General features: G+C 37.0%; 1 protein-coding gene across 1 annotated transcript; it reads right to left on the bottom strand.

Moving 5' to 3' along the window:
- Window positions 1-23,205: 23,205 nt before the first annotated feature.
- Window positions 23,206-71,030, bottom strand: LOC100352271 (myosin-7-like). Its single transcript, XM_089331395.1, has 2 exons — window positions 70,939-71,030; window positions 23,206-23,943 (listed from the first exon to the last, which is right to left on the bottom strand). The coding sequence occupies exons 1-2, from the start codon at window positions 71,028-71,030 to the stop codon at window positions 23,268-23,270; spliced, it is 768 nt and encodes a 255-aa protein (XP_089187521.1). The 3' UTR covers window positions 23,206-23,267.
- Between the last annotated feature and the right edge of the window lie 1,059 nt (window positions 71,031-72,089).

Here is a 72,089-nt window from a genome sequence, read left to right as displayed (position 1 = left end):
TAAGATGAAGGAATTTGGGAGCACTCCCTCCCTTTCAATCCTTTTGAATAGTTTGAGAAGTATTGGAATTAATTCTTCATTAAAGTGTGATAGAGTGGTAGAATTTTGCAGTGAAGCCATCTAGTCCTAGGCTTTTCTTTGTTGGAAGGGTCTTTATTATTGATTCAATCTCTGTCTTGAGTTACAGGTCTATTTTGGTTATCTATGTCTTTATGACTCAATTTTGGTAGATTGTGTTTGGAAATCTATCTATGTCTATTTTCTATTAGATTTTCCAATTGGTTGCCATATAGGTGTTTGTGGTTAACTCCTGATGATTTTTTTTTTATTTCTGTGTTATCCACTGTTACAACTGCTTTTTCATCTCTGATTCTATTAATTTGGGCATTCTTTTTTCTTGGTTAGTTTAAGCAGTGGTTATCTTCTTTTTCTCAAATAAAACAGTTCTCCATTTCATTGATCTTTTGTATATTTTTGTTTCATTTGTGTTTATTTCTTCTCTAATTTTAATTATTTCTTTCCTCCTACTAATTTGGGGTTTCATTTGTTCTTTTTCTAGGTCCTCGAGATTCATGGATAGCTCATTTATTTGATGCCTTTCCTATTTCTTGATGTAGGTATCAATTGCTATAAACTTTCCTCTTAACCCCACTTTCGCTGTATTCTATAAGTTTGATATGATGTGTTGTTATCCTCATTCATTTCTAGGAATATTTTGATATCCATTTTGATTTTTTCTATGACCAGTTATTCATTCAGGAGCATATTGTCCAGAATGTCTATTTGCGTGTGTGTATATTTTATGGATCTTTTTAAGTTGATAATTTCCAGGCTTATTCTGTTGTGGTAAAGATGCATTGCATGATTTCAATTTTTTGTTGAGTCTTGCTTTATGACTTAGCCTATGATCTATTGTAGAGAAAGTTCCATGCACTGATGAAAATAATGTGTATTCTGCAGCTGTGGGCAGAAATATTCTCCTGATATCAATTAGGTACATTTAGCCCACAGTTTAGTTTATCTCTGGTCTTTCTTTGTTGGTTTTGTGTTTAGTTGATGCGTCCATTGATGATAGTGGGGTATTAACCCCCTATTATGATTTTGTTGGCACATATGTCTCCATTTAGATTCATTAACATTTTAAATAACTGGGTGCTCTAGTGTTGTGTGAATATATATTTAGTATAGTCACATTTTCCTGTTAAACTGATTGCTTAATCATTACATAATGCCCTTTTTCATCTCTTTGAACTGTTTTTGTGTTAAAGTCTATTTTGTTTGTTATTAGGAGAGCCACTCCTCCTTATTTTTAATTTTTGTGTAGAATCCATTATCCCATCCTTTCATTTTCAGTCTTTTGATATCTTTATTTTTTTAAGATTTATTTTATTTACTTGAATGGCAGAGTTACAGAGAGAGGTAGAGACAGAGAGAGAGGTCTTCCATCTGCTGGTTCACTCCCCAGATGGCTGCAACAGCTGGAGCTGTGACGATCTGAAGCCAGGAGCCAGGAGCTTCCTCCAGGTGTCCCATGCAAGTTCAGGGGCCCAAGGGGCCCAAGGACTTGGGCCATCTTCTACTGCTTTCCCAGGCCATAGCAGAGAGATGGATCGGAAGAGGAGCAGCCAGGACTAGAACCGGTGCCCATATGGGATGCCAGCGATGCAGGCTGGGAACTTAACCCACTGAGCCGCAGCACTGGCCCCATATCTTTATTGGTGACATGTATTTCATGTTAGCAGCATGTAGAAGGGTCTATTTTTTTAAACCATTTATCCAGTTTGCATCTCTTAGTTGGATAATATATTTCATTATTGTGGTTAAGTGATGATTTGGTCTGGCCATATTTCTGTATATATTCCTATTATTTGAATTGGATCTCCTTTGTACTATTGTTAGATTTTGTGCTTTCTTATTCTTCATTATGCTGGTTATCTTTCCCCATTTCTATTTCTATTTGCAGCGTATCCTTAAGTATCCTTAAGGATTTAGTGACAAATTCTTTCAAGTTTTGTTTATTCTCAAACCTTTTTTTTTTTCACTTTCATTTATAAATGAGATTTGTTCTTATAGTATTTTGAGCTGACAGCTTTTCTTTAATGTCTTGGATCATAACTCTCCACTCTCTCCTCACCTGTAGGGTTTGTAATGACAAGTTTCTCATCAATCCTATTGGAGATCCACATTTTAGGATATTTTCTTTGTGTTTTACTTTGAAAGTCTGAATATAACATGTGATGGTGAAGATCTCTGATCATGTCTGTTTGGGATACCCCATGCTTCCTCAACTTGGATATCCAAAATCTTTCACCTAATTCATGACATTTTATGCTATTGTTTGCTGAATAAGTTTTATAAGTCATTCCATTTTTCCCTCTTCCAGGGATGCCTATGGCACATATATCTTGTCATTTGATGGTATTCTGTATTTCCTGAACACTGTTTTCATTTTTTCTTCTGACTGTGATATTTCAAAAGTCTTGTCTTCCAGGTCGGATATTTTTCCTTTGGCCTCACTGAGTCTGTTGTTCAGTTTTTTATCTTATTTTTTATTTGACACATTAAATTCTTCATTCTAATATTTCAATTTGATTGTTCTTTAATATTTCTATTTCTGGCCAGATTTCTCATCTTATAAATAAAAGATAAATCAATCACCTGATTGATTTATCTAACTCATGTAATTGCATCTCTGTGTTTTTGACTAATTTTATAATTAATTTTTGAATTTCTTGTCAGGCATTTCATCCATCTCCTCATCTTCACAGTCTAATATTGAAGTACTATTGTGTTCCTGTTGGTGACTCATATTGTCTTCCTTTTTCATAGTTCTTGTATTTCTATGACTTTTAGACATCTGGAAAACATTTCATGGTATCTCCTCTGAAATCTTTGTTCTTGAAATGTGCCCCTAGAAGTAGAAGAATACCTGTGCCTTTAGGGGATATCCAGAGGTGTGTGCTGGGTGGGATCAGGGAGTTCTGACTACTATTTGTGGGTGCATCAAAAGACCAGAGCAACACCTACAATCTGTATAGTAGCTCTCCTTTGTAGTCAGTAGGGGTGAGGGGATGCTCACCCTGACTGGCATGATCACTGCCTCTGCCCTTCTCTTTGTCAATGTGAACCTCTCTGTAACTATACACCCCACTCAGTCAGGTGCACATGAACTGCACAGTATAAGCGTGGAATCCTCCTGGCTTATAGCATGGTCCCAGGATTCCTACAGTCATAGGATGCAGGGTTCTTTCAGTCACTGTATATAGGGAATCCACTATCTGGCCTGGAATCCTCTTTCCAAAAAGAGAGCCACTCTGTCACTAAGCTGGGCACCTTGGTGGGGACAGAGTAGAAAGGCAGCATGCTCTCTGTTCACTGAGATAAGTGTACACCCTACTCCCTGTCAGCTCTTCTCTCCAGACTCAAAGTCAGTATAGACCACAGATTTCTCCCTCCGACAAAAACCCTAGAGACACACAAGCCACCACAGCCTCCATTTCCTTACTCTGGGAATATGGCTCTTTCCGTGTTAGTGGGTGAATAGAGCAATGTTCCCCGCTCTCACAAAGTTAAGTGGGCACCATGCTCCCTACCAAGGTGCCTGCTTGGACTCAAAGTCACCGGGGACAGCAGATTTAGCTCTATGACAAAATTTGTGAGGCACACAGGCTGCCACAAGCTCCACTCACCTTATTCTGAGAAGATGACGCTTTCCCCACTGGTGTAGGGAGGGGGCAATGTGCATTCTGTTCAAAAAATGGGCATGATGACTCCTACTCCCCACTAACTCCTCTTCTTGGAATCAAGTCAGTAGAGACCACAAGTCTCTTCCCCAGACAAGATCACCAGTGGAGCACAAGCTTCTGCAAAACTCCTCTCACCTAGCTCTGGGAAGATGACATCACTGCCAGCCACACATCTTGGAAACTGTTATCTGTGGGTTTCATTGGTGGTATCCTATGACCTGATGAATATCTGCACATTCTTTGTGGCTTCATGCAGTCTCTCTTCTTGAAAAACCTCACAAGGATCTCCCAGGAAAGCAGGTCCTCCTATTTTTCTGGTATTTTCCCATGATCAAGATCATCTTGTCTTTCCTCTACTCAGTAATCTTGGAAATCCCCCTTCCTATGGTTAATTTTAAGACAGCTTTATTGCCCTGTTTTTATCTTGTGATAAAATATATTTGAAATCATCATCTACACTCTAATGTGTATGATAAAAATTCACTTTAGAATAATTTGTTACAGTATTATTGACAAGAGAGCAGTATGTACTCTGTCTTAAACTACTTTTTCCTCACTCGAGGCAGCATTGTCCTCTGCCTATTTCATTGCAATTGTGTGAGTGCTCATTTTTTTTTTTTTGAGAGGACCGTGGCGATTAAGGATCCATTCTTGCTGTGATAGTAACATAACTATTTAGAATAACAAATTATTATAATATATCAAATGTCTTTGTATGCAGGAGAGCCAAGTAACTAAAGATACCAATGAGTTAAATACTCATACTAAGTTCTTGCATGTTCTACTTTTTTTCCTCAACAACTTTATCAACTTCATATACATCAAATAGTTTACTAACTTTTTTAAGTGTTTATCCCCTCATGCCATCTATGTGTCTGTTTCTCATCATCCTTCTAAGGTGGGAGTTATCTTTACTCTGCTCATAGGTGTAGCTCAAGCATAAAGGAAGGTATAAGTGGAATAAATATAAACTAATACATAACTGAATGGTGCTACTAACTCTTGTCTAAACTGATATATTAAGGTTTTAATTAACTTAAGTGTCATCAAATGCCTAATAGTATATTAAATTCATGTTCATGCTTTGGAATAAAAATGAAGAGTATATTTTAATGAAGTTCTTGACATCAGTTTTTAAAAATTAATTAAACAAGAATATTCTCATTAGGAAAGTCACTGATGTGACATTTAATCTTGAGAGCAGCATATTTGTGCTTCTTCATTGTTCTTTTCAATTTCTCTCTTAAAATTCTCTAAAATGCTGAGATATGTAATACTCACCAAACTCTGAGACAAGTTCAAGGTAATCTTAAACATTCTCTCCAGACAGAATAGAATCTTACACTCTCGATAGATTTTATAGTTTCCAATTCCCTTCACAAGTCCTAAGTAGTCTCCATTTCTCAAAGCCTAATGTATTTCAATGTATGCCATGTATAATTCAATTTCTCCTTTTTCAGCATTGCTGATATCTATTTGAATTCCAATATCTTTACAACTGCTGGAAATATTTCTTCAATCTTGGTATCATTTTAAGAACACAAATTCAACCCTGAAAGTGCAATATGCTGTAGACAAAAGATGCTATGACTTTTGTCACATTTAAAATTCTGCTTCAGAATCTTTTGTTTCATTTTTTTACTATTATTTTAATTTAATCAGCTATAGAGAGTTCATGAGAGTCCATAGGGAAAAATACATTTTAAATTTTCGAGTGTCTAAAACCACTGTCCTAATACATCTTGTGACACAGCACATACATCAATTTTTACGCTTTTTTTTACTTCAATTAAGGAAATTAAGCCACATAAGGAAGAAATCTTGAGGGATAGCAACAACTTAATTTTCAGATGTTCACTATTTTGTACATAAGGAATATATCATTTTAACTCATTTGTGAAGCAGAATTATCATTTCATATAAATCTTAGTGTACATTATGAAAAGTGATTTAATCTGAAATAATCCTCACAGTTTATTTATAAGTGTAAGAAAAAATATTTCCTTTTGTTCTGATGCCTTGTCCTCTCACTAAACTACTTTGATGAATCTTAATGAAGAGGATAGGAAATATTGCAATAAGGAATTGAGTATAGCTACATATAAGAGTAAGTTATATAAAAACAATAATTAACCCCCATATTCATGCTAATTATCTATATATAAGTGAAAAAAATACCAAGATAATTCAGTGAAAAAAAAATTCTCATTATTTATCCACAGTTCTGAAGAAAAGCTTGAGGCACTTTTAATGCACCTTATAAACCAGAACACTCTTCTCTCTTTAAAAAAAATATTTATTTATTTGAAAGTCATATTTATGCAGATAGAGAGAGTGGGGTGGGAGAGAGGTCAACCATCTGTTGGTCCACTCCTCATTTGGCCACAGGAGCCGAACTGTGCCAATCTGAAGCCAGAAGCCAGGGAATTCTTCAGGGTCACCCACATAAGTTCAGGGGCCCAAGGCTTTGGGCCATCTTGTACTGCTTTCGAAGGCCATAACAGTGAGCAGAGCAGCTGGGTCTTGAAACAGCGCCATATGGAATGCCGGCACTGTAGGCAGTGGCTTTACCCTCTAAGCAACAGCGCTGGCCCACCCAGAACACTCATCTTAAAAGTGAAACCAAAGACATCTCAATGGGAATTTTATTTGTTGAAATATTAACAGAATTTAATATAAAAATTTCACAAAAACTGATGATTCTTACAGCCTCCACTTTTGTTAAAAATCAATACATTACAGGGATCACAAAAACAAGACTAGTGTCTGCTAATACTAAGTGATAGAATAAAAAACAGAGAGAACGATCCATCATGGGAAGTGGGATACACAGCAGACTCATAGAATGGCAGATGTCCTAAACAGCACTCTGGCCTCAGAATCAGCCCTTAAGGCAATCAGATATGGCCGAAGAGAGTATTTGAGGCATGGAAAGCCAAGGCACTCTGGAAGAAAAAAAAAAAAAAAAACTAAATGAAAGATCTCTGCAAGTGAGATCTCAGTGGAACAGTGGAAAGAATGTTCATTGAAGAAGGAGGTACCTTTCTCTGAAGGGAGGAGAGAACTTCCACTTTGACTATGACCTTGTCTGAATAAGATCAAAGTCGGAGAACTCAAAAGGCTTCCATAGCCTTGGCAACTCATGACTAGAGCTTAGGGAGATTACTGACACCATAAATAAGAGTGTCAAATTGTTAAGTCAACAACAGGAGTCACTGTGCACTTACTCCTCATGTGGGATCTGTCCTTAATGTGTTGTCCAATGTGAAGTAATGCTATAACTAGTACTGAAACAGTATTTTACACTTTGTGTTTCTGTGTGGGTGCAAACTGATGAAATCTTTACTTAATATATACTAAATCGATCTTCTGTATATAAAGAGAATTGAAAATGAATCTTGATGTGAATGGAATGGGAGAGAGAGCAGGAGATGAAAGGGTTGTGGGTGGGAGGGAAGTTATCGGGGGGAAAGCCATTGTAATCCATAAACTGTACTTTGGAAATTTATATTTACTAAATAAAAGTTAAAAAATCAATATATTTTAGACTATTATCTATAAAATTGAATATTTACAAAAATAAAGAATTTGTGGAAACCATTCTAACATCTTTGATAAAAATTGCACAGTTAAGGATGTGAGAACAAAAATCATAATGGGAGGCTACAATATTTGCAATGTTGAAAAGTCTTTGGAACACCTTCTTCGGGACAGACATCTGGATACGTGAGATAGTAAAACTGGGAAAATATAAGTCTTTGACATTTATGCCCCCGGGAAATTAAAATGACAAAATTAAGCAAAAAAAAAAATGGCTATATCCTGGATGTTCTCAATAGGGTTGCCATGTTGAGTCACCTGGTGATGACCAACTGCAAGAGAAAAAAAAATATTATGGAGAAATGAACAAGGATAAAGGTGTGAGTGAATGCAAGCTAGACAAAGAGAAGTGCTTGCCACAGAAACAAAGAAACAAGCACATGAAACTCTTTTCTCATCCTAAGGATATATATCTTCAAATTTAAGAAGTAAAATTTGGCATATAGTTATTATCTCCAATTTATTGTAATATTTCAGTTTATGTTGAATATGATTATTTTTGATTATTATTCATTTGATTTCTGTTACACTGATGTTCCTAGTATTATTGTGTTTCTCTGTGTAAAACATCGCTTCTTCTGTAGCTTTTGTTTCTTCAAGGTAATTTCTTAATAATTTAACCAATACACACTGATAGGCATTTGTTTTTTATTGAGCATTATGGATTTTAGCAATCAAATGTATTTTCCCATTTAATATTTTATTGACTTAAACTTGTTATCAATATAAAAGTCATCATAACTAAATATTCATTCCTGTTTCTATATTTGGCTATAACTTTGACCATGCTGCCACGCTGTTGTTTCAACATTTATGATTAAGTTGGATTTAGATCTTTTACAAAGATTATAAAAGCATCTTGTTTTTTGAGTAAGATTGAATTTTTTTTTTTCATTTTTCAATTGAGTGCTAAGGAAATAAATTCAATTATTAATTAAATTTTATTTGAGAAGCAGAGACTGGGGGGGGGGGGTTACAGAAAGAGAAAGAGACAGGAAGAGAGAGAGAGAAAGGAGAGAAATATTTCTCATTTGGTGGTTCATCTCCCAAATGCTCAAAACAGTAAGAGCTGAGAGAGGCTGAAGCCAGGATTGGAAAATCCACCTGTTTCTCACAAACAGGTGTCAGGGACACAGTCATTGCAGTCATCATCTGCACTTTCACTTGCATAGATTTCAAACATTTCAAAATCTTTGCCCCAAAATGAACTTATTTTAATGACATTTTCTAAAAACTTTAAAAAGCTCTCTCACACAAGAAATGTCTTCAAACTGCTGATGATAGCTAACAGATTTAATTCCATTAATTATTTTTGTTCTAACCTTTTCCTCTTTTAGATGAACAAATAAAATAATTAAATAAATTTTCCAAGTTCACAAAAATAGTACAGTGAAGCAAGTTTTAATTTCTTGTCTTTAAATCCAAAATGCATATTTTAAAGAGCTATTCTAATTTATAATTTCTCTGCATCTCAGATTTGCAAAAACATTTTATCTGTAACAAATTTGAGAGCATTAAGTATATGTTATTTGCTTTACAACCAGACTAATGCTTATCCACCCAAATGCTCTATCATTTACTCTTTGGAGAACTCATGAGATTTACACATTTAGGAAAGATATATTTCCTCAAAAACAGGAAACAATTAAAAAAATACAATTTGGAGATACAACTCTTTTAGCAGCCACCTCTGACACCAGCATCCTATATGAATGCTGGATCAATTCCTAGGTACTCCACTTCAAATTCAGTTCTCCACTAAATTGTTTGGAGAAGCAGTGGGAGATAGCCTAAAACTGGTTCCTAACACCCAATGTGGGAGACCTTGATGAAGCTCCTGGCTCCTGGCTTTTGCCTAGCCCAGCCCCGGCTATTGCAACCATTTAGGGAGTGAACCAGCATATGCAAAACATCTGTCTATGTCTCTCCCTCTCCCTCTGTAACTCTGACTTACAAATAAATAAGTAACTAAGTATTTTTTAAAAAATAATTCTATTTTGAGGGATTCAAAAAATATGCAGCACTTAGCATGCACTTAAGCTTCTTATATTTTTAACTGTAACAAAATATATTAATGCTTTTCATTTCAATTATTTGCATACATTCACACCAAAAAAACATATAAAAGTATGTGATTTTTTCTGTTAAAGCTATGTCTTATCACTTCTTTGAACTTATATCTATGTAAATATTGTAAAAAAAACTGAACACTAATGTGTAATATTTAAAGATAAAATATCTGCATATTATTTACAACACATAAGATACCATATATACTGAATGTATAATATCTATTTCTCTACTGTCTGTTTGATGCCAAAGTAAATATTGAGCTTGTCTGTGAAATTGAGTGTTCTGCCATTCTAAATATTCACCATTATACACTGTCAGCAAGGACTTGCATCACACTATGGAATCAATCGATGTTTTACAGTTCAATTCATAGAGTATAAAGTGCAGTAACAACAACACAAAATAAATCTCATAAATGTACTCTGTGGATTTAGATTTTATGGCATGTATATGAATAGTAAGCATGTTTATAAAGAAAATAGGCATCAGTACCTTGTTTTCCAGTGTGACACCAATATTTCCTTCATGCTAAACTTAGTATGATATTCTCAGATAATCTTAAACTGCCAAACACATATATTAAATACTCAATAAAATTACAATTTGTTACACTGCTTTTGTAGATAAGATGATGTGATTTTGTAAAAGGTTATGGAGATCAACAGTAGCTTATGTTGTGGGATATAAAATCCCATAATATGACAAACAAACTGATTCATAAGAACATAAAAATTTAAGAAGCAACTAAGATTGCTAGTTATTAAAAATTGACAAATGTGAAAAATTTCAAAGTGAAGAATGAAAAGCTACATATAGCTATTTAAGTAATTTCCAAAGAAGCTAAATAGCTTAACACAGAGACACAGAGAAAGGTTGAAATCAGCGGTTCCTTCTTCTATTAAATCAGAACATTATATTTGAATGATGTATTGTTTAATTATTTAATCTATTGATTTAGTAACTACCACCCCTCACGCACACACATATTCACATGTTAGAGTAACTTGTAAAGTTTTAGGCAATTGAACTAAAATAGAATTATTTTATGCAAAAATTTGAAACCCTTGTTTCATATTTATCTGTCATGAAATTTTGGAAGAGCCCCTGTGTGACTCGAGTTAAGCCAATTCTTTATAACAAAAGTCCATATGTTGAATTCATCTCATCTTCTTGAAATTTAAGTTTTTATTATAGTAGTCCAAATTGTATCATCATTCAAGAAATCCACATCATAATCCCCATAATCTGTGATTTTATTATCTTTATTATCTTACACAAAAATCAGTGTTGATCCTTTGAAATTAAAGAGTTTGTGATGAAGACATTATCCAGAAGGTGCAATTGTAATTACAAAGTTACTTTTCAGAGAGAGGCCAAGGGGATGAGAGTCAAAGAGATACAGATGTGATAAAAGGAGGAAGGGGAGGAAAGGGAAATCAAGAGAGAGAGAGAGAGAGGAAGCATGAGAAAGAGAGAAAAAAGTTGAGAAAGGCACTTGTAGACGTCTACTGCTGGCCTGGGCCATGGAATAAGACGCCAGGATCTAAGTGCTAGAAGCTGGGAGGAGCAGATAAATGGATCATCCCCTAGAGCTTTAAATACTTTAATACTTTGTTTTTAAGATTTCTGACTCTATAACTAAGAGAATATGTGCTTCACCATAATTTGTTATAATAGCAATAATAGAGTTAATATTAATTCAGTTTTTAAAAATTTTAATGATGTTGTGTAACTTTTCCAATACATCAAAACCAGTAAGTCTAAAAGCAGAACTAGAACCTATGTGTGATATTTCCTGAAGCCATGTCTTTCTATGGACTCAACACATTGAGAGAATATTAATACTTGGGTTTTTAGAGATTCATTTTATTTATTTGAAATGCAGAGTTAAGAAATGGAGGAAGGGAGGGAAGGAGATAAACAGTGAGAGAGAGTAAGAGAGAGAGAGAGAGATCTTCACTCTGCTAGTTCACTCTGCAAATGTCTGCAATGGCTGGGTTTGGGTCACACTGAAGGCAGGAATCAGGAGCGTCATGTAGGTCTCCCATGTGGGTGTAGGGACCTGAGGATTTGGGCCATCCTCTGATGCTTTCCCAGGCACATTAGCAGGGAGCTGCATTGGAATCAGAGCAGCTGGAACTCAAACCAGTGCCCATATGGGATGGGAGTGTTGCAGGCAGTGTTGCAGTGTTGCAGGAAGTGATGCCCACCCCTAAATGTTCCTTTTATTAAACCTGGATCTTGGAAAATCCCAAAAAGGAAAGAAGAGAAAAAAATATCTCCACTGCATAAGACAATATATCATTTATTGGAACTGCTTGTAAGACAAAGCACTATAACTATTGAGCATCTAATATGCATCATTTATTGTCTAGATGTTTTAGTTGTAACATAGACATAACCAATGGAGTGTCTAACCTAATGAAGACCATATGCCTCTCATGAATAGTTTTTGTTTGTTTGTTTGTTTTTGCCCCTGGCATAATACGACATAGAAGGAAATGATCACAACATGGAACAAGAAGCCTAACTTTCAGTTTAACTTATATAGGATTTGTTTTCCCTAAAAGAACATGATCCTAATAAAAATATGTAAGCATAAAGTAGTTCATCTTGAGAAAGCTTACTTAGAACTTGAAGCAAAAATACTTGCTTGTCTTCTACATAAATATGTATGTAGAATACTTGCATGCACTACCAACATACAAAAGTGAATTATTTGAAAAAAAATAAAATGCATTAGAATTAAATTTCCTGTTCATCTAAATAATGTGCAGCTTTGCTAAAAAATTATATGTAAGTCCACATATCATTGAGCCTTTATTTTGATCACCTACTGTGTTCCTATCACTTATCCATGTGGTGCAGACCAACATAATAGGTAAATATTCTTTATGAGATTTGAAGACTTAAGGACTAAAATACACCTTAATTTGCCTCTTAAAAAAAGACTCATTGGCCAGTGCTGTGGCTCATTAGGCTAATCTTCTGCCTGCAGCACTGGCACACAGGGTTCTAGTCCCGATTGGGGTGCCGAATTCTGTCCCGGTCGCTCCTCTTCCAGTCCAGCTCTCTGCTGTGGCCAGGGAGTGCAGTGGAGGATGGCCCAAGTGCTTGGGCCCTGTACCCGCATGGGAGACCAGGAGGAAGTACTTGGCTCCTGGCTTCAGATCAGCACAGCACGCCAGCTGTAGCGGCCATTTGGAGGGTGAACCAATGGAAAAAGGAAGACCTTTCTCTCTGTCTCTCTCTCTCTCACTTTCTAACTCTGCCTGTCAAAAAGAAAAAAAAAGAAAAAGAAAAAAAGATTTACTTATTTATTTGAGAGACAGAGGCAGAGAGAGAGAGAGCTCTTCCATCTGCTGGTCCATTTCCCAAATGGCCTCAACAGCCCGAACTGTGCTGATCTGAAGCCAGGATCCAGGAGCTTCTTCCAGGTCTCCACATGGGTGTAGGATCTTAAGCATCTGGACCATTTTCAACTTCCTTCCCATGCAACTGTAGACAGCTGGATTGAAATAGAGCATCTGGGTCCCAAACCAGCACCCATATGGGATGTGGGCACAGCGGGTAGTGGCTTTACCTGATATGCCACAGTGCTGACCCCTAAATAAACTTTAAACAAGGACTAATGTTTTGGTGCAATGGGTTAAGCTGCCACTTACAATACCAGCATTCCATATTGAATGCCCTTTCGATGCTGGCTGCACTGCAACAAAATATGGCTCATATAATCAGGGCCATGCTATCCATGTGGAAGACTCCCGTGGAGTTCCTGGCTCTCAGCTTCTACCTGACCAATACCTGGCTGCTATGGCCATTTGGGAACTAAACCAGCAGCAGGAATATCTTTCTTGTCTCTCTCTCTTTCCCTCCCCCCCCCCAGAGAGAGAGAGAGAGAGAGAGAGAGAGAGAGACCACTTGTTCTGCCTTTCAAATAAATCTTTAAAAAATAAAAATTAAAAAAAAACAAACTTCAAACAAAAAAAGAAAAAGAAAACAAACAAATGTAGATAGCTATATTTCTCTTTCTATGGACATGCTAGCTTCTGCTCAGGGAGGTGTCTGTGCCATGCTCCAGGAAGAATGTTTCTGGGTCAATTAGACTGGGCAGGTACAAACCCAAATTCATACTTTCCTGGACAAAGCCAAACAGCTCCAGGACCAGGCCAAGCAGGGCTGGGATTTCTGGCCTGACATCTGGTTATGGAAATCCTGGCTATTTCCTCTCCTTGGCCCTATAACTTCTGTAATCTTGCTGCTTCTCTCTGGACCATGTATTTTTAATACCCTTGTTCATTTTGTCTCTAACAGAATAACAGCTGTCGAACTTCAAATGGTCATCAGGCAAGGCTTCCAGCCCATTCCATTGGACGACCTGATCAGCCCTCTAGACTGAGCAGGATAGTCTTTCCAAGGACACTGGCATACATAGGACAGATAGCAAGAGGAAATACCAATATCCATCTCTACACCCATATGTCTGCTTCGAATTAGCTACAGAAAACAGAACTCCATCCATTTATCCCAAAAAGAATTATGGGTATTTTGCCCTTGAGGGGGTATGTTAGGTAGGAAGTCAGAAATGAGCTTATGTGTGTGTGACAAGGGCCTAAAGAATTGACAGCGGCATCTCAAAGTCATCCCTATAACCTTCCAGGTGCAGCCTAGTATCTGCACTTCAAAGTCCTACCTGGATCCTGATGACCTTCCAGGAAGTCCTGACCCTTCTACCTGGCCTGATAAACATCCTTCCTCTAAGATGGGATGATGCCAGCCAGGCTTCCCCCGTCTGATAACTTCAGTGGGGAAAACTCAGAAAGGAATTTTTCATATTATACCCAACAAGTTCTTGTTTGGGAGGAGAAGAACGAGAGGGGGAGAGAAAAGATGGGAAGGCAAGACCCATTCCCTTAAAAATCCCAGCCTACATGTGAACTACACACTCTCTCTCAGATTCTGTCTAAAGTGGTGCCCATCTGTTTTTATGGATGTCCATACCCTAATAAACCTTGCTATTTTGCTTTCCAAAAAAAATTGTACATTAATATTTAAAATAGCACTTTTCATATTAAGCAAAAAATGAAAAAAAAAAAAAAACTCAAATGGCCCTCAGTTAGTGAATGGATAAATAAATGGATATAATGTAGCATATCACTTTTGTAGAACATTGTTCAATCATAAAAAATGAACTATGACACTTGTTGTCACAACATGGAGAAAGCAGCCGGCGCCGCGGCTCACTAGGCTAATCCTCCGCCTAGCGGCGCCGGCACACCGGGTTCTAGTCCCGGTCGGGGCGCCGGATTCTGTCCCAGTTGCCCCTCTTCCAGGCCAGCCCTCTGCTGTGGCCAGGGAGTGCAGTGGAGGATGGCCCAGGTGCTTGGGCCCTGCACCCCATGGGAGACCAGGAAAAGCACCTGGCTCCTGGCTCCTGTCATCGGATCAGCGTGGTGCGCTGGCCGCAGCGCACCGGCCACGGCGGCCATTGGAGGGTGAACCAACGGCAAAAGGAAGACCTTTCTCTCTGTCTCTCTCTCTCACTGTCCACTCTGCCTGTCAAAAAAAAAAAAAAAAAAAAAAAAAAAACACCATGGAGAAAGCTGTGAAAGGTACCAGACACAAAGGGTGTTTACCTCAGTTATAATGCCCAGGTTAGGTGAACCCATGGAGAAAGAAAGCAGATTAATGATGTCCATAGGCTGGTGTTTCAGACACATAGGAATGACTACTAATGTATTAGGCTTTCTTATATTCTGTAATTAAATAATAGTTTTGAATGTACAATTGTATCAATATTGTAAAAACAACTAATTATTATACTTTAAAATGGAGAATTTTATAGCACATAAATTGCTTCTCAACAGCCATTTTAAATAGTAATATTTTTTTTTTATTTTGAAAATTTGGGAGGAGGATTACTTCCTTTGATTTTAATAATAATTTAAAATAATTGTATTAAAATACATACTAAGAAATGCACATATGGTGCACAAATTAATGTGTTTTTTGGACATCTGATCACACCCATAATCAGCACCAAAATTAGGAACAAAGAATTATCCCAAGAGTTCACACTTTTCTCTCAACTCCATTGCTCATTCCCTAAGTGCAGAATAAGAGTATATTGTCACTTATGTGGTATGATTCAATGAAGCAATATTTATACCTATATACCAAATGATCTGACATCCATACCATTTTTAGACTATCTCTATGTGTTAAATACCACAAATAAGAGAAAACATTACATTTTTTTTCTTTTTGGAATTGGTTTATTTCACTTAGCATAATAATCTCCAGTTGCCTTCATTTTGTTGCAATTGTCATGATTTCATTTTTATGGTGCAATAATATTCCACCGTGCACATATATGTATATGTACAGCATTTTCTTTATCCAGTCATCAGTTAATGGGCATTTAGGATGATATCAAGTCTTAATTATTGTGAATTGAACTGCTATAAACATGTGGATTCAAGGAACTCTTTCACAAGCTGACTTCGTATCTTTGGATATATTCCCAGGATTGAGAAAGCTGGACCATATGGTCATATAAAACTAAAAGATTGAAAAAGGGAGAAAAATAATAACACTATGAAGTTATGGTAGATTCCTAAATATTAACTTGTATAATGTATGAAATATGCCTAGCATGGAATATTGAAATTAATCAAGACATAAAACTAGTATTTCTCTTTCTCTTTTCTACTTCTGAATTAATTCTGTATAATCAGAATTTAAAGTTTTTGTTCTATAACATTTATGTCCACTAAGAAGAATAAATTGCTTTATATTTAAAAAGAAAGAAAAAAATCTTAAAATTCATACAGAATCACAAATATCACAGTAAGCTATGGTGATCCTGAGCAAGAAAAATGATATTGATCACAATACCTGACTTCAAAGCGTACTACAAAGCTGAGGTAATTAAAGCAGCATGGTACTGGCATAAAAACCAATACATAGATCAATGAAAGAGAATAGATAGCTCAAAAATTAATCCACTTATATACAGCCAACTTATTTTTGACAAAGTGCTCAGATCATACATTAGAGTAAGAGTAAACTCTTCAACAAATGATGCTAGCAAAACTGAATGTATATATGTAGATGAATGAAATTGGAAAAATCAACTCAACAGGAATCAAAGACCTATATTTAATTCCTGAGACTATGAAATTGCTGAAAGAAAATGTACAGGAAACACTCCAAGACATTGGTGTAGGGGACAACATCATGAACCAGACCCTCAAAGCACAGGAAACAAAAGCAAAAGTAAACAACTGAGATTATATCAAACTCAAAGGCTTCTGCATAGCCAAATTAAAAAGCATGCAACACAATTGGAAAAAAATATATCTGGCAAGGGATTAATAGCCAGAATGTAACAGCAACTTGAAAAACTCAAAAACAAAAAAAGCAACAAAAGCAGTGAAGAAACGGGCTAAACATTTTAATATACAGTTGTTAAAAGAAGAAACATAAATAGTAAAGAAGTATATGTAAATATTTTCAACATTGCTAATAATCAGGTAAAAGTAAAATAAAACAACAATAAGGTATCACCCTACCACTATCAGAATGTTTAAAATTCAAAACACAGAGAGTAAAAAATGCTGATGAAGTTCAGAAAGATGAATACTTATATACTCTTGGTAAGAATTAAAATTAATGCAGTCACTATGGAAAAAAGTATGGAGATGTCTTTAAAAACTGGAAATAGACTTGCCATATGATCCAGCAATCTACTACTTGGGTATTTACCCAAAGCACTCAAAACGCATTGTATTAAAGAGATACCTGCACCACTATGTTTATAGCAACACTGTTCATAATAGCCAAAACTTGGAATCAACAAAGATATCCATCACCAGATGAATGGATAAAGAAAATATGGTATATATACCATGGGATATTATTCAGCTATTATAAGAAGAATGAAATTCTACTGTTTGCAGGAAAATGTACACAACTGGAGGAAATCATGTTGAATGAAATAAGGCAGAAGCAGAAAGAAAAATACTGGATATTCTCCTGTATATGTGAAAGTAAACAAAGAAAGAAAGCAAAAAGAAAAAAATAATTAACTAATTAATTAATTAATACAGACAATGTCATGGCTGAGAAAGAACTTTTTAGATCTATCGCATTCGCAATAGCTCTGAAGAGAATTAAACACCTTGAAATAAATTTAACTAAGGATGACAGGATGACAAAGATCTCTACAATAAAAATCACAAAACACTAAAGAAAGAAATAGAAGAGGACATTAAGAAATGGAAAAATCTTCCATGATCATGGACTCAAAGAATCAACATCATCAAAGTGTCTATACTACCAAAAGTAATTTGCAGATTCAATGTGCTTCCAATCAAAATATCATCAACATTCTTAGCAGATCTGAATTTCTTATTTGGTGAAGTGTTAACTCTTTTTACTGTAATGTAAATTTAAAATATTTTATCTCAAAAATTATAAAACAAAGACAGAGAGAAAGGGAGAAGGAAGGAGCTTGGGAGCAAGAAAGGAAGGGAGGCCTGAAGGGAATGTCACTGTGTTCTTAGAATTTCATCTACAAATTACATTGAATCTGTTAAAAATGAATTAAAAATTAAAATTCAATAAAAGAACAAAGACATTTAAAAAGAAATTAAAATGAAGGCCCGCGCTATGGCTCAATAGGCTAATCTTCTGCCTGTGGCGCAGGCACACCGGGTTCTAGTCCCAGCTGGGGCACTGGATTCTGTCCCAGTTGCCCCTCTTCCAGGCCAGCTCTCTGCTGTGGCCAGGGAGTGCAATGGAGGATGGCCCAAGTGCTTGGGCCCTGCACCCCATGGGAGACCAGGAGGAAGTACCTGGCTCCTGGCTTCGGATCAGCGTGGTGTGCCTGCTGTGGTGCGCCGGCTGCGGCGGCCATTGGAGGGTGAACCAACGGCAAAGGAAGACCTTTCTCTCTGTCTCTCTCTCTCACTGTCCACTCTGCCTGTCAAAATAAATAAATAAATAAATAAATAAAAGAAATTAAAATGAAAGATTATAGAATATCCAAAAACAATGAAATTCTACCATTTGAATCTAAATGAGTACAAGAGAATGACATCATGTTTAGTGAAATTAGTTGAACATTAAAAGAAAATACTGCATAATTTACCTTACATGTGGGATATAAAATTTAAAAGAAAGAAACAAAGAAGGAAAGGAAGGACAGACATACCTGTGTATTAATGTGGCTAGAAATATAGTATTGTAAGACTTTGCTTTATATTTTTGTCAATTCAATGGTTAAGATACAGTTACAACTGCATCTGGCAAGCAGTCAGTGAGAATCTGCATTCCATTGAGGAAATTTGTACCTGTACTCTCACATTGTACCTCTGGTGGAAAAACCATGTGGAAAATGGAATGTGAGGTATATATTGGTAAGAGAAGGATTATCAGTTGGCTCCCTAATATGGGGCTTTTTGATAAAAATGAAAAAAAAAAATGTTTTAAAGCAACATTTAAATTCTTGAATGTGATTTTCTATTTTTCCAAATAGAATGTAGCAATTCTAAAGTTAAATGAAACTTAATAGATTAAATATATTTATTGTCATATATACCTAATTGTTAAAATCTAAAGCAGAACTAGTCAAAAATTATTGACTGAACAGCAGGTGTATACTTATGTGTAATCTTCACACCTGCTGTTAAATTAGTGTTGTAGCATACCTTTTCTTGAAAAATTCAACAATTACTACTAGTTTTTTAATAATATACACCTTGGGGCTGGCACTGTGGTGCAGCCGGTTAATGCCCTGGCCTGAAGCGCTGGCATCCCATATGGGTGCCGGTTCAAGACCCAGCTGCTCCACTTCCATTCCAGCTCTCTGCCAAGGCCCTGGGAAAGCAGTAGAAGTTGGCCCAAGTCCTTGGTCTCTTGCACCCGCTTTGGAGACTGGGAAGAAGCTCCTGGCTCCTGGCTTCACACTGGCGCAGTTCCAGCCATTGCAGCCAATTGGGGAGTGAACAAACAGATGGAAGACCCCTCTGCCTCTCTCTCTGTTTTTCTGCCTCTCCTCTCTGTGTAACTGTGACTTTCAAATAAATAAATAAATCTTTAAAAAATATATACACCTTAAATCATAATTTTGAAATAAACCATAGTTTAAATTGCTTCTATATTTGCTTTTGTTTTCATAGATTAGTCATTTTCTTCCAGGAACATGAAGAATAAATTGAGTAAGCTTAAAGTTAAAAAAATAAGCAAATAGAGTTACAAAAAAAAACCCTATTTTTGTAAATGATTACCTGGAAGGCACCTGTTAACATTGAGCCTACAGATTTGAATATTATATTTCCATATTTATAAGCATATATACAAGACAACATGTCTTTGGTTAAGACAACTTGTTTTAAATTCCTTTATAGTCTACATGTCAATTAGGGAAGAAAAATGCACTTTGACTTCACAGAAAAATAACTTACTTATCTTGTAAATATTAAGAAGTGATTTCACTTGCTGTACCTTGTTAAATTACAACAGTCTACAACATGGTCCAATAAATAATGCAGTGCCACTATGCAAAGACACTTCTGTAACACATTTGTCACCCCATTTTAAATGTGAAAATTGTTATAAGACAAACTGTGATTCCCCCATCTCTTCCAAAAAGATAGCCTGGCAATGTAGTCTTCTCTTTTCCTGAGATTTTACTTCCAAAGTTTTGTTATATTTTTGTGATACTCATAAATTTTCACTGTATTTATTGAATTTCCTTAGATATTTATCATATCCTTTCTATACAAAGACTTTAGTGATAAGAAATATATTAAATTTTTTTAAAGATTTATTCATTTGTTTGAAAGGCAGAGCTACAGAGAAGCAGAAAGCAGTGACAGAGAGAGAGAGAGAGAGAGAGAGAGAGAGAGAATCTTCCATCCAGTGGTTTACTCCCCTAATGGTCGCAATGGCAGGAGCTGTGACAATCTGAAAAGAGGAGCAAAGAGTTTCCTCTGGTCTCTCATGTAGAGGCAGGGACCTACTATCTTGGGCCGTTTTCCACTGCTTTCCCAGGCCACAGCAGAGAGCCAGATGGGAATCAGAGCAGCCAGTTTCCGAACCAGCACCCACATGAGATGGTGGCACTGCCAGCAGTGTCATTACTGGTTATGCCACAGTGCCAGCCCCAGGAAATATATTAAACTTTGATTTATAATTCCATTGTTTTTATTTTATACTATTGATATATTTAACACAGAAAATAGTAATGTATTTGTAGGTTTCAAAGTGTTACATGAGGGACAAAAAAATGGAATACATTCATGAATCACTAAAATTAAAGTGACTAAAACCACTAATGACCTTGCTTCCAACGTCATCTCTTTTTCTATTTTCCTAACATTTTTAAAATGAAGCATACATAGAATTTTATGTTGGCTATTATTTTGCTTTCTATTATAGTTTAGAAATCATTTATTATATCATTATGCAAAATATCATTTGGTTTGCCTATTAGAAATTTTAAGTAGTCTAATAGTTTTTGCTAGCATTTATGAATTTATTCATTAACTAATCACTAAAGATTTTTTAATATATTACTATTATACAAATTATTATATGCATATCCTTGAACAAGTGTGCCTAAGTTTCTCCAGATTGTATAGGAATGAAGGGAAATGCAGGACATAGTTTTGATAACTATATTTTAAAATGTTATTGGATCAATTTAACACTCCTTCAACAATATGAAAATAAAAGTTTTAATGTGTAAGAGTACACATCCTCATGAGTACTTACCATTATCAAACTTAAATTTGACCAATTTAGTTGATCTATGATGTTACCTACTTGTGATAAAGATTTGCATTTATATCATTACCAGTAAGTTGAACATTTTCTCAAGTGACTATTTGTAACGGGTGCAATCATATTTGTCCAGTTTTCTATTTGGCTGACTCCTGTCTATTGACTTATTAGAGCCTCATAAAAAGATTGATATTTTGGACTAATGTTAGTGAAATATTTTGTCAATATCTTTTCTCATCATGTGAACTATGTTTACATTCTCTTTAAAAGAGAAGTGGCGCAGCAGGGACATGAACCAGCACTCATAGGAATGCCAGCATGGTAGGTAAAAGTTAATTTGCTATGCCACAGTGATGGCACCCGCACCATTGTGTTTTTTAAAAACTCTGTATTCTTTTTTTCTTGAGAAAGACACACACACACACACACACACCCTGAGAGAGAGAGAGAGAGAGGGAGATAGAGAGATCTTCCATCTGCTGGTTCACTCCACAAGGGCTCAGGCTGAAGCCAGGAGCCAGAAATTCTATTTGGGTCTCCCACTTGGATGGCAGTGGCCCAAGTATTTGAGTCATCATCTGCTCCCTCCCACGGAATGCATTAGAAACCTGGAGTGGAAACTGAGGTGGGACACAGTCCCACACACTTGATATGGGATGTGGACAGCAAAAGCATTAGTTTAATTTGCATGCACTACAATGCCTGCCTTCTTGAAGCAGCCAAAATTGAAACATACTTAGAAAAATTTCCTCTAATGTTATATTTCAGTCATTGCATAATGTAATTTAAATTGATTTGTAATATTGGGCTTTTTTTGCATATTATGTAAGAAACAATTAATTTTAGTATTTTAGAATCAGTGACATATTTTTCAGGATCATTTCCTAAAACCTATTGTCCCAGTGATGTGAGATGCTAGATTTATGAAATGTTTTCATATATGTTAGAAGGAACATATTAATTTTCCATTTTGTGCAGTTGATTTATCTGTCTCCTCAAGATTCATCATCATTTTTCCTTATAGCTTCCCAGGCGAGCATCAGCCATAATAAGTTTAGTATTCTGTACTCAGATCGAATATGTGCTAAAGGGATACAAGTTTCAAGTAACACATTTCAGAATGAACTTGGTAATGTTTAGAGTTGATCACAAGGTAGTTTTAGACTATTCATGGGAAGCTGCCCTTTAAGATAATTTAGTGACAAGAAAACTCTCTCTCACAGGCACACAGTTTCAAACTCCTAACAGAGATGTTCAGAGATGAAACTGATTTGTTGTGCAAAAGGATTCTGTGAAGCTTATAAGCAAAATGCACCAACTATATATGAGGTAAAGTCTGGTACAGCCTTCAAGGAGTGTTAGGAAAGAACAAGAACACTCGGAATGGAAAAAGAGTGCTTTTCGCCTGTAAGGTCATAGTATACACATGGACTATATTCTCCTGGAAATCACAGAGCATTGAGTAAGAAACAAACAAAACCACAAAAGAAAAACAACAACAACAACAACAACAACACTGGAAGGATACATTCCAATCCCTTTGGGAATCTCAGTAGTGGCAGCTCTTCATAGCTTTGTGTTGACAAGATATATTACTTTCTAGAAAAAAATTTCTTAGATTTTTAGAATGGCCAGATTGTAGCATTTAACCTATGGAAATGATGTGAAAGTAATTTTAGAAATAGGAATTAGGGTGTTGCTGTCAGGGGGATCTTGGCTCATAAAGACTAGTGGTGATGGTTGCTATGCTCATGGGTGACCATTTGCTTTATATGTCATAAAATATAAAAGTAATAATTTATCACCTATTATTTACAAGCATATCTACACAAACACATTGAATATTGCATACCACTTATTCTGTATTTATTCAAAGAGTTATGTTTTAACTATAGTCATGTTATAGGTATCTAGAGAATGAAAGCATACATTGCTCAGATAGGTCAAGCAGCATTTAGGAGAATATATTTCTCACACAGTTCCCTCCTGTCTCCTGCAGGTGTCCCATGGCAATGAGCTCAGGAGGGCCTCATTCTTCCATCTTCTGGCACCCACATCTCAGCTCTTGGCCCTGAGCTTGTTGACCTGGGACTCAGCAATGTCGGCCCTCTTCTCCGCCTCCTCCAGTTCGTGCTGCACTCTGCGGCACCTGGACAGCTGTGTGTTGGCCTGCTCCTCCGCCTCCTCAGCCTGCCTGTTGTAGGACTTGACCTTGGCCTGCAGCTTGTCCACCAGGTCCTGGAGTCTGAGAAAATTCTTGCGGTCCTCCTCAGCCTGGTACGTCATTTCCTTGACTTTGCGTTCGTACTTGTGGGCCCCCTTCAGAGCCTCGGCTCCCCTCTTCTGCTCCGCGTCCAGCTCGGTTTCCAGCTCCCGTACCCGGTTCTCCAGCTTCTGGATCTGCTTCTTGCCACCCTTGAGCGCCAGCTGCTCGGCCTCGTCCAGGCGGTGCTGCAGGTCCTTGACCATCTGCTCCAGGTTCTTCTTCATGCGCTCCAGGTGGGCGCTGGTGTCCTGCTCCTTTTTCAGCTCCTCCGCCATCATGGCCGCATCCGTGATGGCCTTCTTGGCTTTCTCCTCTGCGTTCCTGGACTCCTGGAGAGAGTTCTCCACCTCGGCCTGGCACTGAGCCAAGTCAGCCTCCAGTTTTCTCTTGGTGTTTATCAGGTTGGTGTTCTGTGAGTGCAAGAGCTGCACGCGGTCGCTGGCATCCAGCAACTCCTGCTCCGACAGCCTATGGGTGAGTAGATGTTTCCCTATCCTCTTGCATTGATTAATCTAAAGGTTATCAAGCAAAACACGAAATCCCTTGTTCTAATATACACATAGATATAACTGTAATATGTTATAATTTAATCACGATACCTGTGTACATCAAGTGAAGAATAAAAATAAATAAATGAATAAATAAATAAAAATAAATCTAAATCTGTCATGGATATTTTGGGAATGCTTTTTTGAAAAAAAAAATGTTGGCCACTAATTAAAGGATGGATGTACACTTTTAGTTAACAGATGCAAAATATCTGTTAAAGGAGAAAGTCGTTTTCAAAAATTGTACATTTTGAAATTCCTCATCTCTAAAGTTCAATGTGCATGAAAAGCCTGTATCTTATTTGCATGATTATCAATATTGATGCTCTATATACCTGAAGCAGAACTGCTGAAGAGAATGGTCAGGATTATGTATTTCATGATGCAATCTGAAAGAAAGTTATAGAATTCTAGGTTTAAAACCAGCAAAGCAAATGTAACAACTAATATGAACCATATTAAAGAATTATACATCAACAGTCAGGACAAGAACTGATCAAGTCACTGTTTCTCATAGCATCCATTTCATTTCAACAGGTTTCCCCTTTGGTGCTCAGTTAGTTGTCGCTGATCATGGAGAAACATATGATATTTGCCCTTTTGGGACTGGCCGAAAAGTGATCCCTGTTAGGAATTTGGAAAACATTATGCTGAGTGAAATAAGCCAGTCCCAAAGGGACAAATATCATATGTTCTCCCTGATCGGTGACAACTAACTGAGTACCAAAAAGGAAACCCCTTAAAGTGAAATGAACACTGTGAGAAAGGGTGACTTGATCAGCCCTTGCCCTGACTGTTGATGAACAACTTAATATGTTATCCCTCTTAGTATTCTTTTTTGTTTGTTCTAATTAATACTTTTGGATGAATACTGTAATCAATACACAGTTATTCTTAAGTGCTGAAACTTAACTGAAAAGTGATCGCTGTTAAATATAAGAGTGGGAATAAGAGAGGGAAGAGATGTGCAATTTGGGACATGCTCCAGCTGGCTTACCTCAAATGGTAGAGTTAGAAACATACTAGGGGATTCCAATTCAATCCCATCAAGGTGGCATGTACCAATGCCATCTCACTAGTCCCAGTGATCAATTTCTGTTCACAATTGATCATAATGATAACACTAAGAGCCAAAGGGAGCACATAAACAAGACTAGTATCTGCAAATACTAACCGGTAGAATAATAAAGGGAGAGAACGATCCAACATGGGAAGCGACATACACAGCAGCCCCATAGAATGGCAGATGTCCTAAACAGCAATCTGGTCTCAGAATCAGCCCTTAAGGCATGCAGATCTGGCTGAAGAGCCCATGAGAGTATTTTAGGCATGGAAAGCCAAGACACTCTGAAAAAAAAAAAAAAAAAAAAAAACCTAAATGAAAGATCTCCGCGAGTGAGATAACAGTGGAAAGAACAGGTCATCAAAGAAGGAGGTACCTTTCTCTGAAGGGAGGAGAGAACTTCCACTTTGTCCATAGCCTTGTCTAAATATGATCAGAGTCGGTGAAATCAAAAGGCTTCCATGGCCTTGGCAACTCATGACAAGAGCCTAGGGTGATTACTGATGCCATAAACAAGAGTGTCAATTTGTTAACTCAACAACAGGAGTTACTGTACACTTACTCCTCATGTAGGATCTCTGTCCTTAATGTGCTGTACATTGTGATTTAATGCTATAACTAGTACCCAAACAGTTTTTTTCACTTTGTGTTTCTGTGTGGGAGCAAACTGTTGAAATCTTTACTTAATATATGCTAAACTGATCTTCTGTATATAAAGAGAATTGAAAATGAATCCTCTCTCTCTCTCTCACTGTCCACTCTGCCTGTCAAAAAATAAAAAAAGAAAAGAAAAAAAGAAAGTTTAAGAAAAAAAGAAAATGAATCTTGATGGGAATGGAAGGGGAGAGGGAGAGGGACAGGGGAGGGTTGCAGGTGGGAGGGAAGTTATGGGGGGGGAACCATTGTAATCCATAAGCTGTACTTTGGAAATTTATATTCATTAAATGAAAGTTAAAAAAAAAGAATTATAAACAATGAGTGTCTCTGACCTTAACTATTTTGACCAAAGTTAAGGAAAGATGATGAGAATTCTCTTTGAATCTCCAAGCAAATTTACATTGCAACTTTATTTTCAGTTCTAGTAAAGAAGAACGTCCCAATAGCCCTGTCCTTTGAGCTTCTTACCACCTGTTCACCGCAGCTGAGAACAATTCACTGTTTATGATATACACACATGCTTACACTTAGACGCATACAAAGAATTGGTTTAATAGGAATCCATGTGGAGAATTGGAATAGATACTTAGACTCCAGGGTTAATCATGACTCCTGGGGTAAAGTCTTAAGAGAAAATTGCTGACTTAAAAAGATGAGATGCTAGACCCACAAAACGGTTGCTTAAAATCCGGGTGATTAAACTCCAGGTGGTTGTGGACTTTAATGTACACTGTTAGAGTCCCTTCAGCTCAACACAGATGAAGTAAAGTGATTATCAGGAGTTGTGCTGAATCCTAAGGGCAAACTAGTTGATTTTGTATTTTGTGTTTGGTGAGGGACAGCTGCTAAAATGGAAGTAGTAAATTGACATATAGGATAACATCAGGACCAAGGTCTCATTCTAGGACACATTTAAATCTTCTCAACATTTCCCTCTTGTAATTGCTCTGACTTTTGAGCTCCATTTTACTTAATGACTCTCAGTGAACTGAATTGCTTCAGTGAAATGAGAAAGCAGAAAGGAAATTCAGTGGAAAGTTTGATTACATCCCTCGTTGTAGCCTAGTTTCTGCGTAATCTTATACCTTGATTATATAATCTTCTTTTCATGGTTTATCCACCATCAAAATGGAAAACTATTCAGGGGTGATATAGTTCCCTACCATGTCTTTATAGTATTTATAGCTAGCACATTAAAAACAAGCTATAATATTTGAATTTGAATTCTTCTATTACTGACCTTAAATTTATTGCTTTTAAATCCTGCAAGTTGGAAAATTTCATACACTAATGCATATTATTTTTAGTGATTTAGTTTATTGTTACTTTTTCTGGTCATTTGGTTTAAGCTCTAAGCATTGATGATATTTCTGCACTAATATTTCCATTTAGGGTGAAATTTATATCTAACAAAAGATATTTTACAGAATCTATAAAAAGTAGATTACCAGAAATATAAGGTTTAGTAAATACTTCATTCACATGCTTGTATACAGGTTCTGATTTTTTATATTTAAGCAGATGAAAAAAGACGAGCCAAGAAATGCACCAGTGAGTTGCTAAGCCACCAGAAAAAAGCAAACTGTTCTCAGCATAAGAACCAGTCAAGCTGTGAGCTGTGGAATCCTTAATCTGTGTATAAAATGAGGTCATTGAATCATGATCTCATTGTGAGCACAATCAATTGGAAAACCAAGTAAATCGAGATGACTTATTTGAAGCCCACCAATTATCAGTGAAAATCACACAATACAATACAATGATAAGCACATACATAAAGGTAAAATGAAATATGCTTATTAGATAAAGGTATTTCCATCTGAAATCAATTAAATGCCAGTTCATGTTATTGTTGTTGTTGCTTTTAAACACATATTTAAAATAGCAGCTTTTCAACTACAGCAATTCAAACCCAGAGAATCCCAGAACATTTAAAATTAGACTAATCTTAGAAATCATTTAGAACTACAGGAAGATAACATATTACTGAGAGATAAATCTATAAAATAATACACTTTTGATAGATAACATTTATTTAATTAAAACAAGCAGAACAGATATTTTGTTTATCTTTTGTAAACAAGAAATGTGCCTCTTACTTCTTGACTTGCATAACATAATCACGTTTTGTAAACTATAAACGCAAATCCAGCTCTGTAAAAAGCTTATCTGTCAGAACACAAGGAATAACAACACTGTCTTGTGTGAATCATTGGGTAATGAAAGGGATAGAAAATTCACAAGGTCTTTAGACAGAAATTAAATGGTCCTAGGTACTGTATGGTCATGGTCCATGGCAAATAAAAGAGGGCCTTGTTTGGCCTAACAGCAGGGTGGAAAATTAAATTGTCATTCTGAATATGAAAACCAGAAACCCACCAAACACCAACAGATCTGTCAGATACTAACCTGAGTTAAAAATAAACTCAGAAAGATGACATTTTAAAAAGCAAAGATTGGTTAGTAATTATTTGCAAACTAAAATTATAACAGAATTTTCTATAGAAAATTATATGAAACTGGGATGAGCCTTTAGCCTAGCAGTTAAAATACCAGTGAAGATGCTCTCATCCCTTAAAAGAGTACCTGGGCTCAAACGCTGCCTCCCACCCTTGACTCCAACTTCTTACTAATGTAGATTCTGGAAAGCAGCAGTGATAGCTAAAGCAACTGGGTTCTTGCCAGCCATACAGGTGACTTGGATTGAGTTCCCAGATCCTGGCTTCTGCCTTGCCCAAACCCTGACTCTCAGACCTTTAAAGAGTAAACTAGCAGATGGTGGCTTTCTTTCTCTCTCTCTCTCTTTCTCTCTCTCTCTTTCTCTTTCTCTCTCTCTCTCTCTCTCTCTCTCTCCTTATCTTCTTTCCTCCCTCCAAAATTAAAAAAATTGAAATTTCAAAAACAGATGAAACTTACTTAGAGAATAAATGAAAAATTGAATAAATTTGTTAAAAGTTGAGAATTTATGTGTTATATTTGCTCCACTATTTCAGAAAGAATATGACAAACAGATAAAACAGTTATCAGCTTTAAAAAAAAAGATTTATTTATTTAGTTGAAAGGTAGAGCTACATTGAGAGAGAAAGAGACAGAGAGAGAGAGAGAGAGAGAGAGAACCTTCCTTACGCTGATTCATTCCTCAGATGGCCACAATGGCTGGGCTGGGCCTGGCCAAAACCAGGATCCAGGGCTTCTTCCAGGTTTCTCACATGGATGCAGGGGCCCAAGTACTTGAGTTATCTTAATTGGCCTGTTTTCCCAGGCCATCAGCAGAAGGGGAGCAGCAGGGACATGAACCAATTCTCATATGGGATGCTGGAGTTGCAGATGGAGACTTAACCCACTACACCACGAAGTTGACACCAGGCTGTCAGTTTTTAGGTAAAGAGGACATCTTTGGTCCCACTTATGAACTAACATAATTGCAATAAGCTTGCGAAAATGTTGGACTACAGGGGTTGGTGTTGTGGGGTGGGGGGTTGATCACTGATTAGGAAACCTACATCCCATACCAGAATGTCAGTTCCAGTCCCAGCTACTATGCTTCTTTTTTTCTTTTGATTTATTTATTTATTTGAGAGGCAGCTATTGACAGAGAGAGGGTGAAAGAGAGAAAGGTCTTCCATCTGCTGGTTCACTCTGCAAATGGCCAGAATGGCTGTATCTGGTCCAAACTGAAACCAGGATCATCGAGCTTCTTCCCGGTCTCTCACGAGACCCAAGTGCAGAGACCCAAGCACGTGGGCCATCTCCCGCAGCTTTCCCAGCTGCTTTAGCAGGAACTTGGATCAGAAATGGAGCAGCCGGAACTCAAACCAGCACCCACAGGGGATGCAGGCACTGCTGACTGAGGCTTAAACTACTATGCTTCTGATCCAGCTTCCTACTAATGTGTCCAAGAAGCAGTACATGCTGGTTCAAGTACTTGAGTTCCTACCTTCCACATGAGAAAACCTGATGAAGTAGCTGACTCCTGGCTTCAGCTTGGTTTAGCCATGACAGTTGTGATCATTTAGAGTGAACCAGTGTGTGGAAGAACTCTCTCTCCCTCTCATACTCTCCCTCTCCAAGGGTGTGTGTGTGTGTATGTGAGTGTGTGTGTGTGTCAGCCTTTCAAATAAATAAATATGCATTTATGTGTTAGATTTTATATAATTTCCGAGGAAAAAGATTTATAGATAGGAGAGAGAATGTAGATGATTGTGGAAGACTATTTTTGCATTCAAAAATTCAGTTAAAAGAGCCCTGGAATAAAATAAGCCTATGCTTCTTGAGAAAGTTGAGTCTGGTTTAAAAGCTCAGTCAGGTTAAATGTTGATACGTAGTCAACTGTTACGGTTCTCTGATAGAATTGTATATAGTATATATTTGAACTAAAACAAAACTAAAGAAACTGAATATTATGCAGGGGGTTCATTTAACTTGCATTGTTTCAGTTGAAACATACAAAATATTTTATGTCCCTGGGGCTTTGAAAAATGGTAATTTTTCCTGAATTCATAGCTCTTACAGAGTTCAGAAATGTTGTATTCCAATGCTCTCTTTTGATAGGTAAGGAAACCAGTCCCCAAAATATGAAATTCCTTACTCAGATTCACATATCACCAGATCAGATAGAATTCATTCCTTTTGGCTCATTTCACTGGTACAACACAGCAAAACTTACAATGCAGTTAAATAATTCAAGTTACTGACAAAATTTCTGTAACTTTTTAATCTCTATAAAAGGAAGCAATCATAACATTTTACAAGGAATTTCGAAAATGAAAGAAAGTTTCTTTCTTTTTCTCTGTCACTCATGAAAGAGTTCTGCAAATGCAATCTAAAAACTTATTCAATTACTCTCTGGTTTTCTAATAGTGAGAGTTTAGATTGAGTACATGTAAGTGAAAGGAGAAGAAAGTACAACTCCCCTCAAAGCCAATAATAAACTGTTCTGATAACTTCACTATTTTAGGATAGTATAAAACATTCTTTCCAAGTATATGTTGTTTCTTGGAGGGTCATAGCCTCCTAGAACAGTGAAAGAACAAAGCAGTAACATAATCGGTGTTTCAATGAATGAGGTACATCAAATCTACAGTGACAAATGTATACAGATTTTCCAAACAAATCTTATTGGCCCTAAAGATAATTGCAACACAAGTCTCATCAATTCTTGTGTTGGTTGGTATCAATACAGAGAACAGAATCCATGTAGTTCACAGATAGCAATTCTTAGGATATAATTATACATCCCTCCCTCCTTTCTTCCCTTCCTCCTTCAATTTTCTTCGTTCCTTCCTTCCTTCTCCCTCCCTCTGTCCCATCCTTCCTACTTTATTCCCTTCCTTTCTTTCTTTTTAAATTTTGTATATAGCATTAATTTACATTATAGTAAGGCTTAATACTTCACTGAAAAAAAGAGCTCACCAAGTAAAAAGTGAGAAGACCATAGTTCATCAGGAATACAGGCCAGGGCTATAAAAATAAGCAACTGAAAAGATGTCCCTTAGTGTACTCTGAACTCAATCCCAAAATAGGTGAGATTTTATTGCTTAAAAATTACTTTTGAGTTAATTTTCTGATGTTAGATACGATTCCAGAGCCTAAGTGGAAATAAAATTTGAAAATCTTTAAAAGAGACCAAAGGGTGGAGAACCAATGAAGGGGCAATGAAGTAACTCATATATAGATGTGAAAGCCATACATACGCATAAACACACACACACATAGTTGCACAGACTTTGATGGAAAGAAATATGTGAGCGAGTTTCTGTTATCACCAAGGGTGTTTTGCAAGGTAACAGATACATTGGTAGATGGTGTTATAGCAGTTGGTAAATGGCTGAATCACACAATTTGAGATGATGAGACACACCTACTAATTCTTTTTCCTGGACTGTAGGTCTTCTATTCATGTGCAAACTACTACTGCTATAAAAACATAGAATAAGTCTTCTGAGAATGAAAATGTTATTAAAATATTAATAAATTCATTATTAATGTAATTACAAATCTCTAGGAGAAAGGAGCAGATCATGTTGAAGCCCAAATCAATCTCCCCATTCACAAAACTGTTGTGGTTTTTATAGAATTGGAGAAAATGTGGGTGGAATTGGGTGAAATAAAATGACAGGACATGATATGTGCAAAGGAAAATGGATGGAAAAAGTCCTTGAAGCATGTGTCTTGACGAATTATGTCTTTATCCACATGCATGTATGAGACAGTTGCTGAAATGTCACTGGAGATGTGTCAGTTAACTTCAAGATATACCGCAAGGTAACTCTTCAGTCACTGATTGCTTTGTGCAGGCTCTGCTTACAAAGTTGGTAGCAGCTAGTTTTGTCAAGTTTTACCAGGTTTCCTTTAAGACAGCTCTACAGGTTTTTTTTTTTCTTTGCAAAAACAACTATTATGGATTGCAAGTTACTATGCAACAAGCAACAGTAGTCAAAAAGTAGTAGTGGGCTGCTAGTATGTTAGGAAATCCTGGGAAGCTTACTGCTAGGCAAGAGGGGAGGGATCCTTTGTTGTCCATGGCTTCATTCCCTTTGCATTATGTGTTTCAAGGAGTATGAAAATGTGAGCAAAGAAAGTGCTCTCTAGTAGCAAGTTTGCAGTGTTGAAGAGTGAGGTTTGGTCTGGAAACATGCAATTTCAGCAAAAGTTAGAATGTGGATGAAATTCCTTTAGATATGTTTCTGAATGTGGGAGATTTGTCCCCTAAAAATGCGGTAGAGACCTTTGGTGGAAAGTTTGTCCACAGAGGATGTGTTTGGGATAAGGCAAAAGGATGGGAACAACACTTCACAAAGGATACCTGCCTCAACTTGGGTCTTCTAAAGTCGAGTGATGCTTTACACAATCCTGTGTCCATCATTTCACTGGAGTTGAGACACTAAGAACCACTCCCTTGGCACTGAGAAAGTGATTTAAAATTTGTTAAGTGTGTACTTAAATAGCTTACTTCTATGTCAAGGTTATCATGTCTAATGTACTCAGAAATGACAACCTGAATCCATATTTCTACAGCTTTTCAAACAGAGCTTTTCTTCAGAGTAGATCATCATTGCAAAATGTAGCTTAGCTTTCAAGCACAGTAATGGCCCCTGCTCCTCAACCCACATATGTTCACAAGATTAAGTTTGGGAACATATCATTTTTCACATTACCTAATTGCACACTCCTTACCAATGTAAATGAAATAATTTACTGTTCCAATTATTTTACACTGGAATTGAATGGAAAAAAGCAAACTGTTAAAATCTGTTTTAAATTAGCACCTATATTACAGCATTTAGAATAAAGGCATTTTAAATACTTAAATCCTACTTAAGTAACTTGAAATTCCTATGCTAATGTCTTGAAAAAATTTAAACTCTTTTTTAAAGAAAAAAATGTGGTAAGTAATATACTAGCATTGCCTATCCACATTGCACAGGTAAGTGAAACTTAAATTGCAGAAAGAAAAAAAGGTCAAATTGTTTTCCTAAATTTAATATTTTATTTAATATTTGTGAAATAAAAAATTTTAAATTTGTATTATATTCAGAGGCTTAATGCCACACTAAGTAGAGAGTTCAGCAAATAAAAAATAAAAAGACTGTAGTTGAACAGCCAAATAGGCAAGGCCCATAACAACAATCAAATGAAAAGAGGCTCAACTTCACTCATACAAATGAATTTTAAAGTAGTTACAAAATCATTAAAAGCATATTAGAATATTACTCCTTAATAATTTGAGGACAAAGATTTAAAGCAAAGTTTGACAAAACATTATGTTTGTAGAAAACTGATAACAAGTATTTCTACTTTGTGGGTTTTTTTTGTTTTTTTTTTTTTTGTTTGTTTGTTTGTTTGTTTGTTTTTTGGTTTTCTTTTAATTTAGATACCACATATAAGGGCAAGCATACAGTCATCCTAATTCTTCTAAGTTTCCTTTCAAAATTTTCAATAGTATTTGAAAAAATATTGATGGAATATACATTAAACAGAAGAAAATTTTCAGAGTAGTTTTGTGAATAAGGGAATATAAAAATACTTTAATTTAGATTTAAATGGCAATAAAACGTATACGTGGAGGATTAGCCTTTTTATAACTGGTCAATCGCTTCTCTCAAATGAGCTCATTTCAATGTTATTTCACTCTCTCTCTCTCTCTCTCTCCTTTCTCTCTTAAACTTAGAGGGAGTTAATGCTTCCCTTGACTGATGAGGCTTCCTGTGCCTGAGATAACAGATGGATTTTATTAATTTATTAAGCTGAACTGTTAGGCAAAATCCTGAAACTGCTAATTATTTGTCACATTGATTTCCCATGGAATTGGTAGAACAGGGCTTGTCCTCCCTAGCCACTATGGGTTATTCATAAGAATCTTTTATTTCCATTGTTGTGTCCCAGCCTTTCCCTAGTAACCTCACTCCTTTCTGAAATAAAATACCTACAACCAATTATGGCCATCCATGCCCTAATATACATTTTACCATGAATACTGGTTAATTAATATTTTATAAATTCTGAAATCCAGCATCTAGATCTACTTATCTGACACAATCCATTAATAACTCTATTATGCTGTTCTTAGTGAACTTTGTATTCACCTCCTTTTTTTCTGAAAGCCTCAGAGGTTGGCAGTTTGGCCTACTTATTTCTTCATACAGAAAATCAGTTAATCTTGATATATCTCACTTTTGAAAGGCATTCTTAAAGATATAATACTCATCCTCATTATTTCACAAAATTTACAAAATCAATATCACTCAAATTAATAAATTAATTAAAATACAATATGAAGCACTGATCAATTGGGTATAAACACTTCAGATAAATAATATTTTAATAATGAAAAATATGCTGCAAGAATGGATTGAGTTTAAAATCTAAAATATGCAGTTGACTTGTGTTAATACTTCTCCATATTTATAAATCTTTTGAGCTTCCTTATTGTTCAAGTCATTTGGTGTTTCATTCTTTATACTTCATACTTCTTGTCATCTACAACTGCCTTTTCATCCATTCTCATGAGGTATTTTCTTTTATGTTTCTTTCAACATCATAATTTAATCCAGTATTTTTAAGTACATTTATTTTTATTTATTTGAAGCACAGCACAACAGAAATATAGAAATTGTCCATCTACTGGTGTACTCTCCAAATACTTGCAACGCTAGGGCTGGACTAAACTAAAACCAGAAGCCAGAAACTGTATCTGGGTCTCCACATGGATGGCTGGGATCCAAGCACTTGTGATATCACATGCTGCCTCTCAGGTGTGATAGCAGGAAGCTGGACTGGAAGCAGAGGAGGGACTCAATCCCTGACACTTATATGAGAGGCAAATGTCCAAAGTGGTGGTTTAATCTGCTGTGCCACAACACCTGCCCCTCTGAATGCTTGAAAACACTCAGGAGCACCTGGATGACTAGATAATGATTTCTTCCCCTTCTCCTCAGCACGCCATTCCCATGTTTACATACTGGAATATGCCATCTTCCAAAATTGCCTCACCTCCAAGACTAGAAGGCAAATAATGGACTTGTTACAGCTGTAACCCCTTACACCTTTAGCTGTCCTGATCAAATATTTTGATTCAAATCTCATTATATTATAACTAACAATCCTTTAAATAGCTCACATCTTTTTCACCATTTTAAGCTGCATTTTATTCTATACTTCTTTTCAATGTATATTAGAGTCTATCGGTTATTGAAGATGATTATTTTATAAATTTGGTTTCTCCTTCCATCATACTACCATTAAAAATTTCCTTCATTTCGAAATATTAAAGAAAATTAGTTTCTGAATATTGGCATGACATAATTTGAACAGATATTATTCTCCCAAGCCTATTTGGGAGTTTAAGCCTATGTTAATGGTTTTAAGAAGGTAGAAATGCAACCTAGCTATGCCGTTTAGAGGGGAAACTTAAACAAATGATTAGGTGTACAAGAAATTATTAGAGTGTGGCTCCTGTATTGAATCTGGTGTCTGTATAAGAGTAACAGAGACTAGTCACAGACAAACACATGCACCTGCCTATCTCTTGCCATATGTTGCCCTATGCCACTTCAGAACCCTGCCAGTAATAAATTCATAAACAGATAAGACCCCTAGTCTTTGTAATTCTAGAACTCTGAGACAAAACAAACCTGTTTTTCTTTAAAAAAAAAAAAAGATTTATTTTATTTATTTGAAAGACAGGGTTACAGAGAGAGGTAGAGCCAGAGAGAGAGAGAGAAGTCCGCTGGTTCAACCTGCTGGTTCACTCTCCAAATGACCACAAGTGCCAGAGCTGAGCTGATCCGAAGCCTGGCAGAAGCCAGAAGCCAGGAGCTTCCTCCAGATCTCCCACATGGGTGCAGGGGCCCAAGAACCTGGGCCATCTTCTACTGCTTCTCCAGGCCATAGCAGCGAGCTGGACCGGAAGTGGAACAGCCAGGACTAAAACAGGGCCCATATGGGATGCCAGCGCTGCAGTCTGGGGCTTTAACCCACTGTGCCACAGCGCCAGCCCCAAACCTTTTTTTCTATATGTAGTATTCTGTGTTGGGTATTTTGTTAGATTAAAAAAGGTAAAGCTGAACATTTAGTAATTCTCCGGTATTTATTCTACTCTGAAACTTCTCTAGCTTACCATTTCCTACTCAAACTTCCTTACTTCTTCTCCTTTCATCTAAGCTAATGGATGATCCAATATCCCATTGACATAATACTCATGTAAAACACAAGAAAATTAAACCTTATTTTCTACCACACAATCTTCAATATGTACTATAAGCTATCCTTCCTTTTACAGCCAAGGATGTCTCATTCCCATTGTCAACTGCTATTACCTTCAACTGTACTCTGGATCACATTTCCATTAAGTTTCTTTTTTAAATTTTTTTTTTATTTGACAGGTAGGAATATAGACAGTGAGAGAAAGAGAGACAGAGAGAAAGGTCTTCCTTCCATTAGTTCACCCCCAAATGGCCGCTACGGCCGGTGTAGAATGCTGGTCCAAAGCCAGGAGCCAGGTGCTTCTCCTGGTCTCCCGTGTGGGTGCAGGGCCCAAGCACTTGGGCCATCCTCCACTGCCTTCCTGGGCCACAGCAGAGAGCTGTACTGGAAGAGGAGCAACCGGGACAGAATCCAGCGCCCCAACCAGGACTAAAAACCCGAGCGCCGGTGCCACAGGCGGAAGATTAGAGTAGTGAGCAGCAGGGCTGGCCTCTTTTTTCAATTTGTACCAATAACAGTCCATCTTATTCCTCATAATGTGACATTTGATCAGTATTGGATGGTGTGAATTCTTTTGTTTCATCTCTTCACTATGCTAACCTGTATGTAACCATTACATTAGTCTAAATGTCGATTTAACAATAAGCAGATTTTAATTGAACTAATGTTAACATGCTTTAGATTAAATTCTATTTCACAATTTTAAACACAATGATACTTTCTTAAATTCTAAAATTGTTAAGTCTTGTACATTTTATTTTCTAATTCTAACCACATTCCAATCCACTGTATCTTCTTTATATATTACTTCACCTATTCTTTAGGATGGTCACTAAGCTTACCTCAGTCTCCCCACTCACATAAAAGCACTAGGAAAAATGGCATCATCAGTGCTCCTAAATGTAGCATTGTTGAAGTTTTCTAGGTAGTTTTCTAGGTAGATACTTCAATGTTGAAGTTTTCTAGGAGAACGTACTACAAGGCTTTATTGTAAACATAACAGATTTTCTGTGAACAAACTGCTTGATGGAATTTTAACACATCAGTCACACACCCCCAAAGTACAAATTATGTGATAGTTCTTGCTTCTTGTCACCCTAAAGGGAAATTTTAAATTCTGCTATTTTCTAATTTTTTTTTATTTAGATAGGTGGAAAATCGTCTTATTTCTCCTCCTCCTCTCTCTCTAAATCCTTCTCCTACCACTTTGCTTCCATTATTTAATCACTATTTATACTGAAAACTATGTACTCTTCAACAAATCATTTCTCCTTTCCTATGGCCTTATCCATGACTGCTTTTTCCATTTCCTTGAACTTTTAATAGCAGAATATCATGATATTTTTGATTACTAAGTGTTATGATCTTTGTCTATTAGGCTTTTATCTACCTATTATATGTGTATGGTCTCCTATTTTTAAATGTTGACATAACCAAGTATTATTTCTCCATTTTGCTAAATCATAGTACCAATAATAATTATTATAATATTTTATGTTTAACCATGTGCTAAGCAATTATATAATATTTTTCTTTCATTAGCATATTTTTCATAACTCTAGAAGTAAACAGTATTATAAACATTGGATTAAACATGAGAGAATGGAGGCACTGAATGCTTAAATAACATACCCAAACAAAAAACAATAACTGACAGTTCGGACTCAAAGCTAGTCAGTTTAGTTATAGTTACAGAAAATCACTCAGCCACAACCATATACTGTCTAGCAATAAAAAAATATGTAACACAACATCTTTAGTGAAAGAGATATAACATGATTGAGACGCACATAAGTAACTTGAATAAATGGAGATGATATTTTGTAGAGAGTGCAAATTTCTATTAGAAAATATAAATTATGGTCAATAAATCTGTATATGTGATAAAGTCTAACCAAAACTCAGGAACATATTTTAAAGAAGTCAACAAATGTATTTTAAAATCTATGCTAAGAATTCAATTTTATTATCTAGAATGTATTTTATTTCTCTCAAATCATATTGCATTCTCTACAAATATATTCTTTTAAGATTATGTATTGACCTTTCACATTTGGTTTATAACTCATGTGTGAGCTTCACTTTGAATCTGTTTTAAGGTAGGATAGATTTTAGTTTTCTCTACACTGTGACTTTTATTTAATCCTCATCAACTAAACAATGCATTTTTGTTACTGATTCATAATGTATCATTTATAAACAAGCATGTTTATGCATTTGACCTGCTGTTAATTATTACTGTAAAATTACTAATATTACATGGAAAATGTTCCTATTAAAAGGTTATATTTTGAGGCCAATATTACAGCATAGATTGTTAAGCCTCCACCTGTGATGCCCATCCCATTTGGATGCAGGTTTAAGAGCCAGCTGCTCTATTTCCCATCTAGCTCCTTGCTAACGACCTGGGAAATGCAACAAAAGATAGCCTAAGTATTTGTTTCTCTTCACCCACGTGGGAGACCATTAAGCTCCAGGTTCCTGGCTTCAGCCTGGCCCATTCTGGAGCCTTTGTGGCCATTTGAGGAGTGAACTAGTGGATGAAAGTTCTCTCTCTCTCTCTCTCTCTGTAACTCTGCCTGTCAAATAAATAAAAATAAAATATTTTTTTAACTTTTATTTAATGAATATAAATTTCCAAAGTACAGAATATGGATTACAATGGCTTCCCCCCATAACGTCCCTCCAACCCACAACCCTCCCCTTATCCACTCCCTCTCCCCTTACATTCACATCAAGATTCATTTTTGATTCTCTTTATATACAGATGATCAGTTTAGCATACATTAAGTAAAGATTTCAACAGTTTGCTCCCACACAGAAACATAAAGTGAAAAAAACTGTTTGAGTACTAGTTATAGCATTAAATCACAATGTACAGCACATTAAGGACAGAGATCCTACATGAGGAGTAAGTGCACAGTGACTCCTGTTGTTGACTTAACAAATTGACACTCTTGTTTATGGCATCAGTAATCACCCTAGACTCTTGTCATGAGTTGCCAAGGCTATGGAAGCCCCCTGAGTTCACTGACTCTGATCATATTTAGACAAGGCCATGGTCAAAGTGGAAGTTCTCTCCTCCCTTCAGAGAAAGGTACCTCCTTCTTTGATGACCCATTCTTTCCAACTGCTTGTTCCAAGAATGGGTCATCAAAAAATAAAATATTTTAAAAAATATATTTTATTAGTGAGTTTGTTTGTTTTTAGATCCTGGTTTAAAATCCTATCCAAGCCCACTGTGGCAGTTGTGAGATGGGACAGGAATGGGCATCCAGACATGATCTATCCCCTTTGCGTCCAGGGATGAGAGAGTTCTGTCCCCTCCCTGCACAATTGAAGGCTATGTTGCCAGGCTTACAACTGCAGTGGGAAGCTGTGGTAAGTGGACCAGTGGACTGCAGGCTATATCTACAGAAACAGTTTACTCCAGTGCATTTTTTCTTTTCAATTTTTTTATTTAAAATTTTAATTAGTTTTTAACAGATGCAATGTATTTTGTAGATACAGTTCTAAGAACTTAATGATATTCTCTTCCTCTCTCCCTATTGATTTTAATTCTTGCATATGTATTTTGAAATATTTTATAATATTAAACAGATTCAGCAAACTAAATTATAATTCCATAATTAAAATTCTATGCATTTTATTGAAGATTAATTCACATTTATAATTGTAAGCCAAAATGCCCATGAACATGGCATATAACTCCATGTATTCAGATTCATATTTTCCTTTTTAATAGTCTTAAAGTTACATTATAAAGCACTTGGATAGTCTTAGTAACCTGATTAACAGAGCCATTATAATTATTTATTGCAAAAAACTATATTTATTCAATATATATTATAATGTATATATACAAAATTCATATTTTGTATATATTGGAACTATGCATATATATTTAAATTTATTTGAGATACATATTTTTAAAATTTCTTTGAGACCAAGAGAAAGAAAGACATAGATACAAAGACAGAAATCTCATCTTCTGTTTTACTATCCAGAATTCTAGAATGACAGAGGCTGGGTGAAGTAGGAACCAGGAGCCAGGAATTCAGTACAGGTCTTCCACATGAACGGCAGGAACACAGCTACTAATGCTGCTGAACCTGCACTGAAGCTGGAGTTGGGAGCATAAAACTGGAGACAGAGCTGGAACCAGGAATTGAAACAAGGTAATTGGATGCAGGACAGGAAATTCTTAGCTGGTATGTCAACTGCTAGAAGAAATGTCAATACCAATACTACTTTTTCTTGATTTCAGAGTTTAATTTCAACCTGTTTTTTTTTCCAAGTAGGTGATTATGACATCTCCAAATATAGATTTTTTTATTTTTTTCTTTATAACGCTATAACCACTTATTTCTTCTTCCAATTTGATTGAATTTTCCACCTGCTGATTTACTCCATTAATACCTGTGATTATCAGGATTGGGCCAATCAGAAGGTAGGAGCCTGTAATTCAAATAATGTCTCCCACATGAATGGCTGGAACTCAATTATTTGAGTTATCATCTGCTACCTACAAAAATGCACATTAACGGGAAGCTTGATTGGAAGCAGAATAGCTAGGATATGCACTAGCACTCAGATATGGAATTCAAGTATCCCAAGTGTGGTTTACCTCTCTGGGCCACAATGAAGACATTAACCACATTTTTATTCCCTCATTTTATTCACTTATGGAAAATATTTAACAGGGTGACCACTCCCTACATTTTGAGACAGTCTAACCTCTTTCTTGCTGTATTACATAAATATACTGATAATAATCCTCTTTCCAACACATTCCAGGATGATGGCTCAAGCTCTATATATTGTATATCATAGGGTTTGTTTCTTGACACTTTATTTTGTAGTTTGAAACATTCTTTCTAAATAATCATATCCTTTCATGACACATAGAGAAAGAAAGTGCTAAATTTACATCTCCATTATAAAATTTTTCTCTAGACCAGATGTTTTCTTAAACTATCTAAAATTTAAGCCTATTTTTTCTTTAATAACTCTTTTAATTCTGCTATATCAATGTGTCTTGTCATTTTTACCTATATGTATATTAGAGAAGTTTCTAATCACCATCATGTTTTCTTTTTGTTGTTGTTGTTACTTTTTCATCCCATTTTTAGACTACTGAGTTATTAAACCTCTGCTATTTTCTCAATTACCATTTGCATTGGATCCACCAGTCTTAGAAAAGTAAAAAAAAAAAAAAAATCTAATACATGGTGTTGATTGAATAATAGAAAATAATAACACCCTAATTTTATTTTAGTCATTTCAGATTACTTTTTATCCAAATTATACTGGCAAAATTATTTAGTTTTTGCCTTTATTTGAAAGGAATAATGATGAAGACAGAGACAGAGATACACAGAGATCTCTATCCACAGGTACACTCCCTGAATGCCAGCAAACACCCAGGGTTGGCCCAGACTAAATCCATGAGACAAGAATTGCATTCAGTTCTCCCACATGGGTAGTAGCGACACAACTACTTGAACCTATCTTTCAGGGTATACATTGTCATGAAGCCGGAACTGGAAGAAGAGATTTATACAAACCTAGGCACACCAAAACAAGATATAGGCATGTTAAGTGGCATCTTTCTCTCTCTCTCTCTTTTTTTTTTTCGGACAGGCAGAGTTAGACAGTGAGAGAGAGAGAGACAAAGAGAGAGTTATAGACAGTGAGAGAGAGACAGAGAGAAAGGTCTTCCTTCCGTTGGTTCACTGCCCTAGTGGCCGCTACAGCCAATGCTGCGCCGATCCGAAGGCAGGAGTCAGTTGCTTCCTCCTGGTCTCCCATAAGGGTGCACGGATCCAAGCACTTGGGCCATCTTCCTCTGCCCTCTCGGGCCACAGCAGAGAGCTGGACTGGAAGAAGAGCAATCAGGACTAGTACCCAGCGCCCCAACCAGGACTAGAACCTAGGGTGACGGCGCCGCAGGCAGAGGATTAGCCAAGTAAACCAAGGCGCCGGCCCTTCAAGTGGTATCTTAACTATTTTACCAAATGCCTGCTCCAACAGTGAAGGAATTAAGCAAAGGAGCAGCACCTTCACTTCAGTATTTTACATGGGTGGTTATTTAAGAACAAAAAAGTCAATATTCTTAACAGAATGTAGAACAGAAACCATATGATCATCACAACAGATGCAGAAAAAACATTTAGAGAAATATAACATTTCTTCAAGATACATACTTTCCATAATTAAGTATAGTAGGAGCATATCTCAAAATTACTAACTGTACATATAACAATCCAATGGCCAATATCATACTGAATGAGGAGAACATGAAAACATGTCCTCTCAAACCTAGAGATAACAAAGATTCACATTCACCATGTTTATTCAATGTATTATTGGAAGTATTAGCAAGAGCAATTAGATGAAAGAAAGTTATAAGAGCTATGGAAATTGGAAGGGAGGAAATAAAAATATACAAGGTTGCTGATGATACATAGAAAACCATAAATATGCTACCAAAAAGTTTTTAGAGCTAATAAAATAATTCAGAAAAGTTGCAAAATACAAAATCAATAAACAAAAAAGTAACATTTTATAAACCAACAATGATCTTGCTGAAGGGAAATCAGAGAATAAACATGATTCTTAGTAACCTCAAAAATTAAATATTTCAGATTAAGTTTAGGCAAAGAAGTGAAAGATCTCTACAAGGAAAATTATAAAACATTGATGAAAAAATCATGAAAGTCATAAAAAATAGAAAAATATTTCTTGCTCATGTATTGGAAGAATTGATATCATTAGAATGTCTATAATACCTAAAAATATAGATTCAATGCAATCTCTAAATCAAAATGCCAATGATAATATTTATATAATTAGAAAAAAATGTAAGAATCATATAGAACCACAAAAGACCAGAACAGCCACAGCAATTCTGAGGGAAAAATTAAACTGGAGGCATCACAGTACCTGTTTTCTTTATTTTTTTTATTTTTTGACAGGCAGAGTGGACAGTGAGAGAGAGAGACAGAGAGAAAGGTCTTCCTTTGCCGTTGGTTCACCCTCCAATGGCCGCCACGGCCAACACGCTGCAGCTGGCACACCGCGCTGATCCAATGGCAGGAGCCAGGTACTCATCCTGGTCTCCCATGTGGGTGCAGGGCCCAAGCACTTGGGCCATCCTCCACTGCACTCCCTGACCACAGCAGAGAGCTGGCCTGGAAGAGGGGCAACCAGGACAGAATCTGGCGCCCCGACCAGGACTAGAACCCGGTGTGCTATTCCACAGCTCTAGAAATTTAAGCAGTGTGAAAATGACGTAAAAGTTGATATATAGATCAGTGGAACAGAATAGAACACCCAGAAGTTAATCAATATGTATACAGCTTACTGATTTTTGACAACAGTGCCAGGAACATACACTAGAGAAAAATAGACATTTCAATAAGTTATGTGTGTGTGAGTGTGTGTGTGTGTGTTTGTGTGTATGCCAAATGGCTGCAACAGCTGGAGCCATGCCAATCCAAAGCCAGGAGCCAAGAAGTTCTTCTGGTTTCCTACATTGGTATGTGGGCCCAAAGACTCGGGCCATATTCTACTGCTTTCCCAGGCCATAGCAGAGAGCTGGATCAGAAGTGAAGCAGCCTGGACATGAACTAGGACCCATATTGTACGGGATGCCAGGGTTAGAGGTGGCAGCTTTACCTGCTAACCCACAGTGTTGGCCCCACTAATAATAAATGAACGTTTCTAGTATGTATCCTGACCTGAAAGAGATGTGAATCATTTTGGTCATTTTTTTATCTTTTCACATTTATTTGAAAGTCTAATCTGTGTTGTGAAAAGGATGGAAAATAGCTTATAATAAAATTCAAATGAAACCTTTGATACAAAACAATATTCAGAGTTCTGAAAACTTTGATCATGTTTGTAAATGACATTGAAAAAAATGTTTATCAAACACACATACAAATGTTAATTATGTACATAAAAAAGTCATCTTGATATATATAAACCTAAATACATTTTAAAAATTGGTCATTTAGAATCATAAAAGAAAATATAAAGTAAAAAGCAATGACATTCAATGCATATATCCACACATATTACCACATACATGTATTTGGTGAAGATTTTTCAATAAAAAGAAAAAGTCATTAAGTTTGCATTTATATTCTTGACTCCTTTGAATTTTATTATTAACTGAAGAAAAACAAATACATACTAACCAAGACACCCTGGGTTTCTCACTCTCATACCTGAGACATGACTATGTCTCAAATGGAAATGAGAACTGGAAATAGGAATCCTTGTCCTGAAGGTACCTTGGAAGCTCTTTGAAAAGACAGTGCAACCATAACTTAGGGTAAAAGGAAGTACATCATTACAAAGAATGCTAGCTAGTGAAACAAAAACATCTGTAAAAATTTGGAATCCCAATTTCATGAAATGAGATTTGTGAATTAGTTTCAATATTGAATATTAATATGATACTTGAAAACTTTTGGAGGCTGACAAGCAAATGCAAAACACAGAACTCTCAAAAATGTGTCCATTCTGCAGAGGCAAAGCAACAAGATCTAAAATAAAGCTGTAAGAAGACAATTTGAAATATATGTCTCATAGTTCATGTGCAAACAGTTCAGGGGGGAGATTGTGAGAGATGTGTGTTTGTGTGTGTGCACAAACTTCTAACATACAGGTTCACTTTGTGTGCCACATTACCATGCAATATACACAAAATCAAAAAGGATGCACAGGAGTTGCACGATCCAGTAGAAGAATTAACTTTTTTTTTTTTTTGACAGGCAGAGTGGACAGTGAGAGAGAGAGACAAAGAGAAAGGTCTTCCTTTGCAGTTGGTTCACCCTCCAATGGCCTCCGCGGCCGGCGCGCTGAGGCCGGCACATCGTGCTGATCCCATGGCAGGAGCCAAGTGCTTCTCCTGGAGTCCCATGGGGTGCAGGGCCCAAGGACTTGGGCCATCCTCCACTGCACTCCCTGGCCACCGCAGAGAGCTGGCCTGGAAGAGGGGCAACCAGGACAGAATCCGGTGCCCGACCGGGACTAGAACCTGGTGTGCTGGTGCTGCAAGGCGGAGGATTAGACTAGTGAGCCGCGGCACCAGCCTAATAATTAACTTTTGAATACTCATATTCTCCTCAGTTTTGTATTATTATACTAGTGGAATTGATTTATACTTTATATTTATACTGAAAACTTTAGGCTAAATGTAGTCACGGAAATATTTTTATTCTAAAGAGATTATAAGCTATTTTACAGCTAAAACATTAACTAAAACATTTCACTAAAAGTGAAATGTCGTTACTTTTTTTTATTGTTACAGAAGTATTAGGATGTAAGTATGGCCAAGTGGTTAAGATGCCCCGTAAAACACCCTTGTCCCAAATGGGATTACCTAGGTTCAGTATCCACCTCTGTCTACTGACTCCAGTGTCCTGGCAAGACAGACCCTGGCACTCAGCAATGATAGGCCAAGTTGATTGGGATCCCTCCACCAATTTGGAAGACTTGATTTGAGTTCTCCTGGCTGCAGCCCAAGGAGCAGAACTGCTAACATTTTGATATTCAGTCAGCAGATAGAAGTTTTATCTGTGTATTTTTCCCTCTCTGACTCTGAAATTTAAAAAAAAATCATAATCATTTTTTCTAAAATCTATTGAAATCATTTCTGTCATGTAATAAATACTGGGGCAGATGTGGAAGTAGTTAATGTGCATTTCTCTTTTTCAAAGATTTATTTATTTATTTGAAGGGGGGATACAGATAGGGGTAGCGGAATCTTCCGTCCATTGGTTGACTCTGTAAATAGCTGCAATGGCCAAGGCTGGGCCAGGCAGTAGCCAAGAGCCAGGAGACAGGAACATCTTCCAGGTCTCCCACATGGGTGCAGGGGACCAAGTAGTTGGGCCATCTTCTGCTACTTTTTCAAGAACATTAGCAGGTAGTTTTATCAGAAGTAGAGCAGTCAGGACTTGAACCAGCAGCTATGTGGGATGTTGACCCTGCAGCCAGAGGCTTAACCTCCTATGCCACAGCACCCACAACTTCATGTGCATTTTCAAAAAAAAATAACTTCTCAAAAAGAGGAGGATAAGTAGTTTTAGTCAAAATATCATGTTACAAATAACATATTTTTTTGACAGGCAGAGTTAGACAGTGAGAGAGAGAGAGACAGAGAGAAAGGTCTTCCTTCTGTTGGTTCACCCCCTAAAAGGCCGCTATGGCTGGCGTGCTGTGCCAATCCGAAGCCAGGAGCCAGGTGCTTCCTCCTCGTCTCCTAAAAGGGTGCAGGGCTTAAGCACTTGGGCCATCCTCTACTGCCCTCCCGGGCCACAGCAGAGAGCTGGACTGGAAGAAGAGCATCCGGGACAGAATCCAGCGTGCCAACTGGGACAAGAACCCAGGGTGCTGGTGCCCCAGGCGGAGGATTAGCCAATTGAGCCGCAGCACCAGCTACAAATAACATATTTTGAAAATTTTAATATTACTACATATTTTCTTCATTATTAAAATATTTCACTTGATAAACAAATGTGTATATGTATTTATTTATTTAAATTTAATTTGTTATACAAGTTTAATGTGTGCCATATGTACAGATGCAGGAACATGGTGATACTTCCCACCCTATCCTCTCTTCCATCCATGCTCCAGTATTTCTTCCTCCTCCCTCTCCCATCCCACTGTTAATTTCTGCAAAGATCAACATTCAGTTTACTTAAGGTCCATAGAGTTAACCCTACTCGAAGTGAAAGAGTTCAACAAATAGTAGGAAGAAAAAAAAAATCACTGTTTCTCAACAGAAACAGGGGTTGTAAACAATTACTGAATCTCATATTGTCCATTTCACTCTAATACATCACATTTTAGGGACTCTATTAGTTAACACAGATCAGGGACAACATATGGTATCTGTTGTTTTGGAATTGGCTAGTTTCAGTACATAAAATGATTTCCAGTTGCGTCTACCTTGTTGCAAAAAGATAGGATTTCATGTTTTTACACTGGCTAGTACTCCATAGTATATATATATATATATATATATATATATATATATATATATGTGTGTGTGTGTATACACATTTCTTTATCCAGTCAACAATTGATTGACATCTGGGTAGATTCTATATCTTAGCTGTTGTATGCTAAGAATTGTAATGTAATGAAAATGAGGATACAGAAAATACTTCCATATGCTGATTTCTTTTGGTTTTGGTAAATTCTCAGGAGTGGGTTGACTGGATCATGTGTTAGGTCTATATTCAGATTTCTGAGGTATTTCCATACTGTCTTACACAGTGGCGGCACCCATTTACATTCCCAACAACAGCAGACCAGGGTACCTTTTTTCCCACATCCTTGCCAGCTTTTGTTGTTTGTTGATTTCTGTATGAGAGCCATTCTAATGGGAGTGAGGTGAAACCTGGTTGTGGTTTTCATTTGCGTTTTCTTGATGGCTAGTGATTCTGACCATTTTTTCAAGTGTCTTTGGCAATTTGAATTTCTCCCCTTGAAAAATACCTGTTCAAGTCCTTTGCCTGTTTCTTCACTGGATTATTTGTTTTGTTGAGGTTGATTTTATTGAGCTCTTCATAGCTTCTGGATATTAACCATTTATCAGTTGCATATTATGCAAATATTTTCTCCCATTCTGTCAGGTGTTGCTTCACTTTGTTGTGTGTTTCTTTTGTAGTGCAGAGGCTACTTAGTTTGATGTAATCTGGTTTGTCAATTTTGTTTTGATTGCTTGTGCTTCTGGTGTCTTTTCCAGCAAGTCTTTATGGCAAAGTCTTACAGTTTCCCTAATGTTCTCTAGTAATTTGATGATACTGGGTCATAGAGTTTGATCCTTGATGCATTTTTTTTTGACAGGCAGAGTGGACAGTGAGAGAGAGAGAAAGAGAGAAAGGTCTTCCTTTTGCCGTTGGTTCATCCTCTAATGGCCACCGCGGCCGGCGCACTGTGGCCGGCACACCACGCTGATCCGAAGGCAGGAGCCAGGTGCTTCTCCTAGTCTCCCATGGGGTGCAGGGCCCAAGGACTTGGGCCATCCTCCACTGCACTCCCAGGCCACAGCAGAGATCTGGCCTGGAAGAGAGGCAACCGGGACAGAATCCGGCGCCCTAACTGGGACTAGAACCCGGTGTGCCGGCACCTCAAGGCGTAGGATTAGCCTATTGAGCCACGGTGCTGGAGATCCTTGATGCATTTTGAGTGGATTTGTGTGTAAGGGCTTAGAGAGGAGTCTGATTTCATACTTCTGCACGTGGAGATCCATTTTTAACAGCGCCATTTGTTGAAGAGAGAGTCCTTGCTCCAGGCATTGATTTTAGCTCCCTTTTTAAAGATAAGTTGGTTATAGATGTGTGGATTGATTTCTGGAGTTTCTTTTCTGTTCCGTTGGTCTACACAGCTATTTTTCTGCCAGCATCATGCTGTTTTGATTATAAATGCTCTGTAGTATATCTTGAATTCTAGTATTGTGTTGCCTCTAGCTTTTTATTTGTGGATAAGTTTGTTTTAGCTATTTGGGAAGAACTTTTTTTTCATTGTGAGGAAGTTTATAAAAACCTAATCTTTTGGCACAAGGTTATGAATTGTGGTTACCAGTCAGTCTAATATTTTGTTATCAAAAGATAAGTGAAACAAGTGTCCATAAGTATACGCGGAAAGAGAAATCTTGTACATTGCTAGTGAAAATGGAAATTTGTACCTCAGTTTTGGAAAAAAATGCAGATTTCTTAATAACTTATAAATTGATTACTATATTATGATTTTAAACAATGAATCTAAGGGCCAGCGCTATGGCACAGCAGGTTAATACCTTGGCCTGAAATGCCAGCATCCCATATGGGCGCCAGTTCAAGACTCAGCTGCTCCACTTCCGATCCAGCTCTCTGCTATGGCCTTGGAAAGCAGTAGAAGATGGCCCAAGTCCTTGGGCTCCTGCACCCATATGGGGGACCCGGAGGAAGCTCTTGACTCCTGATTTCAGACTGGAACAGCCCAGGCTGTACCCACGTGGGAGATCCAGAAGTTGTTCCTGGCTCCTGGCTTCGGATCAGCACAGTTCTGGCCATTGTGGCCAACTGGGGAGTGAACCATCAGATGAAATACCTCTCTCTCTCTCTCTCTCTCTCTGTCTCTGCCTTTCCCCTCTCTGTTTAGCTCTGAATTTCAAATAAATAACGAATAAATAATTTTTTCAAATAAAATAAAATAAATAAAATAAACCATGGTGCCAGTTGTATCCACCTTTGCAATTCTATGATCTATAGAATAAACAAAAATTGTGCTAATGTAATTTATTACCTTGATAAAGAAGCTGTTTGTTTTATTGAAAGTGACGATGGAGTATTTATTCCTACTTTTAAGAAATGAAACAACGGCTGGTGCCGTGGCTCACTAGGCTAATCCTCCGCCTAGCGGTGCCGGCACACCAGGTTCTAGTCCCGGTTGGGGCGCCGGATTCTGTCCCGGTTGCCCCTCTTCCAGGCCAGCTCTCTGCTGTGGCCAGGGAGTGCAGTGGAGGATGGCCCAAGTCCTTGGGCCCTGCACCCCATAGGAGACCAGGAAAAGCACCTGGCTCCTGGCTCCTGCCATCGGATCAGCGCGGTGCGCCAGCTGCAGCGCGCCGGCCGCGGCTGCCATTGGAGGGTGAACCAACGGCAAAGGAAGACCTTTCTCTTTGTCTCTCTCTCTCACTGTCCACTCTGCCTATCAAAAAAAAAAAAAAAAAGAAATGAAACAACAACAAAAACATTCTGTAGGACAAGATACATGGGGGCCGGCGCCATGGTGCAGCGAGTAAAAGCCCCAGTCTGCAGCACCGGCATCCCATTTGGGTGCTGGTTTGAGTCCTAGGTGCTCCACTTCTGATCTATCTCCCTGCTAAGGTGTCCAGGAAATCAGTGGAGGAAGGGCCAAGTCCTTGGGACACTACATCCACATGGGAGGACCAGAAGAAGTTCCTGGATCCTGGCTTCAAATTGGCCTAGATTCACTCATTGAACCAGTGGATGGACAACTTCTTCCTCTCTCTTTGTCTCTACTTCTCTGTGTAACTCTTTCAAAGAAATAAAATCAAAATTAAAAAAAAAAGATATATGAGGTAATGATTTTCAGACATTATGTGAGCTCCATGATGTTCAGTTTGCTCCCAGAGTAGAACAGAAAAATGTGCCGGGGAATGTTCAATCCTACCTATCCAATTGAGACAACTGAAGAGCCACTTTATAAAAAATAAAAATAGTACACTAAAATGAGGCATATTCTATATCTGGCCTAACAAAATCTGAAATGAAAATTCAGAAATAGCATCAGGATATGTAAAATTTCAGTGTTGGTTATAGTCAAGTTATATGAACTTAATAAGTACTTTGGCCTTTCCAGAAATACGGACCTACAGTCAAAGATCCAAGTCAGTACTGGTTCAAAGTCATTGGCCTAGTATTTGCTGAAACAAGAAATAAAGAAAGAAAATAACAAAATAAAGAGTTACTAAATGTATTTACCATTTTACCCATTTGTGCTCAAATTAAAAATTCTAAACTAAACCTACTTATAGAAATAAATTTTCAAGTACAAGTGTAGGCAATCACAACAAAATTATAGCATGCACAACAACCCTAAAAAAGACAAATTAGAATAGAATTGAATTTAAGTGATAAATATCAACATAAATAAAGATAAATAAATACCCCAAAATATCATTCTGGCATTCTAAGCATAATATTTTTTTTAATTTATTTGACTGGTAGAGTTATAGACAATGAGAAAGAGAGGCAAAGGGAAAGGTCTTCCTTCCATTGGTTCACCCCCCAAATGGCCTCTACGGCCGGTGCTGTGCCGATCCGAAGCACAGAGCCAGGTGCTTCTTCCTGGTCTCCCATGCGGGTGCAGGAGCCCAAGCACTTGGGCCATCCTCCACTGTCCTCCCGGGCCATAGCAGAGAGTTGGACTGGAAGAGGGGCAACCGGGACTAGAAACCTGCACCCATGTGGGATGCCAACACCACAGGCGGAGGATTAACCAAGTGAGCCATAGCACCGGCCAAGCATAGTAAAATTTTATTTGAAAAAGGAAAGATGTGTATTCCTATATTTTTCACTTATATAATTATAATTTGAATTATATACAAATATATTTTCTTGCAGGTGTGTGGTATGCTTGTAATATGTTATAAGGTTTAAGGTTTAAGGAAAAAATATAAGATATTTATAAAGGAAATGCCAGATATAATTTTGCATAATTTAAAAAGCAGTTTTTTATTTCAATTTTTTTTTACTAGCTAATATGTAGTAATTCTTATTCATATTTTTAAAAATATCTTTGCAGAGTAATGGATTATTTTGATTGTGTTGGTGATTTGGTGGTGATTTGTCAGCTACATACATGTCAACACATACAAATTGTGCACTTTAAATATATGTGGTTTATAATATATATATAATATATTTATAATATATACATCATAATATATATATATATACATCAATATATATGTATATGAATTACCCTGTATCTTAATATTTCTGGTAATACCACACATATTGGAAATCATAGACAAGGAAAACATAAAATTTCACAAAATTTTTGGAAATATAGTGGCAATCACACGGATGTATATAGGAATGCTTGAACATGATTAAAGTAAACCTCCAAAAACATAACTGTTCCACGAGAAATCACAGTGGTGATTACATAATTGCAAAAAGGTACTTACCTCTTACATCTAACTATCTAAATATATTTTGATTGTGGGTTCATATTGACATAATGTTTAGTTATGTATGATATAAATTCTTTTATCATAGCTCTATATCATTTAGAGTATTTTGAAACAATAACTTAAAGGCATGTTCTAATCTGTCTTCAGTTATCAACTTTAAAAACTCAAGTAGGATAAATGGCCTTATGACTTTGTTGAAGGTTATGTTTCTCCTATAGATTTTAAGTTATTAGAGATATTATTATAATTTTATATTATACACATATATTTTAAATATCAGCTCAGTGTAGAACAGCATTTGTTAAAAATAGTTGTGATCCTGATTATCTTCTGGAGAATGATTCTAACAATCGTGGTGTCCATTCAACAATTGTAAATGATAAGCAATTCAAAAGACAGGTAAGTGCAAAAGGTAAACTCTGAATTGTTTGAAGCATTGACCCACCCATACTTATGTTATCTTCTCTGGAAAGTTTTCAATTTCAGGATTATTTTTTAAAAAAATAGATTTTTAAGGAAAAATGTTTTTTTTTTCTTATTTATCCACCTTATTTATAAGAAAAAAGTTAATGAAATGATTCTCATTTCTAAGATATAGTCACTGAGTGAACCAAAAGTTTTTTAAATATCTATGAGTAAATCTCTTAAGACTATAAACACATACGTACGTATGCTAGTATTATTTCTCAGGCCTTTTAAATTTATTGCTCATTTTATGGGATGCTGGCACTGCAGGCAGCAGCTTTAGCCAGTAGGCCACAGTGTCAGCCCCTACTGCTTCTTAAAAATTGAGTTTTAGGGCTGGAGCTGTGGTAATGGGTAAAGCCTCCACTTCAGTGTCAGCATCCCATATTTGTTCTGATTTGAGTCCCGGATGCTCCACTTCTGAGCCAACTCTCTGCTATGGGCTGAGAAATCAGTGGTGGATGGCCCAAGTCCTTGGGCCCCTACACCGGCACGGGAGACCCAGAAAAACTCCTGGCTCCTGGCTTCGGATCAGTGCAGCCATCCGGGGAGTAAACCATTGGATGGAAAAACTCTTTCTCTCTCTCTTTTATTCTCTCTCTCTCTCTCTCTCTGCCTCTCCTTCTGTCTCTGTGTAACTCTGATTTTCAAATAAATAAATCAATCTTTAAAAAAAACAGCTGAGTTTTAAATTTTGTTGTCATTTATAATTGAAAATCTCTGTTTAGTGGAAAAATTAAATATATTGAAATAATTTGAGTATATGTATAAAATTTTTAGTAATTTTATAAATTGACATCTGCTATACATTTCCAATAAAATTAAAATTCTCAATTGATATGTGTGTATATAAACATTCTGACTATACACATATGAATATAGCAGACAATAATAGAGGAAGACATTAATAGAAAGTAAAAAACATCATTACAGATTTTTTCAGGTTTATAAAAAATTGTCTTTGTGTCAGTAGTGATTTTAATAAATTATCAATTACATTTGACTTTAATACAAAATTATTGAAATTAAATTTAACCAGATGATAGTTTTTTTTTATTATTCTTTTGACAGGCAAAGTGGACAGTGAGAGAGACAGAGAGAAAGGTCTTCCTTTTGCCATTGGTTCACCCTCCAATGGCCGCTGCGGCTGGTGCACTGCAGCTGGCGCATCGTGCTGATCCGAAGCCAGGAGCCAGACGCTTCTCCTGGTCTCCCATGGGGTACAGGGCCCAAGTACTTGGGCCATCCTCCACTGCACTCCCTGGCCACAGCAGAGAGCTGGCCTGGAAGAGGGGCAACCAGGACAGAATCTGGCGCCCCGACCGGGACTAGAACCCGGTGTGCCGGCGCTGCAAGGCGGAGGATCAATAATACAACACTGTTATTTGTGTGGGAATTGTATGGTGTATGAATGATAGAACTTGCCTCTTTGTGGGGAAATAATTTAAAGTATAGATCTCAGTATAAAGAAATTATTTTATGTCTTTTTTAACTCCTGAAATGTTAAAGCATATGTGCAATGAAGGGAAACTGTAAAATATGTAGAACACGCAACTTACAAAACTTGGAGGACTCTCTTCCCCAGAATAATACAAAAATAACTTACTTTTCAAATTGTACAGAAATGGGTGACCTTGTCAATATAGTACATGGGTGCCTTTTAAGTTTTATATGTGTTTTTTGTAAGTGATGATATTCTGAATCTAAATACAGTAGCATGTACAATTAATGAGAAATTATTTCCTCCTATGCCAGCCATATTTAAGGATTCTTTCACAATTATATGAATTGTTTCAGATACCATGATGCTAAAGCATACAAAATTTTACTTGTAAGAGATCTTAAAATAATTTTAAAATAAAAGTGATAATTAGAATCTTTATAACTTTAAACTGAGTTGTAAGCAACCATTACTAAGAAATATATTTCCATGACATAAGAAAAAACCATATTCAATGTTAATCTCACTTTATATATGTATATCAATGTAACTGCATGAATAAAAGCTCTTAAAAACTGTTTTCCCAGCTCCTAAACATCCTACAACTTCCTACTTCTTTTTTCCTTTTTTAAGATTTATTTATTTGAAAGTCAGATTTATAGAGAGGCAGTGACACAGAGATTCTCCATCCACTGGTTCACTTCCTAGATGGCCACAATGGATGAAGCTCTGAAGCCAGGATCCAGGAGCTTCTTCCAGGCCTCCCACGTGGGTGGGTGCAGGGGCTCAAGGACTTGGGCTATTTTCTACTCCTTTCCCAGGCCATAGCAGAGAGCTGGATTGGAAATGGAGCAGCCAGGACTCAAATTGGTGCCCATATGGGATGTCAGCACTGTCATGTCACAGCGCTGTCCACCCTCCCCACTTCTTTTTCAGCTCAACTTCAAGGGAGCTAAATATTATTTGTGTTTTACCTTGCCCAAATACACAAATAGTTTGATTTACTTTTGATTAATTTAAAATGGTTTTGCAAAAATTAACTCCTGAATTGTATAAGATAATGAATTGTACATCCTAGCATTATTTTATTATGGCTGAAATGTTGGCAAAAAGAATAAAATTTCTCTCTAGTGTTTCTAAGCTATAGGAAGTAATTTAATGTTCTTTCATACTAGCAAAAATATTTAGTACCCCTTGCATACTTGGTATTATTCTCAATGCAGACATAATGAATTAGTAGAAATTATCTTTGCTTTCCTGTAATTTACACTTTAGTGGCAAAAAAAAAAAAACAGAACAACAAAACAGTCTCTGCTTTACATCTTTTTCTTTCAGGGTATAATCTGCATTTCTGAAAATATTGCCCTAAAACATAGACTCTTCATTTAATTGAACATGAGTTTGTCTTCATAACTGTATGCATACTGACAGTATGTTTACTATACTTCTTAGATAAGTAATATATTTAGAATATGCTAGACTAGCCAATGATTATAATACCCTAAGAGCCAAATATCATTGAAATTAACTTGTCATGTTTCCAATCAAGGAAAATAATGAATGTATTCAGCTGTCTGCCTTCTTCATATGCAAGGAGATGTTTCTTGGAAATAAGCAAATAGCAGAGAAAAAAGTGGATCAAGAAAAAAAATGAAGAGAATGACATCCTACAATGACAACAGGCAGAAGAAATGAACATAAACTCAAGCAATAGACACAGAGGAGAGAAGAACTCTCCTGGGTTGTATCTCACTGGCTTCAGCTTTATCTTCGTAAACCGGTCAGAGTATCGTTGCCACTCATGTAATAAGAAACTTGAAATTTTAAAAGAATTTAATGCTTGAGCACTGGAAATTATTTCACTATTTTTTAAGGACTAAAGAATTTTTTTCTAGGTAAATATTTCCAAATCTGTTCATATGTGCTTAAAACAGTATGACTTGGACCACTGTAGCTTTAAACTCAACCATTCCTGAGAAATGTGCTCAAATTTCAAGGTCTAGATATTTTCTTGGCAGTGGGAACCATGCTTTCATATACTCTATTAAAACAAGGGGACTAATTATTCACTATAGTAAATGTTAACAATTACTGTTAACTCATAGAAAGGCTGTTGTTCATATGTTATACACTTTGAAGAACAGAGATTTTTAATTAAGTTCATTTTTATTATTTTCCTTTTTTAACTATAATATTATACACATTGTTTGCTATGAGTTGATTTAAATTTTCACATTGCTTTCGCATAGTGAATATTTTGGGAAAATTAATTGCATTTATGATCAGAAGAACTAACTTTTGTTGTTAGTCTTGTAATGAAAATACCTTCAGTATGGTTTGTAATTACTGGAGAATTTAATGAGCTGCCATTTCTTACATTTAATTTTTTCATTTATGCATACGTATATGTGTTTTTTCTTGTTGTTTTATGTGAGGTACTGCTAGAAAAGGAATATAAAGGAATGAAAAATAAAAGTAAATTATTGATATCCATTCTCATAGAGTCTTCTATCTAACAAGTGAAGTAGACAGTTATTTATAGGTTTATTTTATTTATTTGAAAGACAGTTACAGAGAGAGGTGGAGAGAGGGGGGGATAGAGAGAGCTTGTCTATCCACGGGTTCACTCCTGAAATGGTCGCAATGGCCACAGCTGAGCTGATCCGAATCCAGAAGCCAGCAGCTCCCACATGGATGCAGTGCTCCTAGGACCTGGGAAATCTTCCACCTCTTTCCCAGGTTACAGCAGGGAGGTGGATTGGAAGTGGAGCAGCTGGGACTTGAACTAGCGTCCATATGGGATGCCAGAGCCATTGGCCAGGGCTTTAACCAGCTATGTCACAGTGCCTGCCCTGAGGTAGATATTATTAAAACAACTGCACAAATAAAAATTTAGCTTTCATGGGATTAAGGAAGAAAAGTACACAGTATTCTTTGACAGAATATAATAGATAATTCAGTCTACATCCCTCATGGATTTCCTTAAGAACTACAATTTCCATCTAATTTAAATGATTAACAGAGACTTAGTTGTGTCTCTAGGAATATGTGTAATAAATAACATAAACTCCACTAGGGAATAGAGTTTTCAGTATTTTGTTCACTGCTCTATCCCATAATGCCTAAAGCACCACAAGAGGAAATTAGATGCATTTCTTCCACTGTCATATTGTGGTATTTAGTACATGCTCAAATAATTTTTAAACATCTCATTTTAAGCAACTTTAGATGTAAGATACATATCTGTTAATTCATCCATTCAGTATCTCTTCAACATTTATGGAATACTTTCTATGGACAAATGCTATGTTATTTACATAACTGTAAAATAAGTGCCATAGACTTTGTACTCAAAACATCCATGATCCTTCAGAGATAAATTTCAATAAAAGAATAAATAACAATGAGTTTAAGGAGTATTGAGGTGCACAATGATATAATTTGATTTGAATATTTTTCCCGCAATTTATCTGAAGGTACTTCTAAATGTTTGTGGAAAAATGAAATTAAAAAAAATCAGTCTGAACTAGAATAGTGATTGTAGAGCACATCAATGTATTATAAAATATACATATAACTGAAGCAGAGGAGCTCATTGACTACATGCAAGGAGAAAGAGTAGAAGATGGGAAAGCTGGTAACCTGAATTGATAAGTTTATACTGGATGTATCTGTTTAAATATCACTGCGCTGTGTCTCATGAAGTGTACAAACAAGTATTGCATCTTAATCAAAAAATTTTTAAAAAGAAGAAAAAAAAAGCCAGGATGAGAGTTAAAAAAACAACACCACCACCACAAATCCAGTTCTATAGTATTTTAGGGCTTAAATTCTAAAACATTTAAAGTTAGTACCTTATAGATGAGCAATAGAAAAGCAAACTAATATACGACGCTGCATTAGACCTGACTTTGAAATTTAAATGGTAATAACAAAAAATACTAAAAGAAGTGAATGGAGGGCCAATGCTGTGGTGCAGTGGGTAAGCTGTGGCCTGCAACACTGGCATCCCATTTGGACACCGATTCAAGTCCTGGCTGCTCCACTTCCAATCCAGCTTCCTGCTGATGTGCCTAGGGAAGCAACAGAGGACAGCGCAACTACTTGGGCCCCTGTCCCTACGTGGGAAACCTGGATCAAGCTCATGGATCATTGCTTCAGTCTGGCTCAGCTGTGGCTGTTGCAGCCATTTGGGGAGTTGCAGAGCATCTGGAAGATCTCTCTCTATGTCTCTCTTTCTCTCTCTTTAATTCTGCCTTTCAAATAAATAAACAAATATTTTTCAAAAAAGTTAATGAAATTTAAAAAAAAGAGCATAAACCAAGTTTCCTTATCATTGTTCTATTAAATGTACTTATATACATACCAAGTAACTGAATTATCTACCATGATCATGATTCTTATCATCATTCTTTACACAAAGCATATGTGAACCTCTATCACCGTAATATTTTGTTTTTGTTGTAAAGATCTAATTGATATGTTTATTAGTATGTATTCAAGATGCCCTCATTTACCAACTCTTTCTGTTTGAAAAGTATTGTTGCTTTTCAACACTTGTGTGTTTTGTGATTTTCAGCTTTTAGCATCCTTTGCTTAAACTGTTCCTTCTATACTCAGAATTTGAGAGTAGTATAAATCCAAAGTGGCACTTTTTATTGAGAAATTGAGCAGTGAGCAGAGTTTTGTGATCTTAAATCTCTGTTTACTCTGTTAGACAATAATTTGCAGTATATTCAAACATGAAACATTATGTAAGAAGATGGGAAGATTCTCAGTATATTAGATTTGTCTTTTCAACAGAAACAGATTGTATTAGCAAGGAGAACTTCTAAATTGAACTTTTTGAATAATTATGGTGTTTAAAGATTTCATTAAAGATGTGTTCACATCCTATCTGATTGCCTTTCAATGCATTTAATTGGCAGACAGGGCATATACATAAAATATTGTTGAAATATTTTAAATTACTGTTAAAATAACCTCTTGACTCTGAAACATCTTTAATCTATGTATCACCAAAGATAGATACATTTTCTGGCAGAGGGAGGAATAGTGGGTGTAGCCAAAATTTGGGGATCCAAATGAATAATGTTTTTTATTGGTTTTCATTGTTCAAATACTAGTTTTGATGTTGATGCTTTGTCATAACATTAATGAAAAAGTACTTCTTGCTTTATAAATTCACTTGCTGAATAAATTCATTGTATTATAAATTATAAATTTATAATAAAATTTAAATTTATAATTATTATAAACTTATAAATTTACAAACTACAATGATAGCTACAATTTTCAAACAGAAATGTGATTTTAATTTTCTGCCAAGGTAGTTTTTAAATTAAAAATAAATTTAGCAAATTTTCATAATTAGTTTCAAATTTGGCATAGTTTTGTCATTTAGGATACAAAGAGAGGTCTTTTGTAATAATGTAGAAGAGACAATAAATCAGTTTCTCAAAAATAAATTACATGCATGGTGAATAATGTAAGTTATTTTTTTAAATGTAATTTTATTTTCTTCTGGTTGTCTTTCTTGCCCACACCGTAAGAGCTGAAGAATTCCACCTCCACCTTTTTAGCATCCCAGCTGGGTCCAAGAATTAAATTGACATAGCATAAATTAATAAGTGAAAATCATCAAAATAATTTAATGGAAGTTAATGTGGACAAGAGTTCTCATAAGAACATGAAGACTCAAAGCAGAAGTTAAAATTGGTTACTCATATACAAAATTCAGCAAATAATAGTAAGTGTTGAAGAAATAAAGTATGTGGAGATGTTTAAATGATAAGTGTTATTCTAACAAGATATTTAAAGCAGTGCCTTGGTTCTCCTTCTTGTACTTGAATATAAAGATGCTTTCCTTCAAGTATAGGGAGAATATCCTTCACACAGGAATTTCATCTTCTGCTTTTAAGAAACAGCATGAAGTTCATAATGATTTTCTTGCACCTGCTGGCCTTTCAAGTGCCTTAAGCATAGTCAATACTCCAGAATAACACATTTTAACTCCTTCAACACAGTTGATGAAGCTTTCTATTTTTGGTTCTTTCATTTTTAAGATCGTGCCCAATCTATCGTGTCATGTGAGCTAATCATAGAAGGCCTGCAATTAGTAGGTTTTTTTGTCTTAAAACTAAATATAAGAAATGTACCCTCACTGACCACTGTTGAGGGCTTGAAAAGTACGGTGTCCAAGAAATTTTCAGGCAATTTATAGAAACTTGTAAATATTGCTCATTGATAACAGTGAGGTTGGTGATTTATGTATTTCTGATGAGACTCCTGCTACTGGTTATGTTACAAAAATAAGTCCACATAATCAGCAGAGTGTAAGAAAGTCTTCATTTTGGGTTCTCTGGTTCCTACATGGCTGTTGCATATGCTGATGATTCCCAATCTGAGATAAAACTGCTCTTAGAAAACACAATTCTTACTGGCCTCTCCATATCCTTACCCTTAAGCAAACTGACTTAAGCATATCCTTGCTGTAATGCTGATGTTAATTTGGACTTTTTTCTATTATAATGTCTAGATTGGTATGGATTGCCATTTGAAGTTTGTGAACTTTCTTTAGAAATAATCCCTATATGCTACTGCTAGTGCTGTATGTGGTTTTATAATACTTCAGGCCTATCCTAAGATCGATAAAATATTAAGGCTGAAAGGGGTTTTATCAAGCATCTCTCTTAACCCACCCATTTTAGAAAATAACAAATTAAACAGAAATGCACATTATTTTGCACAAAGTACATACCTATCATGATTTTAACTGAAAGTAGATATTCTTCATTCATAGAAGATAAACCCTCATACCAAATCCAAGCTTAATGAGAATATACCTAATTTACTGCAGGCATTGATATTTTATCAAAGCTAAGTATAGAAAGGAACACTGGTTTGTTAGTATCAATAGGGTTTTTTATTTTTAAAGACATATTTTATTTATTTAAAAATCAGAGTTAGAGAGAGAAAGAGAGAGATCTTCTGTCTGCTGATTCACTCTCCAAATGGGATTAATGATCACAGCTGGGCCAGGCTGAAGCTGGGAGCCCGGAACTTCATCCAGATCTCCTACATGAGTGCAGGAGCCCAATCACTTGGGCTATCTTCTCCCAAGCACATTGGGAGAGAGCTGGATTAGAAGTGGAGTAACTGGATTCCATACATTACACCAGCATTGTAAGCAGTGGCTTTACCTGATATGCCACAGTGCTGGCCCCTCAATAGGATGGATATTTTGTAACATGTGTGTGTCAAACTCATAAGGAAGGCTGTGTGTTATTTTTACTTGCATAGGACATAAGGATATCACCAAACCTAAATGGGAATCAGAAATTGTCATTACTCTCAGAAAATGGATCTTACTAAGATTAAATGAGGAAGCCAGTGCCTTGGTGTAGCCGGTAAAACCACCGCCTGAAGCGCCAGCATCCCGTATGAGAGATTGTTAATGTCCTGGAAGTTCCTCCTTCAATACAGCTCTCTGTTATGGCCTAGGAAAACAGTAGAAGATGCCCAACTGCTTGGGCCCTTGCACCTATGTGGGAAACCTAGAAGAAATTTCTGGCTCCTGCTTCAGATTAGCCCAGCTCCAGCCATTGTGAAATTTTGGGGAGTGAACCAGCAGTCAGAAGACCTCTCGCCTTCTCTCTCTCTCTGTAACTCTGCTTTTCAAATAAATAAATAAATAAGTCTTTTAAAAAATCAAATGACAACAGAGATACTAATAAAATCATATGATTCAAAATTTAGTATTAAAGATCATATAAAATTCAAAAATAGAAGATACACGTACACTTATTTATACATGCATATGCAAAGTGATTAAAAGTAGACATTACTTTTAATGGACAGCATTTCAAAAATTAATTGAGAAGGCCACTTGAGATGATAGATTCTTTCTACATAAATGTATTAAGGGCTTCAGAATTGACTTAGAGTCAAATGATATATATTGGAAAAAAGACCTCTATGATGGGCTGATCTTTTAAATATTTTTATATCTGAAATGATTTTTGATGCGATCTTAAAACGTCAGTATTGAATGTAATTTCAGGTTTCGATATAGTTACCGATATCTGTTTGAAAACAGATCTTCATTTAATACAGCCAATAAGTAATTTTATAAGAGTAAAAACTTTACCATTGTGAGGAAAGAAATTTATTTAACTAATAACCAATGCTAATAAACAAAATTACCTTAACAATTGCTTGCTTAGATGAATCAGGGCCTTTTCTACCTTGCTCTTGAGGAGTTTGACTCAATGATCACATAAACACTTGGCTTAGAAATATCTTGGCATATGTAACATTACAATTGTCTTCAACTGCACCAAACGTTTAGAAGTACAACTTCCTGACATTTAAAAGCAGCATCTGTAGTGTGGGTTCATATGAAAGAACAAATTTTGATTGATTTTTGGAATATTAAAATCCAATTGATGGGAGACTAGAAGTTTGAATATAAATATTGATGAATTGCATATCACACCCAAGTTTTATTATTTTTTCTATTACCTTTAAACTGTTAGAATTCTTTCTAAATTTGTTCAAATGATTTTTTCCTCCCATATTTCATGTCATTACTTTTTTGACTTATAATTTATCTTTATTTGGTGCTCTCCTTTTGGGTCTCAAGAACATACAATTGACAACAAAAATTGTTATGCAAAGAAACTTTAAGAAATCTATTTGTTTATTAGAGAAGCAGAAACACAGAGTGAAAGACAGAAAAAGAGAGCTCCCATCTGCAGGTTTGCTCTGCAATAGCCCACAATGACCAGGGCTTTTCTTGTCATAAGCCAGGAGCTAGAAACTCAATGCAGGTCACTATTAGTGTGACAAGAACTTAATTTCTTCAGAACCTTCACTGATGCCCCCCAGGGTCTGTATTAGCTGGAAGTTAGAGTCAGGAGTCAGACCCGAGTATTGAAGCCAGGAACTCTGATATGGGACATAGGCATCTTAACCAGTATCATAACCACTAGACCAAATGTCTTGCATATCATTAACTTGTTATACCAGTAGTTTTGTGATGACACTTTTTCTCCATCAAATATAAATTGTTATATTACATAAAGTTTTATACACTACTGCTGATAGTTATCAGAGAAAATGACATCTAAAATGCATTTCATTGAATTAAATGACCATGATTTTATTTTTATCAAACACAGATAAATTGATATATATGATTGTTTTTTGTAGATATTAAATATGAAAATGTTTAAGCTTTGTGTTTTTAGAGAAATCTGTAACTAAATAACAGATCCATTATAATTATCTTACATGGCAATTATTTATCTATCTTTTAAAATTCTTCCAATTTTAACATGAATGTTGCATATATACATATATATATAGTCTTAAAAATTATGTCAGAAATATATAAAAATTAATAGGTATACCAGTCATATACTATCCATCATAATTAGACTTGAAATAAATTATGATCAGTATTACATAAAAAATTTCAATTACCTTTATATTCTCAAATTAAACTCAGTGTTTAGAATCATAATATTCATAATCCTTCTATTAATGTAAAATGGGTCAAGAACAAATGCTCACATGTCCTAAGTACTTCCAGATAACACTTCGTTTGATGCTTATAAAGCCTGAATGAGGCTACCCTGTCCAAGAGCTCTATTTAAGAAAGATATGGGCAACTCACTAGGCTAATCCTTTGCCTTGCGGTGCCGGCACACCGGGTTCTAGTCCCGGTCAGGGCGCTGGATTCTGTCCTGGTTGCCCCTCTTCCAGGCCAGCTCTCTGCTGTGGCCAGGGAGTGCAGTGGAGGATGGCCCAGGTGCTTGGGCCCTGCACCCCATGGGAGACCAGGAGAAGCACTTGGCTCCTGGCTTTGGATTAGCGCGGTGGGCTGGCCACAGCGCGCCTGCAGAGGCAGCCATTGGAGGGTGAACCAACGGCAAAAAGAAGACATTTCTCTCTGTCTCTCTCTCTCTCACTGTCCACTCTGCCTGTCAATAATAAAAAAAGAAAGAAAGAAAGATATGAAACTACATAGTAGGTAGGGTATAAGACTTTTGGGTTATAGTTTTTCATTTTTTAAAAAATTTTCTGTGCTTAGACTATTTTATCCTACCTCCATCTAGACTTGATTGATTTTGATAATCTTATTCGGGTTTCTAGTCAGTAGTATGTAACTTTTTGCTGTTACTTTCAAAATTTTCTGTCTGATATAACATTTGACTATGATGTGATGGAATATGTTTCTCTTTTCATTCATTCTATTTGAATCTATGAGTTTCATAAATATGAACATTAATTTTTGATCAAATTTTGGAAGCTTCATCATAGATTTAGGCTAATTTTTTTTTTTCTGTTCTTTACTCTCTTCTTTCTTGTAATCCCACTGTCGATGTGTTGGTACATTCAACAGTGTCTTGCATTTCTCTTTATTTTTATTTATCTGTTTTTTGCTCTTGTTTTTCAAAATGAATAAGCTCAATTTGTCCATCTTTAAGTTTGTTGATTATTTGTACTTCAGTTTCTAATATATTGTTGAGTCCTACAACTGAATTTAGATTATTGCAACCTAATTTTTCTTCAGTTCCTTTTTATGGTTTATCATTTTTATCACAATTTTATGCTCTTTGTATTTTAAAAGACATAGGTGTTTCACTTTCCTTTACCTAGTTGAATACGGTTTACTTAAGTTCTTTGAACATATGTGTGTTAACAACTTTGGAGTCATTTGCTAAGCTTGACAGCAGGTTCTCCTCAAAGACAATTGCCATTGCCTGCTTTTTCCTGTCCAAATGCTCCTGTTTCTTTACATATCTTTACATAGCTCAAGTTTTTTTTTCACTGAAATCTAAAAAATGTAGGTAATATATTTAGCATCTCAGTGGTTGTTTTTCTTTCATTGGCATATTTTATTTTATTTTTGCATTTTTTAATTTAAGGCAAACAGATTTCATATGCTTCATATATACAGATTTCAAAACATCACTGGCTTCTTTACTCTAAGTGGAAGACGGTGTACACAGTGTGTAACCATCCTCAATCACTCTTCAGAGCACGTGGCTTTGGAAATGGTCATGCTTTGTCCTCTTGCACCCAAGACGACTTCAGTTTTAGCCACATATTTTTTTTCATCATCATATTTGTTGCTGATTTCCCTTTTAAGATTCTGGTCCTCCTATATTATTGTTAGCCACCATTGAACACTAACTGATTACTGCATTGTCTTCAACAACATCCTAAAGAGAAAAAAATGTTTTGACCTGCGACACCCCAAATGCGCGCCAGTTCTAGAACCGACTGCTCCTCTTCTGATCCAGCTCTCTGCTATGGCCCAAGTGCTTGAGCCCCTTCACCCACGTGGGAGACCCGGAGGAAGCTCCTAGCTCCTGGATTCAGATCAGCTCAGCTCCAGCCGTTGTGGCCATCTGGGGAGTGAACCAGCGGATGGAAGACCTCTTCCTCTCTCCTCTCCCTCTCACTCCCTGTAACTCTAACTCTCAAATAAATTTAAAAAATCTTAAAAAAAAGAAAAAATGTTTATGGTATGATTCATTGAATATGAAACCCCTTAAGAGTAGCAATCAGGCCGGCACCGCGGCTCACTAGGCTAATCCTCCGCCTAGCGGCGCCGGCACACCGGGTTCTAGTCCCAGTCGGGGCCCCAGATTCTGTCCCGGTTGCCCCTCTTCCAGGCCAGCTCTCTGCTGTGGACAGGGAGTGCAGTGGAGGATGGCCCAGGTGCTTGGGCCCTGCACCCCATGGGAGACCAGGATAAGTACCTGGCTCCTGCCATCGGATCAGTGCGGTGCGCCGGCCGCAGCGCCCCAGCCGCGGCGGCCATTGGAGGGTGAACCAACGGCAAAAGGAAGACCTTTCTCTCTGTCTCTCTCTCTCTCACTGTCCACTCTGCCTGTCCAAAAAAAAAAAAAAAAAAAAAAAAAAAGAGTAGCAATCATTAAGGCCAATCTTTAAAACTTGCTCCTACACAGGAGAGCTGTTCTTTACTTCCCTGTCCTTAGCTTACTTTCAGCTATTCCATATTATTTTCCCATCGCTATAATGGAATTATGCAACTCCTCTAAACTGCTCATCATGAAGATCTCCGTTATTTTTCACAGGACTCTTATACTTGAATAACTTTACAGTCTATTTTAAATGATCTGTCCTCTTATGGATTGCAATAGTTTCTATAGTTTTCTTCACTTAAAATCTTGGTAGAATCTTTATGTCATTACACTGCAGCTGCAGAAAGACAATTGTCTTTTTACTTTCTTTCTATTTTTTTTTTTTTTTTTGAGTGACGTGCTTGCCTTAAGAGCAGGATGATGAACAGGAGTCTTGGGACTTTTTTTTTTTTAATTTTCCTATTCTGGCAGATTTTCCACTTTATTAGTGAGCTGATGGCAGTTGCTGAGACTGTATTCTTGCTTCCCAAGGGGTAGAGCTTTTGGCCTATGAATGGGAGCTAGTGAAGATACAAAGTACCAAGATGTCTTGGCCAAAAAAATAATTTTCCTAAAAAAATTTTAGGCTTGAGAGGAAATGAAAAATGCTGATGGGATACTCAATCAAGGAAGGAATGATCTCTGGATTGGAACTTACGGGGCAAAGAAGCCCTGATTCTTGATTGTACCCACCTGGAATATGACATTACTTTTAACATAAAGTGGTATGTTGAAGAAAATAAAAAAGTCTTTCACTCTTTTTGACAATATTTAGTAGATTTCCTTGAATTAACAGTTTTTTATTTGCCTTATTACCTTAAGACAACTCACAGAATACCACATATTTTATTTTCTAATATTACCCAGCCACAACTGTTTTGGTGGATAGAGTATTAAAGAGTACACATACTATCTTTCTGGGATTGCTCCCACTCTCTATTATACCCAATAACCTACTGACACAATGTTTTACTTTTCTTAATGGAAAATTTGAGATAGACAGTTTTGAAAGTCCTATTCCCAAGGAGTAAATGCTGCAACTGTGACTCAAAGTGGTTCTACTCAAATTAAAAATATAACTTCCAACAAAACATTTAAGGCATTTTGGATTCCAGTGCCACTTAACCAAAAAGTCATAAAAAAGAATTATGCTAGAAGTTAGAGTGATCGATACCAATAATCTAAGGCAAATTGGATCGAGGCTGTGGTCTAGCAGATAAAGAATTTAGAAAGGTGAAGTTTTATCACAAGACAAAGAAAATATAAAAGGACAGTGGGTGAATGAAACTATATCTGACAAATATGTCACCTGATGACTTAACGTGGGGCCGGCACCGTGGCACACTGGGTTAATCCTCCACCTGCGGCGCCGGCATGCAATATGGGCGCTGGATTCTAGTCCAGGTTGCTCCTCTTCCAGTCCAGCTCTCTGCTGTGGCCTGGCAGAGCAGTGGAGGATGGCCTGGATGCTTGGGCCCCTGCATGGCATGGGAGACCAAAAGAAAACTCCTGGCTCCTGGCTTCAGATCGGTGCAGCTCTGTCCATTGCAGCCATTTGGAGAGTGAACCAGCGGAAGGAAAACCTTTCTCTCTGTCTCTCTCTCTCACTCCCTGTAAACTCTCCCTGTCAAATAAATAAATAAATAATCTAAAAAAAAGAAACTATATGTAACAAAAAATATGTCACCTGATGACTTAAAGTAATGAGGTACGTAGTAGCTTTTCTTTTTTTTTTTTTTTTTTTTTTTTTTATTTTTTTTTTTATTTTTTTTTGACAGGCAGAGTGGACAGTGAGAGAGAGAGACAGAGAGAAAGGTCTTCCTTTGCCGTTGGTTCACCCTCCAATGGCCGCCGCGGCCGGCGCACTGCGGCCGGCGCACCGCGCTGATCCGATGGCAGGAGCCAGGAGTCAGGTGCTTTTCCTGGTCTCCCATGGGGTGCAGGGCCCAAGCACCTGGGCCATCCTCCACTGCACTCCCTGGCCACAGCAGAGGGCTGGCCTGGAAGAGGGGCAACCGGGACAGAATCCGGCGCCCCGACCGGGACTAGAACCCGGTGTGCCGGCGCCGCTAGGCGGAGGATTAGCCTAGTGAGCCGCGGCGCCGGCCGACGTAGTAGCTTTTCATATGTGTTTATTTCTAACAACATGTGAGTAAGCTTTTTTCTGTCCCTTCCATATTAGTTTATGTGCATGTTTTGGGAGACTAAACTTACAATTTACCGTTTAAGTAATAAAATATTCATCCAGACTACACTAAATTTAAAAATAAAAAATAAAACTTACTCTAACCAGATGGATACAGTGCCTGAGACTGCACACCTAAAGTTTGCCAAGAGGGTGACAGTTCCTTTACTTATATAAAGAATAGTTGGAGTGGGTGTTTGGCACAGTTGTTAGCACGCTGCTTGGGATGCCAGCATCCCATATCAGGGTGCTTGAGTAGGAGTCCTGGACCTACTTTTTTTTTTTTTTTCCTTTAAAGATTTATTTTTGGAGCCAGGGCTTTGCAATAGCAGGCTAAACTTCCACCTGTGGCACCAGCATGCCATATGGCCACTGTTTCGAGTCCCGGCTGCTTCTCTTCCTATCTAGCTCTCTGCCTATGGCCTGGGAAAGTAGTGAAAGATGGCCCAGGTGCTTGGGCCTCTGCAAATGCATGGGATACCTGGAATAATTTCCTGGCTCCTGGCTTCAGATGGGCCCTGCTCCTGCCATTGTAGCCATTTGGGAAGTGAATCAGCGGATGGAAGATCTTTCTCTCTGTCTGTAACTCTACCTATCAAATAAATAAATAAAGTAAATTAAAATGTTTTATTTCTTTACTGTACTTAAAAGGCAGAGTTAGAGAGAGAGAGAGAGAGAGAGAGAGAGAGAGAGAATCTTTCATCTGCTGGTTCACTTCTGAAATGGCAAGGACTGGGCCAGGCTGAAGCCAGGAGTCACAAGCATCTCTGGGTCTCCCATGTGAGTTCAGGGGCCCAAGTACTTGGTCCATCTTCCATTGCTTTCCCAGGCAGATTATAAGAGGAGTGGAGCAGCCAGGAATTAAAGAGCTTCCCATATGGCATGCTGGCATCGCAGGCATTGGCTTTACCTACTACCACAATGCTGCCCTCCTCTCCATTTTTTTTTTCCTGGATCCACTTCTAATCCAATTTCTTGATAATATGCATGCTGGAAGACAGCAGTGATGGTTCAGGTACTTGGGTCTATCACCAGTGGGGATCCTCTTACCTGCTTTCCTTCCCACCAGTGGAGTAACAGATTATAACTCAGAGAGATGAAAGTAAGGGTAGTAAAGCCAAACTTCATGGACATATATTCCAAAGCAGGCATGGGCCAGCTGAAAGAAAAAGTGGCAACCTCTCTTCCTGGTTTGGGGCTTTTATCCCTGAAGTATGATGTAGCTGACAGATTCATGCCACCTTCATGGGGGGGCAGCCATTGAATTCCAGCTCCTGGCTTCTTCCTCCTCAGCCTTAGCTGTTGCAAGCTTTTGGGGAATAAAACAATGGAGAGATGATTTCTGTTAGAATCTCTTGGCCTTTCAAATAAATTAAGACAATTTTTTAAAAATAATTTTTATATAAAGTGTTGCTACACTTTGTTAAGTAGAAACACATGTCTTTTCTTTTCTTTTCTTTTCTTTTCTTTTCTTTTCTTTTCTTTTCTTTTCTTTTCTTTTCTTTTCTGTGGGGAGCAACTCGGACTAGACTAAGTTACTGGAATTAAGACTTATTCTATGCATCTGCTTTCCCACAATATGGCGCTGAGAAGGGAAACAGCTTCTACACAGCTGCCTCCAGTTCAACCAATAAACTGTGGGACCTGCTCCTGATTGGAGGAGAGCAGCGTACTCGGCGTGTGGATAGCAGAGTTGGGATTGGTGGAAGAGGGCTATAAAGGAGGAGAGAGACAACATGCACCAGGAACATCTAGGGGGAACATCTGAAGGAACACCTGTGCAGCCCCCGAGAGAGCCGGCCGGCGGTGTGCCGCTCCCCCGCGGAAGTGGGGAATGTGGCAGGGGGAACCGCCCTTCCACGGAGGTGGAAGGGATGGTAGCCAACCCGGGAAGGGACAGTAGCCAACCCGGGAAGAACCAGCAGCAAACCCGGGAAGGGCCGAGCAGACGAAAGAACAACGCAGGGTCCTGTGTCGTTCCTCCACGAAGACGGGGAGCGACACTTTTCTTTTCTTTCTTTTATTTGGAAAGGATGTTTCAATGTCCTTAGACAAGCAGATATGAAAGTTGAGTAGTCTGGAGCCGGCGCAGTGGCACAGTAGGTTGGTCCTCCACCTGCGGTGCTGGCATCCCAAGTGGGTGCCGGTTCTGTTCCTGGCTGCTCCTCTTCCCATCCAGCTCTCTGCTGTGGCCTGGGAGTGGAAGATGGCCCAAGTCCTTGGGCCCCTGCCCCAACGTGGGAGACCAGGAGGCTGCTCCTGGCTCCTGGCTTCGGATTGGTGCAGCTCTGGCATTGCGGCCATTTGGGGAGTGAACCAGCGGACGGAGGACCTTTCTCTCTCTCACTGTCTGTGGCTCTACCTCTTAAATAAATAAATGGAAATCTTAAAAAAAAAAAAAAAAAAGGTTGAGTAGTCAAAGCCATGGGCTATATCCTGTATAGATTACGGTCTCTCAGATAAAAATCCAACCTTCTTTGTTTTGCTTGTGATACACAGTTAAATTTTGGAAAGAAAGATAATGAAAGTAAGGAATTTTCTTCATAGTGCTGGAGTGGATTTGGCAGGTTGATGCAGAATGTGGCAGCCAGCCACTTACTCTATCTCCCCATTGGCAGTTTACATAGCACCCCAGAGCATTTTCCAAGTGAATTCTGTCCAAAAGGCAGATGGCTTCCTTTGACAACACTCAGTTGTGTAGCATCTTTCAGAGGATGGCTTCTTTAAGTACCCTAAAGAACAATATTTCAACAAGTTATAGTAGCTCAGCGTCTCAGCAGACTTCGTTTTCATCAAATTGCCCATGGTCTTATGTTCTCCCATGGCGTCTGGAGGTAAACCCTGAAATAAAAGCTCTGTATGGCTCCTATTTTTCTAATCAATTTGCTATTTTTCCCTGTTGCTAACATCACCTCACCATTTTCATATAGTAAAGACTATTATATTAAACTATGTAGTATTTTTCTGATTGGATTCTGACTGATATATATATATATATATATATATATATATATATATTTTGACAGGCAGAGCAGACAGTGAGAGAGAGAGACAGAGAGAAAGGTCTTCCTTTTTCCGTTGGTTCACCCCCCAGTGGACTCCGAGGCCGGCGCGCTGCGGCCGGCGCACTGCGCTGACCCGATGGCAGGAGCCAGGTGCTTCTCCTGGTCTCCCATGCGGGTGCAGGGCCCAAGGACTTGGGCCATCCTCCACTGTACTCCCGGGCCATAGCAGAGAGCTGGCCTGGAAAGAGGGGCAACTGGGACAGAATCTGGCGCCCCGACGGGAACTAGAACTGGGTGTACCAGCGCCGCAAGGCGGAGGATTAGCCTAGTGAGCCATGGCGCCGGCCCTGATATATGTTTGTTTTCAGTTTTATGTATTTCACCATACTTATCATGAGATAGGTTCTATATAGTATTTTCAAATTCACAAACATTTTATTCATTCTAATAATTCCATGGAATTATTTTTATCTTTTCATATGTTGTAGTTTCAAACTACAGTAAACATATTTAATTATGTTTATATGTTTCATTTTTTGGCATTATATTTATGTTTTCCTTATATCCTTGTGTATACATGTAAACTTTTTAAATAACTCTATAATTCATACTATTTCTAGATTTATTACTGAATTGTCTTTTTTATGTTATATTTATCTAGTTATATGTAATTTTGATTTGATAATATGGATGTTATTTTTACACTAATATATCTCTAAAATGTGTTGTCTTCTTTCACAGAGCATTGACTTTTGTTTTGTGCGGATCTTCCTAGAGTGTTAAAATTACAAGTGGCAGATAAAGGCTACTAAAAGCTATCAGAAGAAAAGATTGGGGTATTTACTTCCATGAGAACATTTAAAAAATCTAATATCTA

This window comes from Oryctolagus cuniculus, chromosome 4, assembly GCF_051225735.1.
Source record: "Oryctolagus cuniculus isolate XC-2025 breed Fujian yellow rabbit chromosome 4, ASM5122573v1, whole genome shotgun sequence".
Taxonomy (NCBI): domain Eukaryota; kingdom Metazoa; phylum Chordata; class Mammalia; order Lagomorpha; family Leporidae; genus Oryctolagus; species Oryctolagus cuniculus.
Note: the sequence above shows the minus strand (reverse complement) of the source record. Positions and strands in the feature narration are given on the sequence as shown.

What these genes read in the sequence shown, in the direction of transcription:
- LOC100352271 (XM_089331395.1), bottom strand. Translation starts at nt 71,030, where the DNA reads ATGGGAGAACATAAGACCATGGGCAATTTGATGAAAACGAAGTCTGCT. An exon ending in TTGAAATATTGTTCTTTAGG is followed by an intron (nt 23,944 to 70,938) that starts GTACTTAAAGAA and finishes ACTCACCCATAG; the next exon opens with GCTGTCGGAGCAGGAGTTGC.